The sequence below is a fragment of the Euphorbia lathyris genome, chromosome 2 (genome assembly GCF_963576675.1).
Source record: "Euphorbia lathyris chromosome 2, ddEupLath1.1, whole genome shotgun sequence".
NCBI classification, from domain to species: Eukaryota; Viridiplantae; Streptophyta; class Magnoliopsida; order Malpighiales; family Euphorbiaceae; genus Euphorbia; species Euphorbia lathyris.
The window spans coordinates 42110440-42182528 of record NC_088911.1 but is presented as its reverse complement, the minus strand read 5'-3'; the positions used below and the strand labels follow the sequence as shown (position 1 = coordinate 42182528).

General features: G+C 36.2%; 3 protein-coding genes across 3 annotated transcripts in view; 1 reads left to right on the top strand and 2 right to left on the bottom strand.

Moving 5' to 3' along the window:
• The window catches only part of LOC136217930 (serine/threonine-protein phosphatase 2A 65 kDa regulatory subunit A beta isoform-like), a 9504-nt gene extending 2075 nt beyond the window's left edge, over positions 1-7429 (top strand). The window contains exons 3-13 of the mRNA XM_066004637.1: positions 1-176; positions 1689-1801; positions 2592-2671; positions 2934-3075; positions 3196-3276; positions 3903-4007; positions 4793-4975; positions 5239-5331; positions 6598-6737; positions 6829-6895; positions 7105-7429. The exon at positions 1-176 is cut by the window's left edge and continues 71 nt beyond it. Of these exons, the coding sequence (XP_065860709.1) occupies positions 1-176; positions 1689-1801; positions 2592-2671; positions 2934-3075; positions 3196-3276; positions 3903-4007; positions 4793-4975; positions 5239-5331; positions 6598-6737; positions 6829-6895; positions 7105-7224 (1300 nt within the window). The 3' untranslated portion in view covers positions 7225-7429. The remainder of the gene's footprint in view (positions 177-1688; positions 1802-2591; positions 2672-2933; positions 3076-3195; positions 3277-3902; positions 4008-4792; positions 4976-5238; positions 5332-6597; positions 6738-6828; positions 6896-7104) is intronic.
• A 345-nt stretch (positions 7430-7774) lies between these two features.
• On the bottom strand, positions 7775-12071 carry LOC136217931 (aspartyl protease APCB1). Its single transcript, XM_066004638.1, has 9 exons — positions 11172-12071; positions 10370-10487; positions 9462-9697; positions 9130-9369; positions 8812-8965; positions 8646-8731; positions 8359-8473; positions 8207-8279; positions 7775-8006 (listed from the first exon to the last, which is right to left on the bottom strand). The coding sequence occupies exons 1-9, from the start codon at positions 11735-11737 to the stop codon at positions 7897-7899; spliced, it is 1698 nt and encodes a 565-aa protein (XP_065860710.1). The 5' UTR covers positions 11738-12071; the 3' UTR covers positions 7775-7896.
• Positions 12072-33109: 21038 nt separating this feature from the next.
• On the bottom strand, positions 33110-47255 carry LOC136217929 (actin-related protein 4). The gene is made up of 20 exons (XM_066004636.1): positions 47019-47255; positions 46841-46932; positions 45330-45494; positions 45148-45221; positions 44986-45066; positions 44038-44098; positions 43879-43928; positions 40336-40390; positions 38443-38520; positions 38280-38333; positions 37278-37331; positions 37141-37201; positions 36286-36337; positions 36110-36176; positions 35400-35462; positions 35227-35289; positions 34844-34906; positions 34334-34398; positions 33720-33788; positions 33110-33445 (listed from the first exon to the last, which is right to left on the bottom strand). Exons 1-20 carry the CDS (start codon positions 47029-47031, stop codon positions 33400-33402), a joined length of 1326 nt encoding a protein of 441 aa, XP_065860708.1. The 5' UTR covers positions 47032-47255; the 3' UTR covers positions 33110-33399.
• Positions 47256-72089: the final 24834 nt, after the last annotated feature.

The following is a 72089-nucleotide window of genomic DNA, read 5'->3' as shown; positions in this document are numbered from 1 at the left end:
TGCCCCTGAGACTATGAAAACTGAACTTCGAACTATATACAACCAATTATGTCAAGATGACATGCCCATGGTTCGTAGGTCTGCTGCAACAAACCTAGGAAAATTTGCTGCTACTGTTGAACCTGCTCATTTAAAGACCGACATCATGTCAATATTTGAGGATTTGACACAAGATGGTATTCTGTTATACACATACTCATTTAATTACCTCTGCCTCATAAATAACTAAATTCATGCAGTACATGCATATGCACACATCTTTTTTCACTTTCTTATTCCCCAAAGAAGAATAAACACAAACTTTTGTTAGAGTTCCAGCATTTAGTCAGCAGCTGGTTTATCACCATTCAAACTCCCCCCATTGGCTTCCCTTTTGGCACTTATTAGATAAAAATGGAGAATAAGATGCATAAATAAATGAGTCTTGGACCAAAAACTTTCTCAGATATCCATGCCAGACATGTTACTTATTTGTGCATTTAATCTTCTCCTATGCGTTCTAATTCAACTTATTGAATGTCCACTCATCTTGATGGTATTGTTGGGTAGTTTGGTGAGACCTGTTTATGTGCTTAGGCAGTTTGCAAACAGTCCTTGTGACTGAAGTATGCATTTAAGTTAAATGATTTAACCTGGCTCGTACATAGTTGCTTATTATTAACCATTATGAATGATACTTATTTCAAGCATTTTTAGGCTTTAGGACTATCTTTAACTTTTTCTAGAAAAGGAAAAATCTTCAAGTAACCTTCAAGTACTTATTGTTGAATTGCAGAGTTATTAGGTATCTGTCTCAGTTGGAAAATGGATATTCTGGGCTAGTGTGTCTGCAAGAGTCTCCAATTGTAGTTCAAGATGTAAATAATCTTTTAATCCCTTTTAAATATAGCACTAGAAATCTAGAATATTCTCAAACTCATTTTTATCAGTGGAATAGAGTACCCTACTAGTAAGTAGGGTGGATAGGTAGCATTTTTTCTCTGGATCAGGTTCAAACAGAGGTGTTGTGTACAAAACTGCAAATAATAGAAATGTTCAAAGTACAGCATTCTGCCAATTCAGAAAGGATAAGGAGTTCTATCTGATGTTTTGCCTAGTCAAAACCACACTTTAGGCATTATATTGATTTATTTTTTATTCAGAGATAGAATTAACCTTCTGCTCAAAAGTTCTACTTTTCTTCCTCCATTTCCATAAAAATCGCCCATTTTTACTGTGCAATAACTATGAGGTTTTTACCCCTTAAGTCTGCACACACTTTCATCTGGAAGACATCATATCTTCTTGTAGCATTTGTCAGGAACATTTTTTTCAATGATTTTAGATGTCTGCTATTCCAAAGCATCTCCAAATTGTAAGTATTAAATTGTGACCTGCAGTTGATATTGATTGTCTTGTCTCTACTAAACATAACTTATATCACGTTATTGATTACTTTGAGCTTGTATGTTTTGATATGATTGTGTTAGTTATTTCTTCTCAACGATTTGCCTTCTATGACACATGAAAAAGCTAGAAAATTTCAGTTGCTTATAAAGCATCAGTTCGTATCGATCTTTGGTCCTCTATGATGGTAGGATCAAAACTATTGACAGTTTGTCTTAACTTTAAGCATATTTGACAGTGCTACATTAGGCCTTTATAATATGCTGAATGTATGGATGAGTTTGAGCTTGTTTTCATTTCAGATCAAGATTCTGTTCGATTACTGGCTGTTGAGGGCTGTGCAGCGCTTGGAAAGTTGTTGGAACCCCAAGATTGTGTTACACATATTCTTCCTGTTATAGTTAATTTCTCACAGGTAGCATGGTCTAGCTTTTTAGGTGTTAGTTTTCTTATAGTTCTTCATTTTCTTGACATAGGCACATCATGCACATCTGATTTTTTTTTTTTTTTTATTACTCTTTTATGGTACGGAGTGTTGGGCAGTGAAACACTGCCACATCCATAAGATGTCGGTGGCGGAGATGCGTATGTTGAGATGGATGTGTGGTCATACGAGAAAGGATCGGGTGAGTAATGAAATAATTAGGACAAAAGTAGGGGTCACATCTATTGAGAATAAAATGAGAGAAAACCGACTAAGGTGGTTTGGCCATGTGAAACGTAGAGCGCTTGATGCGCCGGTTAGGAGAACCGAAGAGTGGCAAAGGGATATAGTGGTGAGGGGTAGGGGAAGACCTAAGCAAACTTGGAGGAGGGTGATCGAGAGTGATATGAGTTTATTGGGAATTGAGGAAAATATGGTAGTGGATAGGACGGAATGGAGGGAGCGAATTTGTGTCGCTGACACGACTTGATTTCACGGTTTTATATGATGGTTCATGTTAGCCGACCCCGAATCATTTCGGGACTAAGGCTTTGTTGTTGTTGTTGTATTATTCTCTTTTATGTATTGGGTTTTGAATTCAGAAAAAATATTATTGAAGCATCTGTTCTTCTTGAAGAATCATTCAGTTTTCTTCTTCAATGTGGCAAAAAAACTGTTGGGTCCTTTCATTTTATTTTTATTATTTTTGTCACACCTAGATTGATAAACTGCAAAATCACATGGGTCTAGCAATTCTTGATGTGGCATGTTATCTGATCAGGATAAGTCTTGGCGTGTTCGTTACATGGTTGCAAACCAATTATATGAGCTTTGTGAAGCTGTTGGTCCTGAGCCTACCAGGTAATTATTCTCTGTTCAGATTAGCCTCTTTTGGTGCATGTATCCTACTACCATTGAGCAGATTATGTGTTTTGTCATATTTTCTACAAAATACTTGCTCGGGTGGAGATCTTGGACTTCAGTGTTGATAAGAGATGCTCCATGTTCTTTCCGTTCTTAATAAACTATGTTTTTTTTTTTTTTTGCTTGTGGATTTCTATGATTATAACTCAATTTGTTTCTTGGATTCCAATTTGCTGTTTTGGTGTTGATATATTTTTAGGTCGGATCTTGTTCCTGCATATGTCCGGCTGCTTTGTGATAATGAAGCTGAAGTACGTATAGCTGCTGCTGGCAAAGTTACTAAATTTTGTAGAATTTTGAATCCAGAACTTGCAATCCAGCGAATTCTTCCTTGTGTAAAGGTACTCATTACCATACACACGATAACCTATTTCAAATGTCTTGTTGTGTAGTTCTGATCCATTAGTGCAGCAGAGGTGTCATACTTCAATTTATAACCTTTTTAAGATTGCCTACTGTAGGAATTGTCCTCTGATTCATCGCAACATGTCCGATCTGCATTGGCTTCAGTCATAATGGGTATGGCACCAGTTTTAGGGAAGGTAAGGGTCGTCTTTATATAATTGAATAAGTAATTCTATATAAGACATGAGTGTCAGTGAAATATTCTCGGAGGTAGAACTTCACTGTGTCTCAAACAGATAAAAGTTATACAAAGTGTATGAGTTTTGCAGATATATTTCTTGGTTGAACTAACATCTCATGATCTTATTTAAGCTTTAATATTTTTGTAAGGTGAACAGTTTTTTCCTTGTTCAGTGCTGATGGTTTTTTGCATATTGTGAAATTTTGTTGACATAAAATATATACATCTACCTATGTCTGATAATCATATCAAATTGAAATTGTAAAAGTCCTGAGCTATTATATTGGGTGTGAGATTGTTCTGTGAGATAAGTTTAACATGTCATGTCATGTATTAAAAAGCCTTATGCTTTGTTTTGACTTTTGATATGTTAACATCTCACATCACTTACAATTAAGTAGACATGCTTGCATATATTACTATACTCAGTGCCTTTGGCCATCATGTCTTTGAGATGATGCAAGCTCATGTTTTGTTATCGTCATTATTTTTGTTGCTGCTGTTTTTGCAAACTTCTGTTATTTGTTATGGGAATGCTTGTTTATCTTCTTGCATATGACTTGGTTACTATTCCTAATGTAGGAAGCAACCATAGAGCAACTTCTGCCCATTTTTCTCTCTCTTTTGAAAGATGAATTTCCTGACGTCCGCCTGAATATTATTAGCAAGCTTGATCAAGTCAACCAGGTTTGTCCAAATTCCTACATTAATTTTTAAATCATCAGGTGTAAATTGGTTATCTGTAGTTGTCTTCTATAGGGTAAGTTTGATGTTACATTTCTTTTTGAAGATGAGTTCCCGATATTTCGTATGTAGCTTTGTCTGGGTATAGGAGACTGTTACTGGATTGAACTTAGGCCCTGTTTGTTTGTCGGAAAATATTGTCCATGAAAATATTGTCCTGATTTTGCGTGTTTTTGAGTAGGAAAATAAGTCAACAGAAAATTTTAGGTTAGTCAACAGAAAAATATATGAAGAATGTGAGGAAAAAGTTTTACCTTTTCAAGAAGAGTAAAATATTTTCCTAAACCTTTTGGAACTCTACTCCATTTCTTCTTCCACTTTTAAAAACACAGCTACCCACCACTTCTTCCCGTTTTCCTGTCTTGTAGCCAAACATCAGAAAATACTTTATTTTCCAACAAAAAAAATTCCCTTAACCAATATTTTCTGGCAAACGAACGGGGCCTTAATTCGGAAGTTTCTTCATCTTTGCATGTCTCTCTGACTGAAGCGCCAATGAGACTGATGTCATATAGTAGTTAAGGAATGTGATTGAACATATTTACAAGTTTCATGAGAACATAAGACATTATCAAGTTCTTTCAGTAAGTCTAAAGGCTTAGTTGAGGGTCAACCATGCAATGACAGTTTTCAAGCTGGTCCTCCTACCCCCCCCCCCCCCCCATCTAATGATATATGTGATTGCCATTTCAATGATAGTGCTGATGTTTTCATGAATTCAAATGCAGGTGATAGGAATTGATTTGCTCTCCCAGTCCCTGCTACCAGCAATTGTAGAGCTTGCAGAGGACAGGCACTGGAGGGTCCGGCTTGCAATAATAGAATACATACCCTTATTAGCTAGTCAGTTGGGTGTAGGATTTTTTGATGATAAGCTTGGCGCTCTTTGCATGCAATGGTTAAAAGATAAGGTTTGTGCAGCTGTGATTGCCCATAATGTCGATTTAGGCTTTTGGCATATCACAAATATGATCATGCTTAACATACACAGTATGATACAACTTGAGATTTTTGCACTTGTCTTGGTTCTCTTGTACAAGAGTTTGCATGTTCTCAAGTTACTTTTGTTCTTCTTCCAGCTTTACTGAGCATAGTTTTGCAAAAAGTCAGTATTTACTATTTAGCATCCTCCTCTTGTCTTGTTTACTTAAATACTTGTACGGCTAAATTGCAGGTTTACTCGATACGTGATGCAGCTGCTAATAATGTGAAGCGCCTTGCAGAAGAATTTGGCCCAGATTGGGCAATGCAACACATAGTTCCTCAGGTTTGTCTCTCTATCTCGACTGTTTTTATTTCATGCAAAATGATAACAACATTGCTGTAGCTATTCAACAATAATATATTAGATGAAGAGTTACAAGGGCTGGTATTGATGATGATGCCTGTTATATGTCATTTGTCCTGAAGATGCAGGATTATCTTATAGACAAACATTAATTTGCCATTATCATAATCCTTCCATTCACAGCCTCCTCAGTTTATTCCCTTCCAGCAACAACTTGAGAGTTTAGATATTAAAACAAAATGATAAGGAGTGCCCCAGGCTTATAGCATAAGACAAACAACAGCACTACTGATAGAGGACTAGAAACCAAACAGTACCACCAGAAATACACCAAAAATAGACGGTAGTTTTTATTTATGGAACTCTTCCACAGCAAGGAAAGATGAACTAAGGTCACACCCCTTTGCTCCCTCAGGGACGTGTCCCTTCCTGGGCCTAATCCGAGATCCAAAAGGCTGATCTCTATAAATCTGAATATATATTAGCTGGAGTCTCTCTCTCTCTCCTTAATAACTGACTCCCACTAAGCTCCAAAACCATGTCCCCTAATTTGCAAATTATCCTTTATAAATTAATTCCATTATCCATTCCCTGTCAGCTGCCATTTAGTCATGTTTCTTTATCTTATGGGTTACTGTCTGATAAATTACACTTTTCATCGGTAAAGTTCTATTACTATTTACTACTGTTGCATTCAAATTTCAGTTTTGTTCATGATTGTGATGAGTACTTTCTTATCTCTGAGAGACTACTATCAAGTGCCAAAATTAAAACATTTATCCATAATTTGCTTCATGCTTTTGTTCGATACTCCATCTTCGCACGAGGAGTTTCTTGAGCTTCAACATTGGAAAAGTTGGATTTGGTTCAGGTCATGTTTGCTCTGATTGCGAAAACAAAAATTGCAAAGATACCCAGAGACTACTATCAAGTGCCAAAATTAAAACATTTATCCATAATTTGCTTCATGCTTTTTTTCAATACTCCATCTTCGCACAGGGAGTTTCTTGAGCTTCAACATTGGAAAAGTTGGACTTGGTTCAGGTCATGTTTACCCTGATTGAGAATACAAAAATTGCAAATAATGTTTCTCAACATGGGGTAGGAATTATAAATTGCGACGCTAAATGGAATTATCCCATTGTCCAACCATACCTAGAATTATCTGTTACCTTTTATTTTCCTTTGTTTATTTCTCTTGCAGGCAATGTTATGCTTTCTAATTACTTGATAATCTATTTACAGGTTTTGGACATGATTAACAACCCACACTACCTGTATCGCATGACCATTCTTCATGCAGTTTCCCTACTTGCTCCTGTTATGGGCTCTGAAATTACTTGTTCCACGCTTCTTCCCGTCGTTGTAAATGCATCAAAAGATAGGTAAATTAGATGGAACCCGTTGCTTGACCATGAGAATTGACATCTTTATCTCTATTTTCCTGCGTTGCGTGCTGAGATTTGCTTGTTACAGGGTACCTAACATCAAATTCAATGTCGCTAAGGTGTTGCAATCACTCGTTCCAATAGTCGATCAGTCGGTGAGTCTTTTATGTTATTTTATGAATAAATCAACTAAATTTTGTGCCTGAAAATCACTTGGCCATTTCCTTTTACAAAAGAAGGAAAAGGCATGAAATGAAGTGTAGAATCTTTTAATAGGATTGTGATTTTGCATGGTCAGTTTTCTTGCTGTTGTTTATGTATTGTAATTGGGAGGATAATTGAGAGTGCCACTTGAACCTTACAGGTGGTGGAGAAGACGATACGTCCGTGTTTGGTTGAACTGAGTGAGGACCCAGATGTTGATGTCAGATTCTTCGCAACGCAAGCACTACAGTCGAGTGATCAGGTTATGATGTCTAGTTAGATTGAATGTTGTAATTACAAATTCTTTGATTATGCTAAATCTTCTTTTTGCTGATGTATCTAATACCTTACATAAGGTTCTATTTCTTTCCCTATAGACAGACAAACGTAACACTATTTTAGAAATTGTCTTGAAACATATCATTGTTAGCTTGTATCTGATGTGCTTGCTGATGCCATTTCTGGATATTTAATCTTCTTGTTCAGAGTTTGGCGTTTCATTTGGATTATAGAAAAGCAATACCTCAATAAGAACTTTTGTTAATATGAGGGTATGCAAATTAATATCTTGAGGGTCTTTATTATCAAAATAGTTGTATTTGGCCAAAGAGCCAATACAATGCAATTAAGTTATTACAGTTGATTTATAGAGAAAACGTTTGATCCTATTATCATTTTTACATCATTCATTTCGAATTGGAGTTTATCATTTGGTAAAAACCCTACTTTGCAACCAGTTCTTGAAACTTCTGACCGGACTTTGACTCTTTTCCTCTTTTTCAGTGGTTTGTGATTGATTGTACTTGTTATTCATGTATAATCACATGAAATTATGATACAATAACCCCGTTTTGACGTACCTAGCAGAGCATCATATATTATTATAGACAGAAATGCTAACATCTCAAAGGAAAATTGAACTGTATATACAAAATTTAGTTAATAATATGATCTATCCCTCAAAAAATGGCAGGGTGTTGTGCTTGTTACAATCTGATGCCATCCATCCAATTTTCTTGTTCACATTATCATATACCACCAATTGCCCCCGCAATGATATATCTGTAAAAACATCATATCATTCACAAGTTTTATTTATGAAAATATAACATAATTATCTAAAATACAAAGGAACTCCATACAGCTCAAGTGGACATAAACAGGAGCTAAGTATGTGTCCCAAATGAAGTATAAGGAGCCAAAGTGTGGCATATGCAAGAGCTAAATATTAGCTTATGTGAAAGTGCATAATTGAAGCATACCTCCAAGTATAATTGTTGATCCATCATGCACATTGCTTCCATCAAGAATACCCAAGCACACATTTCCTTTTCCCTGCAAAACACTCATCTCACTCATTACACAAATTCCAACTCTAGTTAAATAAATCGTATTCTGTAAACTTTGCCCTTACGTTGATGATTAAGTAGCCTTCTGGAGGAATCTGGAACTTTGTGGAGATAATCCACCATTTGCTTCCAAATTGAAGGGTTATAGTCTTGAAGAACTGCTTCACATCCGTAACCGAACTGCACACAGAAAATACCAGAGTTGGAAGTTGTGACTCGAAGAATCATCGTTTTGACTTCTAACTAGTCAATATAAACATTTTACACTACTATTTTTTAGTAATTTTACAGCATATAAGGAACAGTATATGAATGCTGCCTGTGAAAGAGAGATGTAAATTTTTGGCAATACCTGATCGGGGAATTGAATTTCCAACAGAAGGGCAATGTTGGATCTGATGTGTCTTGAACAAGTCCCTCCCCAGAAACCTCTTTAAGCTATATTAATGCATCAAAATTAGTAACAACTCTGATAAAAGTGCTTGTTAAGACCATGTGGCTATAGTAAAATTACTTACAGCTGCAACCAATTCAGAGTACGCCTCTTTTGTGAAGTACGTATAAGAGCTACCACTGTCGAACAGAATCCGTCTTACTCTTCTGTCCTGCCCACCTAAACTGAGTGGACTACTTCCATACTTCAACTTCATAACTTCTGTGTAATAAGAGTCTCTGGGAGAGAAGGAAATGATAAACAATATCAAAGTGATGCAGTCAAATTGCGGAAAAGTCATATGGAAGAAAAAAATATGAACAAATCTCTATAAGAAAAAACATATATATATATATATATATATAAGATCCTAGAGTACAAAAATCATGATATATATACTCACATCGAAGGAGTGTCAAGCAGGGGAACCCACGCCATGCCCCAGGGCGGCACAAAATCGTCGCCTAAGAACATATATCCGTCCCCATCAACATCATTGGCTAGGCAATGACCTACCACATTTTTAATGATCCCCCGGCTTGCCAATTGAGAAGGTAAACTGACTTTGGCTTTGCTTAGTCCGAGTATTCCATCAGTCTTTGCTAAGGTGTTTAAGAGTAATCCCTGCTGATCGTATGCGCACCTTTCACACAAAGAATATAAAACATATTGATATTTTTGTGTTTGAATTTAATTAAATAAAAATGAAAATTCGTCGGTTCTGGAGATACATACCCAAAAATAAAATTTAATTTAGTAGAAGAGCCATCTGTCATCATTAGGTTAAGTTCATCTCTTGCAAGAACCCCCATGGAAGAGCTATGATCTGCATACCCAATCTCATAATCACATTGTTGACATGTTCCACCTTCACAGTATCCTGCATTTTGATTTCTTTGGAGTTCCAAACATAATGAATCCTTTGGTGGTAGAATATTGTTTTTTCTTGGCTTATACAAAGCATTTGCTCCCTACACCAATCATATACACATACTAGAGTTTATTTGTATTTCAATAAGTAAACTCATAGATACATATTTTTCTAGTAAAAAGAAAATGGAATCTATGTAAACCGTATTTGGTTGACATGTATGATAGAAAATTCCCAGTATATCCGACCATTTAAAATAATAGAATAAGTACTAGTACCTACAAACACACAATAATTTTCAACATTTCCTGGTTCCGGAAATGTTTTAAGCCTATATAGGATGAAGGGGAAAAAAATGAAAAACAGCAGAAAAACTGAATCCAGGTTTTAACAGTGATGATTAAAACCACACAGAGTGGAAACTCTCCCTTTTCTCAACATATTCTTCAACCTCTTTTTTGTTTTTCCACCTCTCAGTTCCGTGATTAAACGAACATTAAAGACGAAGAAAACTACTGATCACATTTGAAGGAAGCATCAATGAAAAAATAAGTGGCTGGCTGGGGGAAAGCAAGAATAGATGTGGTCAATTAATGTATTATCCAAAGTATGCAAAGAAAAAGTAGTGCAATATCAATAAAATTCATATGAAAATTTGGGTTGAAACCAAAATCAATTTACAGATGTAATGTCATAAAGAAAATAATTCTGCAGATGATTCATATATCTCAAGCCTACCAGCTGAATGAGCAACAGAAAATAGGCGTCATACCTTGGCACAACTTGTGCAAGGAGCATCACATTGAATCCATGTTAAATCACTTGCAGTATCAATATCAAGATAGAAAGGTCTTGGAGGATCCCCAACAAGCATGTATGTGAAATACAATCTGCATCAGAAAGAAAAGAAGAACACAGAATCAAACCAGAGGTGAATATAAAGCAGCAAATCACCAATTAACATGTTAGGCAAGCAAATGTCCGAGTTGGTTCATGGATAAGAAAAGGAGCAGTAGTACATTTCAAACTCATTTTATAGGCTTAACAATTAATTAAGGATAAGGAAGAAGGTTCGGTCTCTGTAGATTAAACACACGGTAGCAGACATGTTTATGCCTATGAGAGTGTGTGTGACCGTGTCTTCAACCCCGCAGGCCCTATCAACAGGCATTGCTCACTAGTAAGGAACCATGTAACCTTAGCTAGAGGGCAATGAAGGGAAACCATTTCCAGTCTTTCAAATAAAATCCTGTTTCTACATTTAACACTATTTTAGCATTTGGTGTTGCATTGTTTTCTCTGATTATGCAGCATTTCTTATATCATGTCGAAACCCGAGTTGTTCCACGGATGTCCACTGGAAGCACAAGTCATATTAAGGTAATCAACCATATAACATGGAAGAATATTAGTTAACTAAAGCTGGATTCCTATCAATGATCATTTCCTGCATAGTGTTTCTACAATGCATATTCAAAATCCTAGAAAGGAGTCCTTTTAAAACATGTGCATCTTTACTTTAATTAGAGAATTCATCATTAAGTTAAGAATTCAACATATAATTTGAGACATACCCATCTGGATAAACATTGCCCCGGACAGGAAAAATGGCAGATGAATCCGTAGCAGCAGCATTTACAGAAGTCAACTTATTATTGCTACGAGGAAAAATAGCATCATTGACGTGTGCTACTAAACTCTCCTTATTTACAAACTTGAGCAGCTTATTAAACTGAAGATCATTATGCGAAATCGGACGAATACGCAATTTGTGATAGAGGGGAAAGACAAAACTTTGAAGCTTTTCATCATTATCAGAATCCTTCAACTCCTGACGAAGCGTACTAGAAAACGCACTTTTATAAAGAACAAGAGCAAAAAGAGAGATACAGATTAAACCCAAGAGCTTTCTCGGAGTGTGAACAAAGAACCCTAATGACGAGTATTGGATTTGGGGATTTTGCGGCGGAGGGGTTTGAACTGGAATTTGAAATTCCTGATCGGTTTGGGCGGGTTCCTCAAAATAGTGATCATCAGAGAGAGTGAAAGCAGTAATTGTTTTTCCCAAAGAAGGATTATCCTCTGGAGGAAGTGAAATAATGACAACTCCTTTAATCCTGGGCGATTGATCAGACTCCATAGCTCTACTATTTCCTTAACCAGATTTAATCAAAAAGCAGCTTATAGTTATAAGATCAGAACACAGAGAGAGGTAAATTGAGCGAAGATGATGAGTTTATTATTGTTGAAGAATAATGGCGTCTCTATCAAAGAATAGACCTCTCTACTTGCTTCGAAAGTTCACTCCCTGAATACGAAGTCAATGTGAAACCAATTACGCAACAGACATGTCAGAGAAGAAATTCAGGTGCCATTCGAGGAAATGAGAAATAATTGTAATTTACTCATTTGAAGGATCAATATATAGACACTGGACTTTCAGTCTTGGAGGGTAAAAAACATCTGTGCTCCCTCAAGTTTTAACATTATCACATCCTTTTGAAATATAACAAAAAGAGAGAAAAGGAAAAAAACTTACTAAGTCACAATATCCGCTTTGATTTTCGAATATCTTATTTGATATCTACGTATTAAATGATGATTGGGAAATCATCACAACCTTTTAAAATATAACAAAAAAAAAAAAAAACTACTTACTAAATTTTTTGCTTCGGTCATAATCTCTTTAATGCTTATCTAGAAGGGTCGGCCCTAATATGGTACCAAACCCTTACATCTGCCGTGAAGAAGGAGTGGAAAGATATGGCCAAAGCTTTCGTGGCGCAATACAACTTTAACACAATGCTTAAAGTTATGATAAATGAGCTTGAGAACACCAAGTAGAAGCAGAGTGAGACTTCATCTTCTCATTAATATACGGCTGGGTTTTTTTATCACCATCCGGATTTGTTATCAAATATTTTATTTGATATCTACGCATTGAATAATGATTTGGAAATCATCACCGCCTTTTAAAATATAACAAAAAAAAGAAGAAAAAAACTTACTAAAGTTTTGCTTCGGTCACAATACCTGATTTGATATCCGAATATCTTGTTTGATATCTATGCATTAAATAATGATTCAGAAAATAAATTTTATGGATGTTTTGTTTGATATCTACGCAATGAATAATGATTCGGAAAATAAATTTTGTGATATACATTTAAGATTTTTACAATTTGTACATTTAGATGCTTCAAATCACGTTTAAGTTTATTTTATTTGAGTTTCTAATTATATTAAAAAAATTAATTTATCGTCACGTGGAAAATATATAGGCCATGTGGAAAAAAATTTCATGCATGACTGATATGTAGTATAGAGCTTCCTTATAAATGGTCTCTACGTTGTTATTCCGGCTTCATTTAAATACTAAATTTGCTATTATGACTTTATTGTGACCCAATAAAATTTTAGTAACTTTATTATTCGATTTTGGAATTTAATTACCATGTTTTGACAATACCGTTTTAATAACTTTATTATTCGTTTTTGAAATTTAAGTACCATGTTTTGACAATATCAAATTTGAGTAATCATAAAAAGTTTCTTTTTCCAACTTTAAGACTAGCAAGTTTTATGTACATAATTAGGATAAAACATCTAGTTTATGTAGTTTTGTTTTTAAAAGAAGTCTATGTACTTGATGGGAGCTAAATATTCTTATATATTTTTTTTTGAACCGTAACCAATGAATTAAATTAATGAACCTTTAAAGGGCAATAATGTAACAGAGTAGGAATAATATAACTCGGTAAAGAATTAAAAAATAACAGACAAGTATTAAAACAGGCTGACTTGGCAATCGCATGCGCCACTCCGTTAGCTTGTCTACGGATCCAACTGACTGAGTAAGAGTCGTTTTGAACAAGAAGTTCCATGCATCTCCCAATTATGTCTCTGAATTGCGATGTATCGACTAATGATGAATGAATGGCATCCACCACTTGCTTTGCATCGGTTTCGAACACCACCCCGCTGATATTCTGAAATCGAACCCACTCCATGGCCTGTATCAGCGATTCGGCTTCACATTCCTTCACATATGGTAGGCATTGCAGACTTTCTGATCTGCCCTCTACAAACAAGCCATTCGAATCCCTTAATACTGCCCCCAATCCCACCCGCCCAGCCTGTACATCAACCGCATCATCTGTACAACAAGATAGGAATCCCTCCCTTGGTCTGTGCCACTCCGGACACTGAACTTCTTCCTGCCGATTTGCACTGGTTCTTGCTGGTTTATTCCTTAGCCGTCTCGCATGGTGCCAATCTCCGCGTGTTTGCTCAGCACAGAACGAGATTTGTTCAGGTGCCGAAATCCTTTGGTTCCACAAACGATCATTGCGATGATGCCAGATACTCCAAACATGCATAAAAAAATTCTCCTTGTCTGAACCACAGCCTGCTGACACCATTTTAAAAAACCAATCTGTTATACTTTCCGCCCGCTCCGCCTGCTCCATAACCATCCTATGCAACCCGACATGATGCTATACACGAGCCGCACTGCTGCATTCGATGAATGTGTGTCATTCATCTTCCCATTCTACATTACAAGTTACATAGCAGCTTGAAATTTGGATTCCGCGACGGAGGAGGTTAACTCGAACTGGAAGGCACTTTCTTGCCAATTTCCAGTTGCAATACCAGATTTTAAACGGCATTTCCGCTTTCCACAGCTCCTGCCATGCTCCATCGACATGATACTAATCTCCACCCTCCAAATTCGTCGCCACCTTATATGCACTTTTCACTGTGTATTGTCCGGATGGGCTAGCATGCCAAATTATCTCGTCTTTCAATCCCCATCTTCTTGGTGGTAACTTGTGCATTTCCTGTATATCTCTAGGATGGAAAACTTCTTCAAGAAATTCAACATCCCACTCCCGCGAATTGGGAATGAACAAATCACACACTTTCAACTGCTCTAGCCCCTCGATCGCTGGAGTTTGTAGTAAACCATTCTCATTATCTCGAAGCCACCTGTCTTTCCACACACTGATAGACTGACCATCTCTAATCTTCCATCTGACTCCCTCTTTAACAATTAGTTGCGAGCTCCAAATGCTTCGCCATATAAAACTAGTGAGTGCCCTAATGAGGCTCCCAAAAAATCCCCTCGTGGGTAATATTTAGCTTTGTAGATTTTGCTTACAAGCGAAGTGGGTTCGGTGAACAGCCGCCACCCTTGTTTTCCCAACATTGCAAGATTGGAGGCAGTGAAATTCCTGAAATTAAGACCCCCAAAAAGTTTAGGAGCGCACAATCTATCCCAGGCCATCCAGTTTAAACTTCTTTCCCCTGACTTCTTATTACCCCACCAGAAGGAGTTTAACATTTTCTGTAGTTCGTCAGTAGTTGAGCTAGGTAATAAAAAGACACTCATATAATATATAGGAATTGCCTGCCTTGCTGCCCTGATGAGTGTGGCTTTGCCTGCTTTTGAAAGACTTTTCCCTCTCCATCGTTGAAGTCTCTGCCAAAGACGATCTCTAAAATGAGCAAAGATAGCCTTCTTTGATCGACCAATTAAAGAAGGCAATCTGAGGTATCTCCCTGTGGCAAGAGGATTAGTAGCTTCCAGTATGCTTGAAATTCCAAGCGTAAGTTCAGTAACTACATTCCTACTAAACATGATGCCTGATTTGACCAGGTTGACAGCTTGGCCAGAAGCCTTCTCATAGTCCCTCAAGATTTCCTTGACCGTTCTCGCTTCCGTAATACTGGCTTGACAGAAGAGGAAGGCGTCATCTGCAAAAAGAAGGTGAGTTACCGTTGGGGCACCCCACGCTACTTGACATCCATGTAGCCTGTCAGTCCTCTCTGCATCTGCCAATAAAACTGAAAAACCTTCCATACAAATCAAAAATAGATAGGGTGACAAAGGATCTCCCTGACGAAGACCCTTTTTAGGTATCACAGGCCTCACTAGTTGGTCATTAACTTTAATCATATACTGAACTGAAGAAACACAGAGCATCATCAAGTGAACCCATTTATCAGAAAAGCCTAATTTCAACATTAATTCCCTCAGATAATTCCAATCCACCCTATCATAGGCCTTGCTCATATCAACCTTAAGTGCTACCTGACCCTTTTTCTTTCTCACTTTACTGTTGAGGCTATGAATTAACTCAAATGCGATTAAAACATTATCCAGTATAGACCGACCTTTAATAAACGCAGATTGGGATTCTAAGATTATATACGAAAGGACCAATTTCAGACGATTTGCCAATACTTTGGGAATAGTCTTAAAGAGGACATTACACAAAGCAATAGGTCTGAGTTCTGTCATGTCAGAAGGATTCTCACATTTTGGGATTAATGTAATTATAGTACATTCAGTCCAGGGAGGAAAGTACCTTGTTCCAACCATGAAGCACCAGCCGTGAAAATAACATCTCCCATTAAGTCCCAGAAGTGCTGGTAGAAACCGGGGTTGAATCCATCAGGACCTGCAGCTTTATCAAGATGCATTGCAAATAGGGCATCGCAGAATTCCTTCTTTGTAAATGGCTGGAGTAAAGCTTCATTATCGGCATCTTTTACTCGAGCTTGTACTTTGCCGACCACTGATTCGCAGGCACTGTCACTAGCTGCAAAAATTTGGGAGAAATAATTCAGCGCAACCTGACCAAGCTCACTTTGATTCGAAATCCAGTTTCCTGATTCATCTCTGAGGCGGTTGATCTTATTAGCTTTCCTGCGACCATTGGCGAAAGAGTGGTAGAATCTGGTATTAATGTCGCCTTCCTGGAGCCATAGGAGCTTTGCTCGTTGGCGCCAATGGTCCTCTTGTTGTAAGAGAATTTTCACAACCTCTAATCTGATCCTTTCATACTCGACGGCCTCTGCTTCCCTAGACTGCTGCCTCAGCTGTTCCAACCGACCCTGCAATCGAGTTAACTGACGGTGAACATCTATCTGTTTACTGCGCCCCCAACTGTTGAAACACCTTTCCACATGATTTTGATTTGACAAAACTATTTAAGTTAATCCATGATTAAGGGACAATTAAATTTAAGTGCTTTGATTTAATTGTACTAATATGTTTGTTCAATGTTAAGTATAAATATAAATGTAAATAGAAATGAAAAATAAGATAGGACGAAGTCAGCATGAGAACACAGCACAAGCTGAGTGAAGTGTAACTCAGTGTGACTGAAGATAAGTCATCTTCAGAACAGAAGCTTAAAGATCAAGCTAATCAACAAAGCTGAGTGGAAAGGAACTCAATATCAAAAGTAGAGAAGTCTTCCTAAGAATCATATGTTGCAGAACGAAGCTGAACATGGAAGCTGAGTGAAAGAGAACTCAGTATCAGAATTGGCAACAATCAAGGACAACGACTATCGAAGTCAAGCTGAGTAATCCTCAGGACAGCGTGGATGATCCGTTTGCTAGAAGACAAGATCCGACAACTGTCTGCACCAATAATAGAAACCTTGAGATTACGCAAAATCCAATTTCGAGATGCATGGGTCAACTGTTCTTTTGATAAAAGACAAACTGGTACAAAAAGACGAAACCTGCGAGAAGAAGACAAGTCTGACGCCTGCGGAATTCAGACGACAGGATTGGCCTGCAAATCTGAAGCTGACCAGAACTTGTCGTCGAAAGAAGCCGTTTGAATCCAACGGATAGTTCCAGATTCAAATCATTAGACCTCAGACTTCAACTATAAAAGGACAAGCTCATTCTTGGATCCTTGGCCGATTATCAAAACAAAAGAGAAAGAATATACATACAAAAGCACTCAAAAACAAGAAAGAGATCTTACACCAAATTTCTATTCCTGTGTAAAAGCTAGATTGATTTTGTAATCATCTAAAGTTTTCTTCATCTGAAAAGAACAGATTTTGTATCAATTGTAATTGTTGAGAGAGTGGTGCTGAGTACTCGGTTTGGTACTCAGTGATAGAGAAATCTAAGTGCTAGGTTGTAGCGATTAGTGGAGTTGAGTAGATGAATAGAGGACGGTACTCTTGCATATTCAACTGCCATTGTAAACGGTTTGTGCTCTACCTTTAAAGAGCTCAGTAGTGGATTGAAAAAGCCCGGAAGGATTCTGGGGACTGGACGTAGGCGGAGAGGCCGAACCAGGATAAGTCTGCTGAGTTATTTCTAACCCTTTCTCTCAATATATATTTGCATGTGTTGCTTGCTATATCTACTCAGTATATAAATTGTTTAAGCTGACGCTGAGTAAATCAGAGTGCTGAGTTGGAAGCTGACCACCAAAGTGTCAATTCCCAACTCACAAGTAAATACAGTTCTAGTCAGCTCCTGACTAAAGTTGTGTTACAACTCATTCGGCCGCGCTGACCAGAACTGAGTTAAGAAACTCAAAGAATCATTTTAAGTCAGCGTAATTAATATTAAAAAGTTACATTAGTTCCTAACCCCCCCTTGGAACTAAACACACGGGACCAACACCAACTACCAAGCTTGTCGGCCACCTGTTGTAGTCTAATATCAACCCGTGCTTGTCCGCTTCCACCCCAAGCTGAAGCTACAACATCTCTCAAATCATCTTCCCTGATCCATTTCTGTTCGAACTTGAAAGTGCGAGAGGCATTACTAGGGCGTGCTTCATCAGTTTGGAGAATAATTGGCGAGTGATCAGACGTCGGAGCAAGTGAATTTCTACAGTTGCTATTCGAAAACCGTAAGAGCCAATCTTCGTTATACATACACCTATCCAATTTCTCCTGAACTTCATTTGGCTTGCCCCGATGGTGAATCCACGTGTAAGGGTAGCCCAATAACGGCATATCATGAAGTCCGCACATATGCACCATATCTCTGAAGCCCATGTAACACCATTCAGGATGTTCAGTGTGACCAAATTTATCGTTGTGGCATAATAGATCATTAAAATCACCAATAATAGACCACGAAAGCGGAGAGGCGGCAGCAAGGTTCCTTAGGATATTCCAAGAAACCTTTCGTCTAGCTCTCTCCAGGCAATCGTAAAAACTGGTAAGACGCCAATCACCCTTAGACTCATCGTGCACCTGAAGATCAATGTGGTTGGATGAAAATGAGAGGAGTGAACAGTCGTTGGCTTTCTTCCACATCGCATAGATTCCCCCACTTCTATCGATACTATCAACCGAATAACAGCCCGCAAAACCGATTTTTCTGCGGATGAACTCAATTTTGGACTGACATACCAGCGTTTCATACAGGAGGATCACGTCGGGCATATGAGCTCGAACCAGCTCATACAGGATAGGAATTGCCTTGGCATTGCCCAAGCCTTGACAATTCCAACTGAAGATTTTCATGGTGTAGGGCAGACGTGCTGGCCCGTCGGGATTGAAGTAAGGTCTATAAATTCTGTCTGGATATTCGGGTCAATCTGCTCTTTATCCGTTATTTGGCTGTTTTTTAGAGTTGTTGCCTGCTCAGGGTTCAAGTCGACCTCCATAGTGTGAATATTCTCCGTCTGAGCTTCATTAACAATTTGAAGTCGTCCATTCAAGTTATCTCCTCGCCTCCTCTTCCTCTCTTCCACAAATTCCAAGCCCATTTTTGTTTGCGGATTCTCCTTCACTGGCCCTGTCGACTGTCCTGTTTTAAAGATACTTGTCCCAAAGTTGAGGGGCCAAGTGACTCAGATTCCTGCCTGGTGTGGCTACTTTACTGCTAATTCCCCCTCTCCTACCTGTCAGGTTTGCGATGATGCCCTGAGAATCAGTCAAAGTACTAGGCTCTTCCTTGAGCCAACGCTCCCCTCCCAGGATATTTTGGCGGCAGGCAGGGGCCCTGAGAGACACATCCCATGGTTGAATAATATCCTCCTTCGTGGATTGAAAGTAGATATCGCAGTGTCTGTCGAGATGCCTTATTAATCCACATATAAAGCAGAATGTAGGCAGTTTTCCATACTTGAAGTAACAATTAAGCCATTCCCCGCCTGCTTTTCTGACTTTCTTTTCCTTCTACAGTGGTTTCCGTATGTCGATGCAAACTCTAACACGTAAAAAACAATGCTCATGGGTCCAAACATTCTTTGGATCAACAGCCTCGTAAGTGCCTATAAAGTTGCCCAGCGCCTTCGCTACTGTTTAAGAGAATAGTCCAGGTGATAGACCATAGATTTGTATCCAAAAACTGGCATGAGTTAAGGGGATTTCTGAAGGTATTTCCCCTTCTTTCATAGTATGCAATAGCAGTAGGTGATTATCAAAGGTCCATGGGCTGTTATCAATCACCCATTTAAGGTCATGAGGGTGAAAGAATCTGATAAGCATGAGTTTACCTCCGATTTTGGTGATTACCATCCCTTTGCTCGGTCTCCAGATACTCGCCATACGGTGTTTAAAGATTTGGAAGTTGAAGTTCTTGTCTGTAACCAGTGATCCTACAAGACAAAGTTTGTAATCCGCCATTATCGAGCTTTCTGTCGTATCCGCAAACTCAAATCCATCGTCGACAATTGAAAGGTTTTGCATCTGAGTATCCATGGTGTGAGGCAATCGGCGATCTGTAAACCCTAAACGTAGCAGCAGTAGAAAATCCGATCAAGCCTCTCAATAGGAGGAGCACTCTCAACAGGAGTCTTAAAAATTTTCTCAAAAATAGATAATATTCTTATATTTTTATGTATTTGAAACTTTGTATTAAAATCTTAGACTAAAGTTTGTGAATATAAATTAAAATCAAAATAAGAAATAAAGTAAAAATAAGTATAAAATAGAAATAAAAAAGAAAGAATAGAAAAATATAATTGATGGAATTTAGCTACATTTCGGATATTAGAAAAATGAGATTGATGAAGAAAAGATGGAATCCAGAAACTAGAGGTTACAAGCTTTCTGGATTCCATCTCTAGAGCTTCAATAGACTTATGACCAGACATGAACAATTCGTAGAATCCACGCAATGAATAATGATTCGGAAAATAAATTTTATGAATATCTTGTTTGATATCTAGGCAATGAATAATAATTTGGAAAATAAATTTTATGATATACATTTGAGATTTTTACAATTTGTAGATTTAGGTGCTTCAAATCACGTTTTAATTTTATTTTATTTGAGCTTGTAATTATATTAATTTTTATTTTATTTTTTAAATTTATTGTCACGTGGAAGATATATAAGCCATGTGGAAAAAAAAATTCATGCATGAGTGATATGTAGTATAGAGCTTCCTTATAAATCATCTTTACGTTGTTATTACGGCTTCACTTAGACACTAAATTTGCTATTATGACTTTATTGTGGTCACAATAAAGTTTTAGTAACTTCATTTATTCATTTTGGAATTTAAGTACCATGCTTTGACAATGCCAAATTTAAGTAATCATAAAAAAAAAATTTCCCAACTTTAAGACTAGTAAATTTTATGTACATAATTTAGGATAAAATATCTAGTTTATGTAGTTTTGTTATACATAATTTAGGATAAAACATCTAGTTTGTGTAGTTTTGTTTTTAAAAGAAGTCTATGTATTTGATGGGAGCTAAATATTCTTTATGTATTTAAAAATTTGTATTAAAATCTTAGACTAAGGTTTGTGAATATAAATTAAAATCAAAATAAGAAATAAGGTAAAAATAAGAAAAAAATAGAAAGAAAAAAAATAGTTGGTGGAATTTAGTTACATTTCGAAATATCAGAAAAAAGAGATTGATGAAGAAAAGATGGAATCTAAAAATTAGAGGTTGCAAGCTTTTTAGATTCTATCTCTAGAGCTTCAACAGATTTATGATGAGACATGAACAATTCATAGAAGGTAACTGAAACAATATTTAGTTTAATATCCACGCAATGAATAATGATTCGGAAAATAAATTTTATGAATGTCTTGTTTGATATCTACCCAATGAACAATGATTCGGAAAATAAATTTTATGAATTCTTGTTTGATATCTAAGCAATGAATAATGATTCGGAAAATAAATTTTATGATATACATTTGAGATTTTTTCAATCTGTAGGTTTAGGTTCAAATCGCGTTTAAATTTATTTTATTTGAGTTTCTAATTATATTAATATTTATTTTATTTTTTTAATTTATTGTCACGTGGAAGATATATAGGCCATCTGGAAAAAAAAAATCCATGCATGGCTGATATGTAGTATAGAGCTTCCTTATAAATCGCCTTTGCGTTATTATTACGGCTTCACTTAGACACTAAATTTGCTATTATGACTTTATTGTGGCCCCAATAAAGTTTTAGTAACTTTATTATTCGATTTCGGAATTTAAGTATAATGTTTTAATAATACCAAATTTAAATGATCATAAGTGGGTTTTATCCAACTTTAAAGACTAATAAGTTTTATGTACATAATTCAGATAAAACATCTAGTTTCTTTAGGGTTTTTTTTAAAGTAAGCTATGTACTTGTTGGGAGCTAAATACTCTTACATTTTTATGTATTTAAAACTTTGTATTAAAATTTTAAACTAAGGTTTGTGAATATAAATTCAAATAAAAATTAGAAATAAAGTAAAATGAGTATAAACTAGAAAAAAATACAATTGGTGGAAATCAGCTACATTTCCGGATATCAGACGATGAAGATTGACGAAGAAAAAATGGAATCCAGAAACTAGGTTGCAAGCTTTCTCGATTCCATCTCTGGAGCTTTAGCAGACTTATGACGAGACATGAACAATTCGTAGAAGGTGACTGAAACAATATCTAGTTTAATATCCACGCAATGCCAGAATAATGAAGTGAATGATTCATACAATTAATTTTATGATATATATTCGAGATTTTTTACAATCTGTAGATTTAGATGGGTCAAATCACATTTTATTTTATTTGAGTTTATAATCATAGTTAAATTATAATGAGAGTGAATACGAAGTCAATGTGAAACCAATTACACAACGGAGAACAATTCAAGTGTGATCGAGGAAATAAGAAATAATTATAATTTACTAGTAATTTGAAGGATCCATATATTAACACTAGACTTTCAATCTCGGATGGTCAAAAACACTTGTGCTCCCTCAAGTTTTCACATTATCACAGCCTCTTACAAATATAACAAAAAAAGAAAAGAAAAAAGTTACTAAAATTTTGCTTTGGTCACAATATCTGGTTTGATATCCGAATACCTTGTTTGATATCTATGCAATGAATAATGATTCGGAAAATAAATTTTATGATATACATTTGACATTTTTACATCTATAGATTTAGGTGCTTCAAATCACGTTTAATTTAATTTTATTTGAGTTTCTGATTATATTAAAAAAAATTAATTTATCGTCACGTGGAAAATATATAGGCCATGTGGAAAAAAATTTCATACATGACTGACATGTAGTATAGAGCTTCCTTATAAATCGTCTCTACGTTGTTATTCCACTTGGACACTAAATTTGCTATTATGACTTTATTGTGGCCCCCAATAAATTATTAGTGTTTATTATTCGATTTCCGAATTTAAGTACCATGTTTTAACAATACCAAATTTGAGTGATCATATGTTTTAGCAATACCAAATTTGAGTGATCATAAGTGGTTTTTTATCCAACTTTAAGACTACTAAGTTTTATGTACATAATTCAAGATTAAACATCTAGTTTATGTAGTTTTTTAAATAGTCTATGTACTTATTGGAAGCTAAATATTCTTACATTTTTTACGTATTTAAAACTTTTTATAAAAAATTTAAACTAAGGTTTGTAAATATAAATTAAAATCAGGCTGCGGATCAGCTTGCCCGTTTTGGGAAAACAGCTTCCGCTATTACATGGTGGCATTCGGCTCCTCAGTTTTGTCAATCGTCTGCGTTTGACGACTTATGTAATGTTGCCAGGGGCGGAACTAGGGGGGGTTGGCCGGGGCTCGAGCCCCGGCTGGCCGCCCGAGAATTGAGAAAAAAAAAATTTAGTAACGGTGTCTCGTAATATTTTGGAGAGAATTATATTGACTCTATGTAGTATTATTTCAATATATAAAGGTAGATGAGATGGTTAAGTATGCTTGCTTTTGTTTAAGAGGTCCTGTGTTCGATTCCCTTCAGTCTTATTTTTTTTTAAATTTTTTTATTTATTTTAATTTTATTTTTCAATAATTATAAAAACATGTTACCATTATTAATTTAAATGAACTCTTTATTTTTATTTTCATAACACTTTTGAATTCATTTTTAATGTCTTTACAAAAAAAATAAACATATTTAATATTCATTTTTATTATGTCATTACCATTAAAAAAAGTAAACATGTTTAATTTTCTATTAGTTCAATGCTAGTTTCTAAAAAAATGATAACATTTTTACAGTTTTAATGCGTTGGAGGCTAAAAAAATTTTGCCGAGCCCTAACGGGCGGGACTTTGAAAATTTACCGTCAATTGCACAATTAATTTTGATTTTTTTTTTTTTACATTTTGAAATTTTTTTTATTGATATGTTTGAGCCTCGGGTCATCCGAGGTCCTGATTCCGCCACTAAATGTTGCGCATGTTCGCTTCCCTTAATTTTTTGTCTTTGCTTTGAACTTTTTTTTTATTTTCTTTCCCATCTCTTCGTAATTTTCCTTTTTTACTAATAATATATCGGGTTGATTGGGTGTGTTAGGGGTGCCAACCTAGTTGGGATGTCTAGCCACTTAATCGCGTCCCAATCTTTCATGCAAAAAAATTATAAATTAAAATCAAAATGAGAAACAAAGTAAAAATAAGTATAAAATAGAAAATAAAATAAAGAAAATAAAAAATACAGTTGGTGGAAATCACCTACATTTCGAGATACCAAACGACGGAGATTGGCGATAAAAAGATGGAATCCAGAAACTAGATTGCAAACTTTTTGGATTCCATCTTTAAAGCTTCAGCAGACTTATGACAAGACATGAACAATTCGTAGAAGGTGACTGAAACAATATCTAGTTTAATATCAATGCAATGCTAGAATAATGAAGTGAATGGTTCGCACAATTAATTTTAAGATATATATTTGAGATTTTTAAAATCTGTAGATTTAGATTTTTAAATTCGCACAACTAAGTTTTACAGTTGAATAGGTAAGCACTTCATTTTTAATGTATTTTGTAAATTATATAATAAAATTCTAAAGTGCATGCAATATATCTTTCACATGCATCTTACTATTTTATAACTACGCAAGTTCAGGGTGCTAGGTGAACTTTTTATGCAAATTGAGGGAGCTATCAGTCAATCAAATTTTTTGGACAAATCAAAGAAGAAATTATGTATTAACCCAGTAATTAAACTCATTGAACACCGGCAGCAATAATAAGCCGTAATGTGAATACCAATTACACATTTCCTGATCAGTGGGATGGATTTTGTTGTGATATTTAAGGAACGTGTCAGATTTATACCTAGAATTATCTAGTTTTAATATAGTCGTGCTTTTCTTTTTAGTAATCATTATTATTTTTGTCCTAATCCTAATACAAGATTACCAAATGTGAAGGAAAAAGGGTTCCTGCAGAATACCGCTCAATTTATTTATTTTTTTACCTGAAAATAACTATTCTATACGAAAAATTCCATCAGTAAAGAGTTGTTTTTTTAGTGATATGTGTCATATATGGTAGCGAATACAAGATTACTCGGTTGGAAGGCCGATTTTACACGTGGGTTTTAAAAAAAAAATTGCTAAATCGAACTTGCTCAATTTTTTTTTTTTTTTTTGTATATATGCGTGTTATAATTTGAATGGTCAAGAACCAATTTTTGAGTATTAATGTACATTTCTTAAAGATTTTGCTTAGTAGTCCTAACATGTACAAAAAAAAAATGGATTTAGGGAGGGTTGAATAGATAAAAAAATTTTAAAAAAATTGATTTCAGATGCCTACACTTAATGGGCTATTTTGGGGGGCTAATTCAATACTCGATAAAAAAAAATTTGCGACAGGGGGACCGAAACAACCCTGGGTCAAGGTAGTTTCGACGGCTGGAGTGAACCATTCAAATGGAACAAATTAATCTAACAAAAATAGTAAAAGAGAAAGAGAGATCGACCTTGGGGCCATGCGAGCATTTTCTCCATATAGGAGTATCATTAGTGTTGTAGTTCAAGTTTTTGCACGTCTTGTTTTGATCAATATAATGTCTAGAGCGTTCTTGTCTTGAGTCCTTCCTTCGAGAATCTAAAGAACATGATGAGAAAGATGCATAACTTTTACTGCTATTTATGTGACAACCACCTTCATATATTATATTGATGAAATTTTATGAAGGAATAGTACTAATTGTGTAATCACTTTATCTTTATTAAGGGGAATCATCTAATTAATTACTCACTCCATTCCATAATAGATGTTTTTTTAGAGAATTTTTTTTGTTTCATAATTCATCTCATTTTAATTCAATCAATACACATTAATTGAGGTTTACTAAATATACCCCTATTTAAGTTCCATTTTTATATTGGGAATAGAGAAAAATTAATTATGGATTCAATTAATATAAAGATAACAAAGTCTTTTAGTTAGAATTAATTATTGTGCCCTAACCCACATGTATGGAAGGTCATCTATTTGACATGGAGAACCGGGTGCTTCTAATAATTTACCATTGTAGAAGACATGAAGTAATTAATTACCATAATTGATTATTTTATTTTATTTTATTTTGTTTGAGTTTATAATTATAGTTAATTTTTTTTAATTCATTGTTACGTGGAAGATATATATGTCACGTGAAAAGAAATTCCATGCATAGTCGGCATGTAGTATATACCTCCTTATAAATCATATCTACGGCTTTATTTGGACGCTAAGTTTGTGGTTATGATTTTATTATTATGACTTTATTATGGCCCAATAAACTTTTAGTGACTTTATTATTCCATTTCGGAATTTAAACATGTTTTAACAATATCAAATTTGAGTGATCATAAGTGGTTTTTATCCAACTTTAAAACTAGTAAGTTTTATGTTCATATAATTCAGGATTAAACATCTAACTTATGTAGTATTTTTTAAAGTAGTCTATGCACTTGTTGGGAGCTAAATATTCATATTTAAAACTTTGTATAAAAAATTTAAACTAAGGTTTGTAAATATAAATTAAAATCAAAATGGAAAATAAAGTAAAATAAGTATAAAATAAAAATAAAAATAAAGAAAATAAAAAAATACAATTGGTGGAAATTATTACGATGTATTACACCTGATCCCACTCCCACTCCTTTTTGCTGTCCTCCATCTGTCCCTTTTTAATCCTTATTTCACGGATGTAATGTTCCCTACTTCTTTTCCTATATATACTGATGTACTGTTTTGTATTTTCTTCAAGCAAAGAATTATAATAAAGTTGTTCTTCTTTTCTTTATCTTTTTCATATTCTATTTTTCTAATATGGTATCAGAGCATGAGATCTAGATCTCATTGTTCTCATGGGATGTCTAGAATGCAATCCTCCTCAATCTGGAAATTCTTCTTCTCCAAATACTCCTCCTTCACAAGTTTTACCCCCAAATTTCTTTCAATCTGTCATAGATCCTTCACAAAATATTTCCAGTCACTATTATCTTCATCCTAATGAAAATCCCAACTAGTTCTAGTTTCCCTTGTTCTAACTAGCTTAAACTATCATTCATGGAGTCGATCTATGAAAATGGCACTACAAGCTAAAAATAAATTCATTTTTGTTTCTGTAGTTTCGACGGAACCCGAAACTCTCCGTTCAGCCTGGAAACGTTGTAATACCATGGTTGTTTCATGGTTGACACGATCTGTGTCTCCTACTATCGCTAAGAGTATTATGTGGTTGGATACTACTGTAGAAATCTAGACAGATCTGAAAACGAGATTCCCACAGGGAGATGCTATGAAGATTTCTCAACTTCAAGAAGCAATTTCACAATTAACGCAACAGAATTCTGTTGTCACTGATTACTACACTAATTTGAAAACTTTGTGGGAAGAGTTATCTAATTTCAGATCTATTTCTACCTGTAAGTGTACCTCTTGCTCTAATTTCTGTGCTTCTCTTAAGAAAATCAAAATTTATCAAGACCAAGACTGTGTCATTAAATTTCTTAGACGTCTTAATCCAGAGTTTGATGTGGTGAAATCCCAGATATTAATGATTGATCCTCTTCCATCTATGGATAAAAAAAATTCTCTTGTTTTACAGCAAGAAAGACAACTGAATTTTTCTCTTGATTCACAGTTAAATATGGAATCAAATATTTGTTTAACTAGGACTGTTAAAACGGGAATGGATGAATCAAAAGGATCTGGTAATTTCAATAATGGAGCTAAGCGTGGGCCTGTTTGTACCTACTGCGATAAGGGTGGACATAGGGTTGATATTTGTTATAGAAAACATGGTTTTCCCCCTGGATTTAAATTTACCAAGAAGAAACAAAATACTAATGGTTCATTTGCTTTGAATGCTGCTTATGTTTCAACACCTCTTGTTAATTCTAGCACAGATATTCAGACTGATATTCCAGTCATTACTGAAGGCAAAACTCTGTCTAAAGAAGCGTATCAGATGTTTCTCGCTCTTTTGAGTTCTCATCATAATACAACATCTGTTTCTCAACACTCTACTAATCAAGTTACTACAGTTTCAGATCAGTCTCTTGTTAGCAATTTTGGTATTCCTTTAGGTATTTCTCATACTTGTCTTGTGGATTCTGTTGTTTCTACTTGTGTTGAGTGGTTGGTGGATTCAGGGGCAACAGACCATATTTCTGGTTAATTGCAACATTTTACAAAATTTTATCTATTTCTCCCATTTTGGTGAAATTGCCAAATGGATCACAATTTACTGTGAATCAAGCAGGCAATGTCTATCTGTCACCTGCCATTACTCTCAACAATGTCATTTTTGTTCCTGGTTTCACTTTTAACCTTATTTCTGTAGGACAATTGGTCAAACAATTACATTGTACATTAATTTTTCGTGTCAATGATTGTTTCATACAGGACACGAAGACTCAACAGGTGATTGGTACAGCTAAGTTCATTGATGGTCTTTACAAATTCAATACTACCCCTCCATCCTACCACAACACAGTTTCTATTAATTCAGTTCATTGTGGCATTTACGTTTAGGACATTTATCTAATTCTAGGTTGCACATTGTGCATAAGAAATGTTCAGATATTGTTCCTATTACAGATTATGTATGTAATGTTTGCCCTCTTGCCAAACATAAACGATTACCTTTTCCGGTTGTTTCTTCTAGTCATAGCAAAGCTTGTTTTGATCTAATTCACTTGGATATTTGGGGACCTATGTCCATTTCAACTATTAAAGGAGCTAAATATTTTGTGTCTATTGTTGATGATTTTAGTCGGTATACCTGGCTTTTTCTTATTAATACTAAATCTCAAGCATCTATTGTTATTCAACATTTTTATGCTTATGTTCAAACACAATTTTCAGTTTCTCTTAAGAGCATACGCACTGATAATGCTCCTGAACTTCTCTTAACTGATTTCTATGCTTCAAAAGGAATTTTGCATCAAAAATCATGCCCATACACACCTCAACAAAACAGCATTGTTGAATGAAAACACCAACACCTCCTTAATGTAGCTCGGTCCTTAATGTTTCAATCTAAATTACCTCTACATCATTGGGGTCATAGTGTTTTACATGCTGCCCTTTTAATCAATGCTTTGCCTACTCCTTTTTTGCAAGATTGTTCTCCTTATGAAGTTCTTTTTAAATCAGTTCCTCCTTATCATACTCTTCGTGTTTTCGGTTGTTTAGCTTATGCTTCTTGTTTAGGTCCTCACAAGACTAAATTTACTCCTAGAGCTAAGCCATGTGTTTACCTTGGTCAAGTTCCTAATGTTAAGGGATATAAATTGCTTGACTTATCCAAATATTCTGTTATAGTCTCTAGGGATGTTTTATTCCATGAACACGTCTTTCCTTTTCATACTAAAACAACTAAATCTGCAGACTCTTCTATTCTATTTTTTAATTTTGATCAAAATCTTTTTGATGTTCCCAATCCTTCTATCACTGATTCTATCCCTTCTTCTAATTCTCATCATCCTTCTTTTGATTCTTCTGAATCTCATCTTACCTCTGTAGATTCATCTATCATTTCTACTATTCCTTAACCAGCTATTCCTTCTCCCATACATGTTCGCCAATCATCAAGACCACATAACAAACCTTCTTACCTTAAAGATTATCATTGCAACTTACTCTACACTTGTGGCCAACCATCTGCTGTTTTAGGTACCTATGATCTTGCTAATTTTATTTCTTATGATAATCTTTCACTTCCTCATAAAACCTATGCCCTTACTCTTTCTGTTATTACTGAACCTCGTTCCTATCATGAGGCTATTAAGCATGCTTGCTGGCAGTCTGCAATGGATGATGAAATTGCTGCCTTAGAAACTAATAATACATGGTCTCTAGTCTCTTTACCTCCGGGACAACCCACCATTGGTTCTCGATGGGTATTCAAAGTAAAGCTTAAATTAGATGGCAGTTTGGAACGCTACAAGGCTCGATGGGTAGCCAAGGGATACACTCAAACTGAAGGTGTCGATTATTTTGACACTTTTAGTCCGGTTGCAAAAATGACAACAGTCAGACTTCTTTTGGTTCTTGCTACTATAAAAGGTTGGTCACTTTTACAACTTGATGTAAATAACGCCTTTTTACATGGTGATTTAGAGGAGGATGTTTACATGGAGCTTCCTCCTAGATTTAATGCTTCTGATCATTCTTTAGTTTGCAAGCTGCGGAAATCACTTTATGGGTTAAAACAAGCAAGCCGTCAGTGGTTTACTAAACTTTCTTCTGCTCTTGTTCAACTTGGTTATAGTCCTTCAGCTGCTGATTCTTCTCTTTTTATCAAGAATAAATCTTCTTCTTTCATTGCCTTGTTGGTTTACGTTGATGACATCATTTTGTGTGGGAATGATCTTGTTGAAATTGATTCAGTTATACATTATCTCAATACAGCTTTTAAGATTAAGGACCTTGGCACACTCGAGTATTTTTTGGGCCTTGAGGTTGCTCGAACTCCAAAAGGAATATCATTATGCCAGCGTAAATATGCTCTCGATATTTTGGAAGATGTTGGTTTTCTGCGTTGCAAACCTGCCTCTACTCCAATGAGTTCCACTACCAGATTAACCAGGGATGTTGGTATTCTCTTATCTGATCCCGGACCATATCGCAGATTAGTAGGACGTTTGTTGTACTTGACCAATACTCACCCTGACATCAATTTTGCTGTTTCAAACCTCAGTCAATTTCTTTCATCTCCAACATCAGTACATTTAGGAGCAGCTCATCATGTTCTTCGTTACATAAAATCCTCACCTGCACAAGGATTATTTTATTCTTCTTCTTGTACACCTCATCTAAAGGCTTTCTGTAATTCTCAAATGTGTAAACCATATTCTGTATTAAAAAAAATAGCAAAAATATCAAAAGAAAGTATATATAAGCAAAAGTGCAGATATACGAATATGTTGCAAGTCCAACGGAAGTCGACTTCAAACTAAATGAATTACGGAGAGATTCGGGTGTCGGGTTCTTTCATTACTTTTAGAATTGCCGATATGCATTTTTATTTTCAATATACATGTGTACTTATATTATTCTTAAACCATGAGGTTGTGGTGGAGTGGAGAATCCATACATGTTATAGGAAATCTCATTGTGTTTTTTCTAAATGGGATCGAGTAAATTACACCAATGGTACCTGAACTTTACCCTAATTCACACTTTGGTACCTAGATTACATTTTGTCTCAAAAATATACTCAAAGTAACGATGACCGGACAATTAAGTATATTTTACCGGTTACTGGCCGGTCAATGCGATTTTGACGAGTAAATTACACTGATGGTACCTGAACTTTACCTGAATTCACATTTTGGTACCTAGATTTCATTTTGTCCAAAAAATACACTTCAAGTAAAGATGACTCAATATTTTAGTATATTTGACCGATCAGTGATTGATCAACCCGAGTTTGACCATTTTAAATTAAAAATTGAGACCAATCATACACTCAATTAATATAAAATTATAATACTATCATTTAGCTCATAAATGACAATATTATAATTTTATGTTAATTGAGTGTATGGTGAGTCCCAATATTTAGTTCATGTTACCCGGTCACTAACCGATCAAATGAACTAAACATTTCAGTCACTTTTACTTGTGTTATGTTTTTAGGATAAAATAAAATCCAGGTACCGAAGTGTGAATTATGATAAAGTTCGGGTACCATTAATGTAACTAACTCATGAAACTCGCGTTGACCAGTCATAACAGGTAAAAATATACTAAATTGTCTTGGCATCGTTACTTCAGATATATTTTTGGAACAAAATGTAATCTAGGTACCAAAGTATAAACTATGTAAAGTTTAGATACCATTGGTGTAGTTTACCCAGATGGATCAATAAGTGGACTAAACAATGTTTTACGTAAAAAAAATGGGGATTAAGAAATTATCTACTCTACAAAATTAATGGATGAGGGACTAAGATATTTTGTCAAAAACTCGTGAATTTTACAGTGTTTTTTTAAAGTAGATGGACTATTATAATATGTAGGAAGCCGAGAACTAATAAATATATATAAAAAAATTAATATTTACTTTGCATCAGGTGATGGATCAAAAACACCATAAACCCAAGAAATATTTAATGATGCTGTCAATAACAATAATTTATACTATCGTGTAGAGATTTCCAGAGAAATAAAATCCATGTTTTTTAGTGTAAAGAGTGGGCGAGTTTGACTAGTATAATGGGGAGAATTGTTGGGGGCAAAGAGTGGGGGAGTGTGCCAAGTCACTTGGCATAAGAAACATTATAGGGAGAGGGATTATCTTCCCCAGGACTTGACGCTAGAATTGGCCTAGGATATCCCCGTCTCCCCCTACTACTAATGTTAGGATGTCGAATGTGTAATATGATGTCTTATGATTAATAAAGACCACGTACATTATTCATATATTGTGTTCTTTTCTGTATGTTGTTGCTTACTGTAATATGTGACTAGTGTGGATTGTTTGTATGATGTTACTTTGATGCTTGTCTCTTTTATCTAATTGGTATATGGCTTATCCCTAACTCGTACACGTGTCTATTGCAGATATTGTAAGATGTGACTCTTGGCTGGCTTAGCTTTCACGGAAAAAGCAAGCGCTACACGGTGTCAAGTAGTTGGCCCCATGACACTTAGCACATGGAAAAACTTGACAATCTTGAAAATCACATTTCACACATAACCTTAAGAGGCTTTTACAGAACAAGTGTTTAAATACGAGATGATAACAACATTATCTTTTACAAAAGTCACATATTGGAATCCCTCACCCAAATCCTTAGAGGTTTAGTTTAGAATCCAACTCTCACTGTTAGTGATAGTTAATAATATAATTTATTAAGCTTATGTAGTCAGTTATCCTTGATTTTGGAATTGATTGAATTGGGTTAGAGATCTTTTTTGGCAAATTCTGCCTGCCTTCACTAGTGAAAGATAGTACCACTAAACAAAAGCTAATAAATGCAAAGTCTCCATCTATAAGACATGATGATCCCAATGATTCCTTTCCAACAAAAAGTTGCAGCTGTTCATACAGTTAAATAGGATACTATCAACCTAAGCTACTACAGGCCCTGTCACACATTTGGGCTATGGAGACGTAAATTAGGCAAATAATGTTACATGGTTTTACTACTTTCTGATACCATCAAATCTAATTAGAACCTGTACCAAAACAGCGCTTCAAAACCTATGGGAGTTTCAAAAAACAATATCTTAGCTTCCCAACCCTAACTAATCCAACATATTAATCGATGCACCTCCTTCTTCTACAAGGTATCACGGGCATTTTCTTTGTACATATGGAGCCCCGTGTTCTTCATACCTGTCCAATTCACCAATTTTTTGCACCACGCGAAACATACTTGATAAGCATAATTCCAAATACAGAAAAAAGAAAACTTAAAAGAGACTCTAGACCTCTGTACATTAGGAAGGCATCTTCCAAGTGAAAGACACCCATCTAACAGCATTAGGAAATGCACACATTCATCCTGAATCAGCTCGTGTGGAATTTAAATATTTGGTGCAAAGAAACTTGAAAGCCAACCATCGATAGTTAAATAGCTGCATTCAATAAAAGCACAGACAATACTTACTCAGACTTTGAGAACCACATCTGCTGGAATGAACCAAGGGATGCCAATATACTCCCTCCTATCCATACACTGCATAAATATTGTAGCATCACAATTAGGAGAATGGCAATTTCGCATTAACGTAGTAAGAAAACAAGATTCCATTAAGATATTACAGTGGGGAAGTGTGGAAGTTGAAGCATGTAGTGTAAAGATAACCAGTTAATAATTACACCGTACAATAAAAGAGTTAATGGAACTCAGCAAACTACCTAACAAATACAATCACAATATCATTAAATGCCAGGGTGCAACCATATAACTGTATCAAGTTAATCCAGTCCACAAATTCCTAGTTTCCAAGTCCCCGGGATACAAGAGATTCCACCATATTTTTTGGTGAATGTCATTTGATAAACACAAACTGTCTAATTAACTAACTTTTTATTTGCTTTGAAGAGTTCAGATTCAGAATTTTCAAAACTTCAATCCACCCCATATAATTTAATGCAACCATTTCCAGGAGATCACCAGTGTTGCAAATAATAGATAAACTCATTAACTCTATTGTACATAATTTATCAAGTTCTGCTCGTGAAAATAAAGTTAAAAACACAATGCAAAATCAATTAAACCTGAATCTTCTCTCTGTGGCATTTCCACTGGCCAGCACTTTAACTCTCGCAGCTTGAGGAGACTCCTGAATATCACAAATGGTTATTTCATTGAAATGGTTCACCTCAACAAGAAATATGTTTTAATGGCAGCACCTTATTAATCAAAATCAAATTCATTGTACATGAAATTTTGAAAGAAAATATACACGCAACATTTTTCTATCATTTTGAGGATCACACAACATTGAGTTCTCACGGGCAGAGAGACAATAATATGATTTTCCAAATATGCCTGATGGGGTTTTAGTAATGTAGTTGAGTACCTCAGGTTCTTAAAATCAGCTCAGCTCCACTAACAATTTCATCATTAATATTAAGTCCCATAAGAATATCATGACCATTTTAAACCATATTATCATATAGATAACGAAAACCAATGCCTCAGGTAATGGAAACAGGCACCGTAATTGAGGCCACAAAGAAATAAGATTAAACAACAAATGAGTATGTGTTGCAGAAGAAGGCCACCTCCAGCAAATCTTTTTCGAGACGTTCCTTCAACTGTTGCATTGATGCTGTGCCACCAGCAAGCTATAAAAAATAAACAGGAAGGACCAAATCACTACTAAACATTTCAAGGAACTATGAAAAAAACAACATGCAGTAATGTTGAATCAAGTATTAACGAACCTAAATACCATATTTCTCTATCTAATATCTTTCTTATCATCTAAAATTCATGTGAGATAATCTTGTATTAAACTTGCAGTACGAAAACAATGAGATTGAGGCAGACCATCTATCCATACTAGATTTATCAATGCGCTAAAGAAGAGTCAACTTAAAGTCGGACCATCAAATAAAAATACATGCAGTTGAAAAGAGAAGATTAACCATCACATCGACTTTACCAGAATGCTACTGAACAGTTCTCTCCGAATATCCACATCACACTTATTAATGCTCTCTATGACCTGCAAGCATTAAGAAAATAGTTAACAAGAAACCTTGGTTAAGCAATTGAGGTCAGAAGCTAAAAAAAATAAAAACAAAAATAAAGCAAGAACCAGAAGCTTGAACTCACCATTTGTGGCAAACCACGAACATTAGGAGCAATCTCTGCAAAATTATCCATACCAGGAATTGTCTGACAACCAAGTAATAATCAAGAGGAGCAATTAGTCTACAAGTTAATCAAGTCATAATTAGTGCCCCTCGCTGCCTACAAGTCCAATACAAATTAAAAGAACATGAAAAATCACATTTCATGAACCATAAGCATTCAAATTAATAACATCAACTGATATATTTAGCTAATTCCACGAGCCAGACTTATGAAACTTGTTGGAGGCTAAAAAATTAAATGAAGCAGTCCAAGAATAATATTGACAACAACAAAAGGCTAGGCTTTAGAAATATTCTCAAGAATACAACTAAAGTATTACACGTCAAAAATAAGCCCAATGGGAAGCAGAGAAAAGACAAGGCAGGTCCCACCTCAAACAACAAATATAACAGAAAATTGTTAAATTCCTTTTACATAAAAAAGAGGTGATCATAGTTTGTGGCATAAACATAATACTTCATATTCAACCAGGAAAAAAGTGGATAAAATGTAAAATAAATGGTACAATTTGAGTCTCCTAATAAATTAAATGAAGCAAGCTCTCTCTTAAAAAATTCCTAGCCTTTCTTTTGGGTGAATCATTTAAATATTTGAAAATTCAAGTAGCATGAAGGTCGGAATGGACAGCATATGAAGGATGTCTTCTCAAGAGTTCACGAGCCACATACCTGAGCCAAAGATGGATTAAACAGAATATCTGGGATCTTGAATCTATCAGCTCCAATCTCAATTGTCCTGTTTCACATAAAAATCCAAGATCAAATGAATAACTGGCATAATCAATCTAAAAAGGGCTGCGCCCCTTAGTTTCTGTATTGCAGATAGAATTTTGCAAGAGACTTACTGGCCATCAGGAAGCTCATATGGTGTCATTGGAATATTTGAGTATGCACTTTCTGCATTTGTAACAGGAATGGGTGAGTGAAGGAAAGGTTGGCATAAAGATCTCATAAAGTCTTGAAAGTTTGACTGGGAACGGAAGTTTTTATAACGTTTTACATTACTGATAACAATGATACAACCAGCGTAACTGACAAGTAGAATACAGTAACCATGATTCAAAAAATTCATCGCACCAAAAGAGGATTAAAAATGGGAAGTCACAACATCCACACAAGGCTTGTTGAAAAGCAAGGGCAGTTTAGAAATCAAAAAAATATCTTCAGAGAATTAACACAAATTTGTAGTACATTTCCCTCAGCTGATCAAACTAAGCTGTTCTAGGAAATTTGGTGCAGATCAAAAACCAAATTACCATCAGCTTTGTTTGATTGCAGATCACTGGCTCTTCAATCACTGTAAAATATAGTGTAAATCACTAGGAGATAAACAAGGGATCAATGTCTAAAAAGTCAGATATAAATAATGTATCAGATTAACACACTGTAGACACCCTATGATGAGGGTATTCTAAGGTCAAATGAAAAAGAGCAAGGGATATAAATTTTCTAAGAGCATTGGAATAATCTTCTAATAACGATTCAAAATGAATGAAATTCCTAGTCAAACTCAAAACATACTTTCATACACACACAAGGGAGAGGGATATTATCCCCCCGCCCCGTGAACCCAAGATAAGTACAGACTAAATATAATAGATGCATGATCCGAAGTTAAATGAAGTCTGAATATTCAAATAGTTCACGAAGTAGTAATCCAAAGGAAAACATGGGAAACACAGAACATGAAAAGAACATACCATCATAGGGTGTATCTGGAGCTCGGCAAACACATTCCTTGATATCACTCGCAATTACCCTCTGTTTCCAAAGAAATCATTAGTCGTTAAGTAAAGGCATTTTCATTAGTAGGAATATTAAGGGATCAATCATCAACCTGAGAGTAGAGTCTATAGCTTTCAGTTGTGTTTGGAAAATCAAGATCCACTACCTGTGTGGTTCAGAAAACAGAAGACAAATCAAGACCAAAATAATGCACATTATTTCTCAGGCAATATAATGCAAGAAAAGTGGTGACTTGTATCAATATCCACAGCACCAAAATGAAGCGAAGTGATGGTCATTTTAAAAAACACACAAAGGAAAAATTAAAAAATTTCAGAATATTCTCATCTTAGCCAATATAATAAAGATATATCACACTTTTAGCAGTACTGGTCAATTCTATGAGTTCATGCCCTTTAGCTATGATTGGCACTGATGACTATGAAATGAAACCAGGCGAATTGTGCATGAAGCAAAGATACCCAGACTGTACTCTTTCTTTTCCCAAGTAGATATTTCCGCAAACAAAAAGAATATTCTTAGCGTCTGAATTTGATGGAACAATGCACCTCTATATAAGATGAACTTGAGACTAATTTATAAACCAATACATGAAAAATAACACTAAACCTTCCAGATAGTCCTTTTTACTGTTTGCACATTCAATGAACGCTCACCTGCCTTTTCTTGCAAATTGTAATCATCAGCTTGGATGTTCACATTGTACTTGTAATCAAATCAACCAGTCATATACACCTCATAAGCCCAACTACCTATGCAAGCAAAGAATTTCGCCGACCAAATTCTTCATATTTGACTACTATTATCCGCTCTCTCACCCTCTTTCTTTTCCATAGAGTGTGCACCTTAAACTCAACTTTTCTACTGCTAGCTTACCATGAAACACAAGCAAGCCCCACCCGCCCAAAAAAAAAAAAAAAAAACTTGACAATTGACCATCAGAAAATCAAAGCAAAGTGATAGAAAAATATAACTTAACTATGATACAATATCTTTACAGTAATATGTCTCCCTCAGCATAGCATGAGTGGTAGTGCCTGTTTCTAAAAATAAGCATGATAGTTCAACTGAATTGCCAGTGAGTTGAGAATACCTGAAACTCTCCTGGGCGGTTCTCCTTTCTTTTAAAAGAGTACCTGGGTTTTATCTGCAAGGCCAACAAACAGTTATGCTAAAGGCACACAATAAAGATGAATTACACCATTATTACCAATTAACCTGCTCTTTGAATTAAGTTCAATAAAATAGTCACTTACTGTGGTACCTTTGCTCTCCAAGCTTTTCAACAAGCATTCCGTAAGAAAGTCTCCTCCTATGGGAGAAGAAGCCACTGCCTATTATCAAAAGAAAAAGGGGAAATAGAAAAGATTCGTCAGTCTGTCACAGGCTGATAATATAAATCCATATTGGACTTTTTCCACCATATCGATGATACAAACTCAACCAATATATTATTATCCTGCAAATACTTGAGTATTGTTACAATATAAGCATAAGGGGAAAAGGCCCAAGGACTAATTGTGATATCATATTAGCCTTGTTAGTTAATTCTGTTATTGTTGTTTTGCTGCGATATTTTACTTTATGCTTTCCTTGTTGTGCGTTGTTTATTTCCCTAAAGGCTGTATCAGCCAAAGTAGCTAGAATCATTCTATTTTGGACACTCGTGAGGCAGTTATCCAGCTGTACAGAATGGCAGCTGTCCTTTGTAACCAATTGTGACCTCATTCCTATATTAGTGGTCACATATGTACGTGGTGGTTATTCCTGAATTTTAATGAAGATTTTCCTTCTCATTTCCTCCTAATTCTCTCCTCTCTCTATCTTTTCTCTTCTACTCTCATTTCCTCACGCCAGAACTTTAAGTTCTGACGAGTACCTAGTGAAGGACGAAGAGAGTTCCAAATGTTCAAGAAACAAAATGTGATTTTAGAATACTGTTATCTAGCATAAATATGTTTCGTGGGACCAAACAGCATCATGTCTTGCTCCTCTTAAATCATTTCTGTGATGACAGTTAAAAATTACACAATGGCCATTACAATTTACTGTCGCTAAGGATATTTCACTTCTTACTTGGTTTTTCTAGAAAACAACTAACCTATCTGCACATTTCAGAGCTATCAATTGAAATTATTAATGGTTATATGTTACTCTCAGTTATAAGTACATAATAGCATCCATGGCAATTACATTTTATTGCCGCTAACCTATTTCAGCCCCATTTTCTTCATAACTTTTTTGGAGTTCAAAATTTTGGCGCAACCGTAAACGTTGTTGTCGTGTGACCAAGAGGTCACCGGTTCAAGTCTAAGGAGCGGCCTCTTGCCAAATAATTGGCAGGGGAAGGCATGCCCCCAGTACACCCTTGTGGTGGGACCCCTCCCCGGACCCTCACTCAGTGGGGACGCGTAGTGCGACCGGGCCGCCCTTTTTTTATCTAGTAAATATAGTTTATTAATATTTATATGTAGATAGATATCACTTGTGAGATTGATATTTCCATATGTAAATGAAATATAATATCAGCAAATTTAAATAAAGAGTGAACTCTTTACTATATTCATTGAAAAGGCGACTGAGGTAAAATTTCAGCCAAATTCTTCAAAGTTGAGCAGTAGATATAAATTACTAGTCTTAAAAATTGTCAGACCCATTACATAATTCCCACAATAGACTTTTTGAACAATGTTGTGATCACGGCAAGGAGAAAGTAAAGCATTCAATAAAATCATCTTTCATCCGTATTTTTCATGCTACTGATAACTAGTTCACTAGAAACATCAGTGCTATAATCTCCATATACGTTCAGGATAATTCATGATTGTTGTTTATACATATAGCATACAGATACATAGATTTTAAATGATTTCAAATTCTTCAGCCAACTTATGCGGCAAAAGAATGCATAGATCTCAAATTCCTCCATATTTGGTTATTTAAAAAAAATGAGCAAGTGCAACTTCATAGAAGTGTGACCAACATGTGCTTGAAAATGGCAAACAGCTAAATTTTTAGTGATTTAATGATTTATAAATATCATATTACATAGAAGTGTGACCAACATGTGCTTAAAAATGGTCTCAAAACCCACCAATATATAATGATTTATAAATATTATATTACACTTGGTTGTAAAAAAGACAGACCTTTTGGAGAACATAACCATCATGCACTGGAGCTACTGTAGTTGATCCTCCACCACTATAAAGGGTAGCAGTTTATCAAAGTTGGTAAGCATTTAACAAAAATATCCGATGTGTCAAATAGAAAGTAAGTGAACCATAAGGTAGGATCATCTTAATAGGAAATAAAAGGTTTCTACCATTCACACTTCTAAACCTTCATAATTGGTATCCATCATAAAGCTACAAAAATATCAACTACAACAGCCATCGCCATGAGCTAAATATTAATAGCTGCAACAATCCATGGTATCAACGTACTGATTACCATAGTTTTTAAAGGCGCGCCTTGAGCAAGGCTCAAGGTCTTGAGCCTTGAACCTTAAAATTGAGGCGCTGTAAAAAAGGCTCTGGCCTTGTCCACCTCGCTCGCACCTTGGAGCCTGGTGTGCCTGGCAGTTTTACTTAGGGTTTTTTTACAGTTTTTTTTAAATAACTGCTTTATTAATCTCAAACACTAATCTAACTTAAATAAGATTAATCTTAACCCTTAATGTAAATAAGAATATGAAGCGTCCCAGTCATAATTAAATAGAGAAAGAATAGAGAAAGATTAGGAGAAGAAGTCACGTTAAGTATATGTTAGGAGAAGAAGCCACGTTAAGTATATGGAGAGGACCATATTAATTTGGAGGATGATCTTGATGATGATGATTATTAGTTTTTGTTGTGTGTTCTTTTTGATTGACAATGAATGGTTATTAATTTGGCAGCATTAGTTATAGTTAGGTACCAAGGGAAGTACTTTGGTGGGCCTTAATAAGGAAAGGCATTTCGCGGAAATATATTGACATCATAAAGTACATGTATGAGGGAGCATACACGAGTGTACGTACCAGTGTTGGGAAGACTGAAGAGTTCCCTATTACGATTGGAGTGCATCAAGGTTCTGCACTTAGCCCATTTCTTTTTGCCATCGTTATGGATGAACTAACGAGTTCACTTCAACAATGGTATACCATGGTGCTTGTTGTTTGCAGATGATATTGTGTTGGTTGATGAGACGAAAGAAGGCGTGGAGAGGAAGTTGGAACTATGGAGACAAACTTTGGAATCTAGAGGCTTTAAGTTGAGCCGAAGTAAGACAGAATATTTGGAATGCAAGTTTAGCGGCGATAGGAGTAGGGAGGCAGGGACAATCACCCTAGATGGGAGGGGGAGTTGTTCAGGCCTCGGATTGCTTCCGGTATTTAGGGTCTATTATCCAAACGGATGGAGAAATAGATGGAGATGTTGCTCATAGGATTAAATCGGGTTGGTCGAAGTGGAAGAGTGCTACGGGTTTCCTTTGTGATCCCGGCATGCCTAATAGATTGAAGGGAAAATTCTACCGCATGGCAACGGTAAAACGTTGTTGTCGTGTGGCCGAAGGTCACGGGTTCGAGTCTTAGGAGCGGCCTCTTGCCAAAAAAAATTGGCAAGGGAAGGCTTGCCCCCAGTACACCCTTGTGGTCGGACCCCTCCCCGGACCCTCGCTTAGCGGGGACGCGTAATGCACCGGGCCTCCCTTTTTTTATGGCAATCAGACCAGCGTTGTTATATGGCACGGAATGTTGGGTAGTAAAACACTGTCACATTCATAAGATGTCGGTGGCGGAGATGCGTATGTTGAGATGGATGTATGGTCATACGAGAAAGGATCGGGTGAGTAATGAAATAATTAGGACAAAAGTAGGGGTTACATCTATTGGGAATAAAATGAGGGAAAACCGACTAAGGTGGTTTGGCCATATAAGACAAAGAGCGCTTGATGCGCCGGTTAGGAGGACTGAAGAGTGGCAAAGGGGTGAGAGGTAGGGGGAGACCTAAACAAACTTGGAAGAGGGTGATCGAGAGTGATACGAGTTTATTAGGGATTGAGGAAAATATGGTAGTGGATAGGACAGAGTGAAGGGAGAGAATTTGTGTCGCTGACACGACTTGATTTCATGGTTTTATATGATGGTTCATGTTAGCCGACCCCAAATCATTTCGGGACTAAGGCTTTGTTGTTGTTGTTGTTATTGTAGTTATAGTTAGGTACTTTAGGTTAAGAAGTTAAGTATACGTGTCTTTATGAAGTATGAACTTAATTTGGTGTTTTTTGCATTTATGATTAGTATTATGTTTTTATGTGGTTTTGTTTTGTTTGTGTGGTCATAAATGTTTTTTTTTTTAATGCTTAACTAGTAAAAGAGTATATATCTTTATTTTATTTTATGCGCCTCGTGTTTCTAAGGCGCGTGCCTCGCCTTGCGCCTTGAACCTAGGCTCCAGGATCCCTTGGCGCCTTAGTGCGCCTTGGGCCAACTATGCTGATTACTATTGGTGTTGTGGGGTATTAGAGAGCTAAGTCTCAAGAAAACTACAAGTTTAAGACATAATGTTAGACATAGATCAGTTCAGAGCATTGACTAATTTGTGTATTGCTTGTTGAATCTCGGATTAGTGCTAGTTGCTAGTGCAAACACGTGTGGTTTAGGATTTAGTAGTCTTAAGGTAATATTCAGGCGGAGCAGGTTCTAGTTTTTAGTTTCTTAAGTTATCAATCATGGTTTTAAGCCTTGATGAAGTTCATACTAGGTTATCATATGAAACAATCCTCATCCTTATTTTACAAAATGAACTCATGATTAGGTTTAGCATGATATCAGATTATAATGCCTCGTCTTTAAACAGAGTTAACAAAAGGAACAAAAAAATGTTCAGCAGGATGTAAACCAATTCCATCCTATAAGAGAATGATGTTTGAGGTGCTTCTGACATGTCCAACGCTAACCAACCAATGTTAGCATGCATAAATATGCAAGAAAAGAATTCGATATAATTAAGAAGGGTAGAGGAGACTAAGATTAATTTGGGTGAAGGTTATTGAAAAAGACAATAAAAAAATGGTGGGATTCTTTAGTCTACTCCATTTTCTTCTTCATCCTTACATATCCATCTCCTTCTTCTGCAACTGTTCTCTTTCGCTTCTTCTCACCATCTCCATCTACTCCATTCTTACAAACCCATCTCCATCTCTACTTCTACAATTTCTAATATTTACAATTTTAGGTTTTAAGATTTTGGGATTCGAACTCAATGAAGGTTGTTCATGAGAGAAAGAAAAAGAAGAAATGAGTTGTTGATGAAGAAAAACAAAGAAGAAATGGGTTGTTGGTGAAGGAAAGAAAAAGAAGAAACGAGAGAGTGTTAAGTTGGAGAAGGAAAGGGCAATAACTAATAATGGAAAAAGAGGTTAGTAGGTATCACATTGTGTCAAGTGACCGGTTATAACAGCGTTCAACGATAATTTGAGCTATAATGTGAGTCGCTGTTGAAGTTCAGGGAGTTTTATGTCATGATTTGAAGTTTAGGGATCATAATGTTAGTAATCCCAAAATCCAGGTGCCATGGGTATGATTTACCGTGTGATTATAGCTCAAACAAAATAACCAGTAACAAGGAGGCAAAAAAAAGGCATACATAATAATGATCACAAACTAAGAGGACTATAAAATAAATAAATATATACATATATCCTACCAATCAACAACTAGTGAGGTAGGACGCCCTGATGCAAATGATGTGAGAACCTGAAATTTGGGAGGAAGTGGGTGCAAAAATGAAGAATCTCAAAGAATTGTTGTCAAGATAATATATGCGAAGTAAAAGGAAGAATAAGATGGTAGAGCAAGGGCATACAGCATTCTTGGCTAGAAATAATGCTGGAACATTGTATTTTTCAAACATAATCTCCGCTGTCCTGTCAAAGATACATCAAAATCCTATGTCAAGAGAAACGAAAGAAGTATGAAGTAACAAATACCATATGAGAACTTTTTAAATAGGTCAAAAGATGCTGAATACTTCAAGTTATTAATAGAAGTTCTAACAAAATATTTTTTCTGCGCAAGTCAAGCGAGCGTAGAAATCATCAACTTTATTATAATTGATTTTAATCAAAACTAGTGAACTTCCTCTTGTTGCTGCAATTGTAATCATTTGTAATTTGAGTAAATCTTAAAACTAACAGATTCAAGGGAAAAAGATATGTATAGGGACAAATTTAGCCTTGCAAGTCAAGTATACATCATCATATTTTTGTATCCACCAAACAGTCCTTTACTTTATCGTGCATGTCTGATAGGACTTAAGCATTTTGTGGTTATTCACTACTTTTCACAACGAAAGAAAGAGGAGTGAATACTAAGCACTAATTAAACTATTAAACCATGACTGTCTTTTTCAACATGAATCAACTACATTCTTAGTTGTCACTCTTATTTCTTAACAATCTCATTTCATTTTCTTAATCAAGAGTTAACTTCATGTCAAATAGGAAAAAGGGATGGAAAAGGCCAAGTTGGAGGTACAAAATCCAGAATAAAAAGTGGGGTCAAGAATGGTTCACATGTCAATATTGCAATATTTCACAATAAAATATGCTAAACATATTTAACACTTAAGTTCTTCCGCAGTAGAGCAGTAATCTAATGCATTAAGTGCTTCCCCATAAGAACAATAATCTGATGCACAGTACAGCAACATATGTTATCATGCTATCCTTCTAAACAGGTAAACCAACAATCACAGTTGAGAATAGAAACAATTAATCATATCCATTACCAAACACGGAATGTTGATACATACCTTTCTCTCTGCTGTTGACCATTGGATGAAGGTTCTGCAAGCAGCATTGGGTGTTCCTTAGGATCAATCAATAGGCACTCCCTAAATAAAGGAACAATTAAATGAAATTGTTACAGAACCATCAGAAAAACAAAATTTGCAATATTGATAAGTAGCAATTACCTGAAAGCATGGTCCCATATGCTATCCACAATATCCCAATCAACAACAACTCCATCCTTTATTGGTGATAGAATCTAGTGAATCAGCATAACAACACATTTAATCACTACATGTTGTATGATAAGATAAGATATCCTGGTCAATTTTTCCAAATTAAAAGAGAACTTATTCAGGATGCTTGCCTCCATATTATCTCGACGAAATCCTACAGCTTGAGATCCCACATATAACTTGCGTTTGCCTTTGCCCTTCTCAAATTCTTTGATATTGTTCTTGGAATCTATGGAGGAGGTCTTCTCATTATTTGCAGTGTCATCAATATCCATTTGATCAATTGCCCCAACAACCTAAGAAGTCATAGACATAGATCAAATTAGAAGTTTGATCAACTACATAATAACAACCCTTGTATGCATGTGCAATTGAAGAAAAATTTACAGCATATTATACTATAATCCTCCCATATGCTAGACCGTACTAGTCCAAAACTGGAACATTTTTCAGTGCACAGACAATCAAGGAGATTATCACATCACATCTAATTACGGTTGATGCAAATGATAAACTGGGGAATAGAAGGGCCAATCTTCGAAAGCAAAACAAAGGGAACCATTTTAAGACCGTGTCGTGGATTCTCCATACATGAAAACAGAACATTAGAAAAACAGTAAATATTTATATTATCCAGTAAACAGGTAGAAATAATTTGTACAGTATACTTAAGTTGTACTGGCGTTATTATATCATCCAAGGTCATATAGGACCATTGCGTCAATCTAGTAGGACTCGACAATTATCACTTTCTCAACCAACTTCCAGTCCTATCTTAAGCATAGTCTTCCAATTAACTCGCATTTCACTCCATTTGCAGTCAACATCTATACCTTGAGCGGTGTGTGGATGGCACTAAAGCCATATGGTTCTCTGTAGAAAAATGTACATATACTAATAAATACTTTTAATTATGACCATGGAATGGCCTCCTATATAAAAGCAGGTCCCATAAAAAAATAAAAAAAAATAAAAAAAAAAAGAGGTAACATTCCTTAATCTCTTCAAAATAGCAATAGTAGCATTTCCCACAGGACAATGTACATGTAAACATTTTTTAATAATGATTAGAAATTAACATCCTATTGGGAAAATAATAAACAACTCCGTCAACAGAGGAGCTCAGAGTCCTTAATCTCCTCGAAACACCAAAATGAGCATTCTCTGAAGTCCTTAGGTTCTCCCATATGACTCAAATCAGAATGCATTTGGCCAGCGAAAGGCCTAGAAAGCACTCATATTCGTTCTCTTATAGAGCTTTCCAATGTCAACTTCTCCAAGTTCCAGTAACAACATATGATATAAATAAGTCAATCAAAAGTATGCATTTGCTTTACATATATTAGCAGACAATTCTATTCCCTAGGTAGACATCTACCTTATGATATGCCAATGGCAATTCACCAACTCAACAAGCAAAGAATGTATTTTTAAGACCTATAAGGTTCTTTTCACTAGAATTATATGGGAAAGGACAGTATTTTATGTTAAATCATAGCAACTAACATATATAAAAGCAATTAGCTGTAATTCCCCAGAAAAAAAAAGGCCACTGCGCAATCGCGCATCAATGCATCAAGTGCACTACGATGATAGCGACAGGGGAGAATTGAGAATATAGGTGAAAGAGAGAGGGACTAACAGAAGGAAAGACGGCCTTGGGTGCATCTTCGCCAGCATAACCAGCTTTGCAAGTGTGGGAGCCAAGGTCAATCACTATAGCTGAGACTTCATCTGCATTGACAAGGAGAAAATAAAACCAACTACTTTAAGTGAGGTCGGGATAGAAGTAGAGAGAGTTAGAGAGCTTATGGACTCACCACCACCATACATGATGGGAAGTTGTCGAGAGAGATACGAGAGAGAAAGAAGGGTTTCTAAATTAGCTGAAGTCTCAAAACTGTGTTGTAATTTTCAAAAAGAAATCTATAATGTAAGTTAGGGTTTTAGAATTTGAGGACGATGAGCTCAGGGGAAGGAGAGACTAGAGGGAAGAGGAGAAGAATGAAAGAGGAATTCTGAGTTGGGTCGGGTCGGGTCCCATGTTTCAATTTCCATACTACTCACTCCGGTTGGATTCATAAGCAAGATACCTTCTCTCATTGTATTTTGGAATAAGGCCCAAATTCCACCCCGAACATTTAATATTTATTAATCTAAAAAGAATTGTTTGTAATTTATTAAAATTTAATTTTGATGATTAGAAAAATTGATGTTTCATATTAATTGAATTAAGCTAGAATAGATTTAGTGGGTTGCTATACGTCGTCCCTATTTTACTTATCGTCGCCTCCTGTTTAACATTTTTGCCCTTTTCATTTTTCATTCAAAAAAGTGAAATTCTCTCAACCCCGAAGAACAAAACGAAGAAAAATCATGCTTCCAAAACAAGGAAAAATACTTGAACATCTAAGTTTCGTATTTACCAATAATCTGAAATTTAACAAATTGACTTGAAATGAAATTTTTTTTCGTTGAATTTGCTCTAAACGGGTAGCCCATACGGTCCGGTCCATGGACCGGTAGTATGAACTACCCTATTTTACCTAGGCAAAACGGGTAGGCTAGGCAAAATAGGGTAGCCTACCCGTTTTGCCTAGGTAAAATAGGGTAGCCTACCCGTTTTGCCTAGGTAAAATAAGATAGTTCATACTACCGGTCCATGGACCGGACCGTATGGGCTACCCGTTTAGAGCAAATTCAACGGAAAAAAATTTCGTTTCAAGTTCAATTCGTTAAATTTCAGATTATTGGTAAATTCGAATCTTAGATATTCAAGTATTTTTCCTTATTTTGGAGGGGTAAATTTCATCAATGGTGTACAATCTTTGACCCATTTCACACTTTGGTGTACAACCTTCAATTTGTCTCAATAATATATATGAACTCATAGGTGGCCAGACACTATGGTGTACAGCAGGTAAAAATGACCGGTCAACGCGACACCTCAGCTTTGACCGGTCAAAAAGTTAAAAAAAATTAATAAATTACTTCTATGCCCATATTTAAGGAAAACTTATCTTTATTAATTCTCTCTTTCTTAGACTCTCTCTCCTCTCTTTCTCTCTCTCTCTCTAGAATTACCCATATTTGTGCTTACCCAGATTTTGATAAATTAACCAGATTTGTGCTTTACCCATATAAACAGGAGATGGATTACTAGTTTTAAGGATCCCAAAAATTCTTGAACGGTTTCATCTACCCAAGTTGAAAAGATTTCTCGCACTTGATTATCAATTTGGAAATCAAATCTAAAACCATCACTACAAGAAATTTGATCTCCGATGACACACAAATATTGTCATGAAAATGTGATTTTTCGTCACAATACATAATAGGTGATGAAAATTTATCGTCATAGTGATCGTCACGGTAGGAGCGTGGTATTATGTATATATGACGAATTTCTCTTTTGTCAGGGTTGATTTGCTTTTATATGACAAATAAGAACATCTATCACTATACTATTTTCTTTTGGTGACGCTTATTTTGTCATTGTTATTACAATTTTTTTTGTCACCTAAGACCTCATATCGTCATTAATAGTACATATATAAATGACATCATTCATTTTTCGTCATCTAAATATACAGTAAAAATGACGAATTTCAATACGAAACTAAAATTATAGAACTTTATTGACATTGAAACTACCATACTTTTTTGTCACTTAAAATATAATATCGTCATAAAAAGTAAATATGTTACTGACAAAAGCTCATATTCGTCGTCAAAAAGTATAGTTAAAGTGACGAATATCTATACAAAGCTGAAATTAGAAAATTTTAATGACATCATACTTGTCATAATTTTATCAAATTAACATTCAATTTGTCACTTGGGAATATTTATTAGTGACAATCATATTATCATTGAAGGTACACTTTTATTGACAATGGAAAACATCATAAGTACATTATCTTATAATTACAATAGACTACACATTGTGAAATTACAACTTTTATTAAAATTCTAAAAGAAAATACAAACAACTTTAGCAAATAAGTATATTCTGTAATTGAAAATAACATGTTTGCTACAGATTCATCATCCAACCCAGGCAAGAAGGGACGCATTTGAACTTGTTTTGCTCAGTTGGTATAGTAGAATTAATATTTGGGTTGAAAGTTCCATCACCAAACTCTGTAACAATAAAGTTCAAAATAAGTACCCAGAAGAATTAAAATTAAGACATCACATTACACTAGTATTATTTACCATTATGAGTAGGTAACAGCTCTGAAAATCAGTCTTCTTTTCCTGAAGCCTGGCTAATGCTTCTTTTCTCTTATGTTCTTCCCTAACTGACCATTCGCATTTCAACTATGATACCATTCTTGAGGAGGTCCATGGTATCGAACATTTTTAAGACATGTCTCAAGATCATACTTAAATAAAACAAAAATTTAATTAAGTTGAAGTAAAGTTGCTGTGCAAAATCTCTCTGAAAATTGTGTGGAAATTGGTCGTTAATTCTAGGATTAATGTGGATGCTTTAATGCATGCAATACAATAATCAGTCAGAAATCCAAGACAAACTCACAGGACTATCAATATAGATAGCAAGCTAGATAAAAAAAAAGAGTAAGATAAATATTTAGTTGTATGCCTTAAAGTCTTCAATATGAAGTATTTTGGCATTATGTTATTCAATCATAAAGCAATTTTTAGTTGTTCCTTAAATAAAAGCTGCAAACACCAAAAAAAAAGGGGGGGAAAATAAATAGAAACAAGTCCATGCGAATTTTCTTCTAAATCAACAAACAATTACTCATCTATACCAAACAAACATACCAACCTAAAAGGCATTGATATATTTCTCACATTATGAAATTAATGAATGATGCTTTTCAGTAGGAGCACACCTACCAAAATTTAATCAAACTATCTACAACAAGATCACTTAATATTTAGAATTTCTTATATAAAAATTTAAGCAGAATCCACTAAAAGAATAATGATAAACAAAAAGAGAACCCAATACAAGTATATAATTACCTGCTCACTGAACATCTTAAGCATTATATGCATCTCTGTAAGCTTTCCTTAGTCTAGCAGGAACATGGATAATGACAGACTTCTGACTCCCAGTAACATCAATTTGACTATAAGATAGATGGAAGAGAGCAAATATGTAAGAAGAAAAATCAATACAAACCAAAATGAAAGTATCACTTAGACTATTCGTACATTAATGAATTTGTGTAGAGATCCTTCATGTAATTTCCAGGTTCTGGTTGGTATTTTCTAACTCAAAGACTGCATTTACAATCATATTTTGACACACCCGATCCTAAACGACCACAATCGGCATCGGGCGTGAACTAGAAAGATCACAATCAACACCTAATAGTCTCCAAATATCATAAATATCACTTTTCTAGGTATTCCTCTTAAATGTATTATAAAATAAATTCATATTTCTACTACATTCAAGTCCTAAAATTATTATCCAATACAAGCAAATCTCCAAATAAGAGGCAATGTCCTAACTAAAGACAAAACCGATGACTTGATACTTCAACCTTCTCTATCAACCAGTAACTTCTCTTATACCGTGCTCTTTCTCGCCTAAAAACATTAAAACATTAAAAAAAAGTGAGACAGAAATCTCAGTAAGCAATTATCAACTACATAAAGTAATTATACTCAAAATAACTATATATATATTTTAAATTTCCAAAACATATCATATAAAATTTATATTCATAAAAATGAACATTTTATGGATTAAACCATAATAAAATACTCAAAGTAGTACCTTTAACAAAATATTCAATTTAAAATATCAAGCTTGCTATCATTTCTTTAAGTATCACACATAGTCAAAACGTAAATCATTGTATTAAAACACTTAATACCAAAACTTGTGTCCAAAATAGCTATATATATATATATATTTTTGGTTAAAATCTCAACCAAACAAAATAAATAGGTTTGCAATTAACCATTTTACTCAAATCAACCGTAAATCAATAAATACTTCATAAATCGTATTTTGATGAATACTTCTTCATATACTGTATTTCGATAATTACTTTATAAACTGTATCTCAATAAATATTTCACAAACCGTATCCATCCGAGAGATAATCCCCGTATGTATCAATCCCCACAGTATAATATAATCGAGATATCTCATAATTTGCCTAGCCCGCATGGTCTTACTCAACACTTCTTTGCCATACCCGATAGGTCTTTCAACTGTGTACACAGGCCATATTTCTCACTAAATACGGACTTTAATAAAAACCACCTATCCGGATTATTCTTGATGGATACTAAAAATATTATATCATAAAATTATAACATGCTCAAATCTCTTTTCACAATCAAATTTCATAACCATAAACCATTTGGCCTCTACAAAAGAATCACAATTATTTAAATATTCTCTAAAAATTGCTCAAAATACAAAATTTACTCCTTTAATATAACTAAAAAATCAGAAATATATATATATATATATATATGTAAAAATATATATATAACTCATAAATCAACATCTTAAAGTTTTCTCAATACCTTTACTCAATGCATTTCCAAAATATTAAATCATACTTTATTATTGTACTAAAAGCACCAACCAATAATTTAAATATATATACTTATCAATACTAACTTCAATTTCTTGAAAATACACATAAATCATCATATATAGACTTATTTCAATAAATCATAATTTCATCAAAATTAATATTTTAACAACCTTTAATTAAAACTGAAATTTACTTTGAGAAATAAATTTATAGAAAATCACTCATTGACTCTTCAAAATATCAAATATTACACAAATATTAATCAAATATACTAAGTTCATCAAAACCAAACTCAAATCATGTATATATAAACATATATTATATGTTGAAATTGACATGCAAATACATATATAATCACTTGAACTTAACTTTAATCTCATGTTAAAAACTAAATCATAAAAACTCCAATTAATCAAATGCATGTCAAAAATCACCACAAAAATTTAATTTTCTGAAAAATATAGAGTTATATATACATATATATATACATAAAAACTTTAAAGGGTAGTTGATAATTACTTACTTTAGTAAGAATTTGAAGAAAACTCTAACTAAACATCAAATTCGCCTTAGAATCTGTTTAGCCCGAACTCCTTCTAGAAATATCTAAATCAAAATCCCTCCTGTCAGAACTTAGAAATATGTCTCTAGAAGTTACAGTTTAAATTTCACGACGATCCAACGGTGCAATTTCCGGAAATCAAACAATCACTACAGTTGGGTAAATGTGGATAATTGAACAACAAAGGTTAAGATGGAGGAGATGAAAATAATTATTTAGCGGAAATGGTTCAGATTTTTGAACCACGAAAATGCAACCTCAATTTGTGTAATTTATGTTCCTAAGAAGGGAAAATTTCCCTTTTGATCCCTCTAAACTTTAACTTCTTTAAAAACTTATCCTGAACATTTGATTTTACACTTAAATCATGAAATTAGCCTCCAATCTATATCCATAATATTCAGTTAACTCTCCAATCAATAAACAACTATAATATAATCTTATATTAGGGTATAATAACTAAAATTAAGGACACGGATGTGACATATTTGTTCAATTCCCTGAACAATAATGCTATCCATACTGCACTGCAGTTTCATCACCCACAAATTACACCGTTTTCTTCTCAAATATCAAACCTCCCTCCCTCAAATCCTAGAGCAACTTTTCCACAAACTACACTGTATCCCTTTCCACCTTTTACAACAGGACCTCGCTCCATCCGAGTTCATCAACCCTTCTCCTTTCCCTCCTCTAATCCCTCAAATCAGTTAAAATTTACTGATTCCATCTCCTCAGCATTAATCACCCTCACTCACAAACAACCCGAATATTCACATCAAACTGACTCCTTGCAATTATCATGCATGGCGAACCAATATTGTAGCAGTCTTGCAGGCCATGAGGTCTCTCTTTCCTATTTATATTCCTTTTTTTATGTAGCATGATTAATATATCAAATTAAATATTTAGAGTTATATCTTCAATTAACCACTATGTCTCTACAACATGTTTTAAAAAGGGAAAAGTTACAATTAGGACTTACCAAAGATGGGAAATTAACAATAAGAGCGAAGAAGCTTAAATTTAATAGCATCTGAGTCACGGATGAGTCGGTGCAAGTAATCCCTTGCCAAGAATCATCACATGGATTACCACCATTTTGTTCCCAACTGCTCAGTTTTGAAGGTGAATTTAAGCTCGTAAACATCACATTAAGAGCTGAGAATGGAATGGAAAACATAGCAAATGTCAGAAATTTAACTGTTTGTTTCTAGTAGAAAAAAGGAAAACATAGAGAAAAGTGTATTAGACATATTTAGTCATAAGAAAAATGCAGCTATAGCGGGAATGGTTCATGATTGGAGAAAACGCAAAATCCAAAGAGAGTGGAACCCATAAATGTATAAATGCCAACAAGAATTTATTAAATTTACAAAACATACAAGGCAATAATATGGAACTGTAAAAATAGGGAGTTTGAGTGCACATACAAGGTAAAATTCTTAGAAAAGCTGATATCTTATTTAGATGTTTCTCCCATATCGTTCCCTCTCCAACCTCGGCAAGCTACACCTCTTTAAGAGGCTTAGTATGTCCTATTTGTCTCATAATCGCCATGATAGGCTTCGTAAGAGCCAGAGAAGGAAAAGGCCATCTGAAATTTCTCAGCGGAGTACCTCTCGGAGAAGGAGACGATGCAATTCGAGCCGATTGTGGATTCTCGAATGGGCTAGCTGCGAAGGAGCTACAGTCAATAGAAGAGGGCATCTCATTTTGAACAGAACATTGCAGAGAAGGTGATATGGAGCGGTTATTGGAGAGAGGACGAGAGAGAGAGAGACACGGAGAGGGAACTATTCCTTTTATCTGTTTTAGTATTTAGGTTTTAGGTTTTTTTTGGTGGTGGAGGCGTGCCAACTCATGGAGAGTTTTAGTAAATTTTGGTTTTCAATAAAATTAGTATCACAAAATTAACTAATTAATCAATTATGATCATTTTTTAATTGTTAAATAATTAAATTTTATGTTAAGTATAAATATATTCTCATATATATATATTAAATTTTTTTAATGAACATATATTAAATTTTTAATTACAACTATAAATGACATATATTATCATATATTTCTAATTATTTTATTACGTATTTACGTCAATAACATATTATCTCTTTATGACAAAATATAAATAGTAATTTATTAAAAATATTTTGTCTTTAATTATTATGATTTCAAATTTGAAATTAGTAAATATTTTATTTAAATATTATGTTGATGATTATTCATATATTGTCACAATTATATCAAAATACATGACGATGATTAAATAATATCACAAAAGATAATAATAAATGACGAAATCTAATTTGTTATCGTTTATTCGAATTAGCTTATTATGAATAAAAAGTGTCACAATAAAGTATTTCTTACCATGACAATATATTTGTCACCGAATATTGTAATTTCGTCAGTAAAACGTTTTCCCTCCAAATTCACTTTAGTAAATTTTCCCTCTCAAATTATAGGTTACGATTATTTATTTATCGTTATAAAATATATCTAATAGTGACAAATTTGTAAATCAATGAAAATGATCTTAAAAATTGTCATGAGAAAATTTAAAACAATGACAAAAGCTAAATTTCGTCACGATAAAGTGATTATTAGTGATGAAATTATATTCGTAGAAAAAAATATTGTCATAAAAGGTCATATTTCTTGTAGTGCATTACTCTGCTTCAACTTCTTAAAAACATGACTCGAAAATTTGAAACCCATTTCTTCCTATTCCTCTCCCGAGCATTTCTCAATTCGAAATCCATAACTTCCTTTTGTCTAAGATATTTCTTTCTTGCTCTCAGTGCTTTCTCAAAGATAGGAGGATGCAAAACTGATGGAGGAACAATCTGGAATTACCGAAAGGATTGAAGATAAAGAGAGAAAGGATTTGCAGGAAAAGGGAAGATAGAGAGAGAAAGGGAAAAATGAACTTCATCTTCTTCATCTTCCGATCTTCTACTCATCATCTCCGATTACGATTACGATTCGAATCCCTTTGTTCCGCGACACCACATCTTTCTCCTTTCTCAATATTCTGCTAAAAATATTGGCGGTGTGTTCATTAGATTTAACATAAATATATTTAATAAGAATTAATTTATGTTTGATGTATACCATATTTAAACTTGGATTATAAAAGTTGCTATTTATATATGCACAAGAGCATGATAATGGAGGTGAAGAGCATAAAGCATTTATTTATTAAGTGGAGAAAGAAAGCATTTATTTATTTGCAAAGAAAGAGAGTAAGTTAAAGAGAAGGAATTTGTAGAAAAATGAAAAAAAAAAGAGAAAGGGATAAATGGAGAGGTATTAAAGAGAAGTTTGTTTTAAATAAGGGTATAGAAGTAATTTATGAAAAAAATTTGACATTTTGACCGGTCAAAGCCGAGGTGGCGCGTTGACCGGTCATTTTTACCTGCTGTACACCATAGTGTCCGGTCACCTATAAGTTCGTATATATTACTGAGACAAATTGAAGGTTGTACATCAAAGTGTGAAATGGAGCAAATGTTGTACACCATTGATGAAACTTATCCTATTTTGGAGGCATGATTTTTCTTCGTTTTGTTTTTCGGGGTTGGGAGAATTTCACTTTTTTGAATGAAAAATGAAAAGGGCAAAAATGTCAAACAGGAGGCGACGGTAAGTAAAATATGGGTGACGTATAGCAAAACTATAGATTTATTATACATAATATTAATAAAAACTAATAAATATTCATTATTTTTTAATAATTATTATTTATTATATTTTTACTAAAAGCAATGTATCATGGTGATAGAAATTGGGTGTTGTTATATGCAGTCTTAAATTTCCACCCCTAGCCCCGTGAAAGAACAAAATGCCCTTTCAAGGGTTTTGGGTGGGAAGAGGCTTTTTTTGTCCTCCCGACACGCGGGCATGCGGCTATCACGCCCCACCTTGCAGTCGGACGTGATGGCCACACGCGTCACCGTGTGGTCGGGCGTGATAGCCACACGCTCGACCACACGGTGAGGCGTGTGGCTATCACGCTCTGTCGTGCGGTCGGGTGTGATAGCCAAACATCCGACCATGCGATGGGACGTGATAGCCACACGCCCGCGTGTTGGAAGGGCAAAAAAAATTAGCCCGTTGTGCGAGTAAACCCGTAAAACCTGTAAATACGATACAATTTTAATTAAAACTTATAACAATAATATAAGTTCATGAATAAATATTATTAATTAAAACAAATAAATTCATATACATCAATCAATATAATCTAGTCCATATCGCTCTCCTGTCAGCATATATATTGTCCAAGTGACGAACACTCGGTTCACGAAATATATGCCATTGAGAGGCACTGGAAATCCAGGTCTTAAATAAAGACGTATGTAGTGTTCAAAACCCCCCAAATTACAAATGACAATCTCTCGCTCTGGTGGTCTTCCATCGTCCGAACGCATCGGCAGTATAGTACAATATCCTAACTGTGTCGCAGTAAAAAGGAATATCATTGAATTCAACATAGATGCAGCAGCATATAAGTCATCCGGACTCACCATCCAGTGAGATTGACCACACCCCGCTCATGTCCATCTAATACGTGTGAGGGCTGTTGAAACACCTTTCCACATGATTTTGATTTGACAAAATTATTTAAGTTAATCCATGATTAAGGGATAATTAAATTTAAGTGCTTTGATTTAATTGTACTAATATGTTTGTTCAATGTTGAGTATAAATATAAATGGAAATAGAAATAAAAAGTAAGACAGGACGAAGACAGCATAAGAAAACAACACAAGACTGAGTGGATTGTAACTCAGCGTGACAGAAGATAAGTCATCTTCAGAACAGAAGCTTAAAGATCAAGCTAATCAACGAAGCTGAGTGGAACGGATCTCAGTATTAAAAGTAGAGAAGTCTTCTTTAGAACTAAGTCTTGCAAAACGAAGCTGACCATGGAAGCTGAGTAAAAGAGAACTCAGTATTTGTATTAACAACAATCGAAGATCAAGCTGAGTGATCTTCAGGACAGAGTGAATGATTCGTTTGCTAAAAGACAAGATCCGACAACTGTCTGCACCAATAATAGAAACCTTAGAATTACGCAAAAGCCAATTTCAAGATGCATGGGTCAACTGTTCTTTTGCTAAAAGACAAACTGGCACAAAAAGATGAAACCTGCGAGAAGAAGACAAACCTGACGCCTGCGAAATTCAAATGACATGATTGGCCTGCAAATCTGAAGCTGACCAGAACCTTGTCTCAAAAAGGAGCTGTTTGGATTCAACGGACAAATCCAGAATTCAAACGAACAAGTCTTCGGACCTCAACTATAAAAGGACATGATCATTCTTGGATCATACGCCATTTCACAACAATAGAGAAAAATATAAAAACAAAGCACATCAAAACAAAAAGAGATCCTACACCAATTTTCTATACTTGTGTAAAAGCTAGATTGATTTTTGTAATCATCTAAGGTGTTCTTCATCTGAAAGGAACAAACTTGTATCAATTGTAAATTGAGAGTGTTGTGCTGAGTGTTTGGTTTTAAATATTCAGTGGTAGAGAAATCTAAGTGTTCGGTTATAGCACTTAGTAGGAGTTGAGTAGGCGAATAGAGGAAGGTACTCTTGCATATTCAACTGCCTTGTAAACGGTTTGTGCTCTACCTTTAAAGAGCTCAGTATTGGATTTAAAAAGCCCGGAGGGACTCTGGGGACTGGACGTAGGCGGAGAGGCTGAACCAGGATAAGTCGTGCTGAGTAATCTCTAACTCCCTCTCAATATATATTTATATCTGTATGTGTTGCTTGTTATATTTACTCGGCATATAAACTGTTTAAACTAATACTGAGTAAATAAGAGTGCCGAGTTGGAAGCTGACCACAAAAGTGTCAATTCCCAACTCATGTGTAAAACAGTTCTAGTCAACATCTGACTAAAGTTGTCTTACGCTACAATTAGCCGTGCTAACCAAAGCTGAGTTAATAAACTCAATAAATTATATTAAGTCAGCATAATTAAATTTAAAAAAAGTTATATTAGTTCCTAACCCCCCTTTTGGAACTAATCACACAGGACCAACAAGTGGTATCAGAGCCATATAGCTCACTACTCAAAGATTTAACAATCTTGAGATGATCCCGATAAATGGCTGAGAACAACACTCGTTTCCTTCCCGAGAACCAAACAACACAGATACTCCTAGAGGGATTATCAATTAGTCGCCTCCCCTATTCTTTGGATCAAATTATACATTCTGGAAGAATAGGATGAAGAACTTTATTCAAGCCACGAACATGAGTGCATGGCTTGCAATTGTTCAAGGTCCATACGTACCTTATAAAACTGTTAACAATGAGAAAGTTGTTAAGAGTGAAACTGAGTGGTCAGAAGATGACCTTAAGAAATTACAAAACAATGCTTCGGCTATCAACATGCTTCACTGTGCTCTAGATGCTGCAGAGTACAATAAAATTCCATGTTGCGAGTCAGCTCAGGAGATATGGAAAAAGCTAGAGGTGACCTATGAAGGCACAAGCAAATTCAAGGAGTCCAAAGTGAACCAACACATGAGACTGTACGAGCTGTTTGAGATGAACGAAAATGAAGACATCCCAGAGATGAACTCAAGGTTCACTAACATAATAAATGAGCTCAAGAGGCTTGGAAAGAACTTCACCGAAGAGGAACAGGTGAAGAAAATATTGAGAAGCCTTCCCAAAAGTTGGCAGGCCAATAAGATAGCGGTGGAAGAAGCTCAAGACTTGACTACATACAAGTATGATAAGCTGATCGGATCTCTGCTGACTCATGAGATCTCTATGAAGAACTTCGAAGCAAAAGAGAAGTCAGAGGATAAGAAGCAGAAATCTCTTGTCATGAAAGCTGACTCGACCGAAGCTGACTCATCAGACGATGAGGAGATGGCCATGTTTACTAGAAAGATGAGGAAGCTGTTCAGGAAGAATGACAGGAACGGTAAAAGGCCATACAAAATAAGCGACAGGTACAAAGCTGAGTCCAGTGAAAACAAATACAAAAAGGACGACTCTAAACCCGTCATGTGCTTCGAGTGCCATCAAACTAGGCACATTAAGTCAAGCTGTCCTAATTTAAAGAAAGAGAAGAAGGGAAGCAAAAAGGCAATGGTGGCCACATGGAGTGACAGCGACGAATCAACATCGTCAGAAGCTGAAGCCATTGAGTCGGCAAACATATGCTTCATGACCGATGACGCTGCTGACCACACTCGATCTGAGCATGCTGATCCCTCTGAAGAATCTGAACAGGAGGAATACTCAAATGAGGTAACATCTTTACATTTGCTTAGAAAATAAATGATTAACGCCCTGAGTGATTTATATACACTGACTAAAAAGTGTAACAAGAAAATAAAGGCACTCAGCAGGCGGTGTGACGAGATTGAAGAGGTCAAACTTAGTGACCTCCGATATCTTCTCCAAGATAACTCAACTTTGCATAGCAAAATGGAAATTATGCACAAGTTTGTCTCGGAGGTCCAATCAGATTCAAAGAAACTGAGACAGGATGTCACAAACCTTAAGAACCGAATAAAAGGTTCAAACAAGTCCCTTGCTGAGTACTCAGGTACAGGTCAGCGTAGACAGGTCACTCAGTGTGATTGTTGTGGGAAAAGGGGACACACAACAGAGGTGTGTTGGTATAACAAGCGGATTGTCCAATGTGACTTCTGCGGAAAGAAAGGACATACCACTAAGGTATGTTGGCATGCTCAGCACAATGGTGTTGACCAAAAACAAAGTCACCCTAAAAGGGTAACTCATTGTGACTTCTGTGGTAAACAAGGCCACACTATCAAAGTATGTCGTCACAAATTAAAACCTGACTTTGCACCTGTCTATACTAACAAACGAGGACCCAAAAAGAATTGGGTACCTAATGATGAATGATTCAAAATGCAGGTGAGCCTGAGGTGCGTGGGGAAGTCAAAGCTTTGGTATATTGACAGTGCATGCTCGAGGCATATGAATGGTGATGAAACTCAGTTCATCACACTTGAGCTTAAACGAGGTGGAAACGTAAGCTTTGGAGACAATAAAAAGGGAAAGATAGTAGGATCAGGCACTATCGGAGGTAATCCTACTATTGAGTCAGTCTCCTTAGTTAAGGGTCTCAAATACAATCTATTGAGCGTAGCTCGGCTGTGTAATAGCAGTAGACAGGTTGTATTTGATGCTACTCAGTGTCGGATACTCGAGGGAAAAATAAACAACTTGATTTTAACTGCCCCTCGTGTTGACAATGTATATATGTTGAGTTTAGAAAAACAGTTTTCCAAAAATATATGCTTAGTGTCTAAAGAGGATAACTCCTGGCTATGGCATAGGAGACTTGGTCATGTAAGCATGGACCTTCTAGCCAAATTAGCTAGAAAGCAACTAGTTGAGGGATTGCCCAAATTAAGATTTGAAAAAGATCAATTATGCAATGCTTGTGAGTAAGGTAAACAAACGAAAAAGTCTTTTCAAAGTAAAAATATTGTCTCAACCAAAAGACTATTGGAATCACTACATTTGGACCTTTTTGGACCTGTCCAGCCACTCAGCTTGGGCGGTAAGAAATTCTCCTTAGTCATTGTAGACGATTTCTCTCGGTATACTTGGATCATCTTGCTGAGTAGCAAGGATGAAACTTTTGAGATGTTCACAACATTGATTAAGAAGCTTGAAAATGACAAAGACCTAAAAGTAGCTCATATTAGAAGTGACAATGGCGGAGAATTCAAAAACCAACAGTTTGATGAATTCTGCGAAGTCAGTGGCATTGACCATAACTTTTCTGCTCCTAGGACATCTCAACAAAATGGGGTTGTTGAAAGGAAGAACAGAACCATAGTTGAAATTGCTAGGACAATGCTGAGCGAAAATAGGCTTCCAATGTATTTCTGGGGTGAAGTTGTCCACACAGCATGCTACATACTGAATAGGGCTTTAGTTAGACCTATACTCAAGAAAACTCCTTATGAACTTTGGAAAGAACGAAAGCCCAACATTGGCTACTTTCGTGCTTTTGGGTGTAAATGTTTTATACTCAATACAAAAGATAACCTTGCAAAATTTGATGCTAAAGCTGACGAAGCGATCTTTTTAGGGTACTCAACTAACAGTAAAGCATATAGGGTATATAATAAACGAACTCAAGTTGTAGAAGAGTCTGTCCATATAGAGTTCAATGAAACTGACCCTGCAGGAAAGACAACTCAGCCCACCGAAGATGAACCAAGCTTAGCTTCCGCTGACCAAACAAGAGTCGCTGAGTCATCAGTACAAGGGCTGACCAAAGGTAAAAACGAAACCGAAATTACCTTTGCTGACCAATCTACTCCTGCAGATATTGTAGAAACACCTATTCCAGAAAACTCAACATTACCCAAAGAAATAAAAATACCAAGAGGACATTCAGAGAAGTCCATTATTGACAACAAGCTGATGACAAGAGATCAGCTTAGAAAGTATCTCGGCAATGTTGCATTCGTCTCAGTACAAGAGCCAAAGAACTTCTCAAAAGCTGAGCACGACGAACATTGGATCAATGCTATGCAATAGGAGTTTGATCAATTCTAAATAAATGAGGTATGGGATTTAGTACCAAAACCTAGGAATCAAAAGACCGTAGGAACTAAGTGGGTCTTTAGAAATAAACTAGATAAGCAAGGCAATGTGGTCAGAAATAAAGCCCGACTTGTAGCCCAAGGCTATAGTCAGCAAGAGGGCGTTGACTATGGTGAGACCTTCGCTCCTGTTGCTAGGTTACAGGCTATATGTGCTATGTTTATTTCTTTTGCTGTGTAACTGCTGACTTCTATCAATATATCATACTTACTTCTCTTATTCAAATATTGACTTATGATATATGCTTTTATGTACTGAGTCCTTATGTATCTTCAATTAAATCAGCTATGTTTAAAACTTGTAATATTAACTAAATTATATGCTGATAACATGTTTGACATGAACCCATATACTTATGAAATATTCTGATAAAAACTCATTGAACAATTTACTCAGCACGCGCTCTATATGTTTAAACCTTCCGCTTACCACTGAGTAAATAGAATATGTGATATAGCTGACCTATACCTAAAAACTGACCTTAGACTTACTTATTTAAATCCTTAAATTTTTTAAGTAAAACTAAGTCAGTAGCTCAACCCTTACGGGGGAGTTTGCTAAAGTATATTAGGTCAACTATCATGGGGGAGCTCATATTGAGTTCCTTGCTGAATAGTTTTGCCAACATCAAAATGGGGGAGTTTGTTGAAACACCTTTCCACATAATTTTGATTTGACAAAATTGTTTAAGTATAAATTAGAATACATATTCTAAACACACTAAGTTTAAATGCTTTGATTTATTCTACTAATGTGTTTGTTCAATGTTGAGTATAAATGTTATAAGTCATGAGGATTGGAAGGCCCAAGCCCAATACGGAAGCCAAGGCCCAAGTCAAACAACTCAGTACACTCGGCCCGCGTATGTCAAGCCGTTGTCGTTTTGGACAAAAACGCAACTCAGCAAACGGAAGGATCTAGAAGACCTTCGGGAACAACTTCACAATGAAGCTGCTGAGTAGTCTCGACAAAGCGTACAAGACAGCAGTTGGCAAAGGAAAACTTCCAGACAAAGTGTTTCCTCTTTTAGGAAAGTTCAGACGACACAGTATGCTGTCCAGTTGACTTTACCATAAAAGGAGAGACCATCTGCTGAGCTGACCGAGGACAGAAGATACACGATTGTGATTGGCCGAGAGCTCTGTGCAAGTCAGGATGACAACGACACATAGCCGTTTCCCTCCAATGGTTATTTCGAAATTCGAAATGACCGAATGACCAGACGTCTCTATAAATAGTGCCATCACAAGCTTCACAACACACAGAACTTGATCAAGCCATTACGCTGTCCAAATCTCTACAAGTTCTGCAAGCAAGAAGCAAAGCAAAATTCTTACACTACATTTTCATATATGTGTAAAAGTCTAAAGTGATTGTAAATCGTCTAAAGTGTCTTAGCACATCTTTGTATTAGGACAAAAACACTTATCATTTCTAGAGATAGAAAGGAGAGGCTGAGTACTCGGTTTTAAGTACTCAGCGGAGAGATTAGGATTGAGTAGAAGTATAGAGGAAGGTACTCTTGTCATACTCAATTGCTGATATTGTAAAAGGTTTGAGGCTCTACCTTTAAAGAGCTCAGTAGAGGATTCGAAATCTCGGAAGTGTTCCGGGGACATGACGTAGGCTTAGAAGAAGCCGAACCTGGATAAATCTGCTGAGTGAAGTATTTCTAAACCTTAACTCCTTATTTATATTGCTTGCTTAAACAATCAAAACTGACCAAGTCAAAAGGTCAAGTTGAGTTGTGCGCATTAAAACGTAAGAGCTCAGGAATAGACTCTAAGTGCTATCTCCTGACTTAAGCTAAGAAACTGACCTAGTTACCTGTTGACTAAGCCAGTATCTTGCTGTTTACTCAGCGCCGCTGTTCAAACCTTTTTTTTAGTAAAAGAAGTCTGCCTAAATTGCGAAAAAGTTTAAATAGTTCCTAACCCCCCCCCCTTGGAACTATACTTGCAACTAAATAAGGGACCAACAAGTGGTATCAGAGCTTAAAATCTCACTATAAAAGGTCTAACAACCTTGAGCTGATCCCTACCATGGGCGAAAACAGCACTCGGTTTCTCCCTGGAAACCAAACAACTCAAATACTGCCTGAGGGGCTGTCCATTACTAGGCCTCCCCTATTCTCCGGGTCAAACTATACCTTCTGGAAGAATAGGATGAAAAACTTCATCCAGGCTACAAACATGAGTGCCTGGCTATCTATAGTCCAAGGGTCGTTTGTACCTGTTGAGGTTGTGGTTGGCCAAACAGTTATAAAAGCTGAGGCCAAATGGACAGAGGATGATCTTAAGAAGCTTCAAAACCATGCTTCGGCTATCAATATGCTTCACTGTGCGCTCGATGCTGCAGAATATAACAAAATCTCAGGTTGTGAGTCGGCACAAGAGATCTGGAAGAAGCTGGAAGTCACCTACGAGGGAACAAACAAAGTAAAAGAATCCAAGGTGAATCAGCAGATGAGACTGTACGAGCTGTTCGAGATGAACAATGATGAGGGCATTTCAGACATGAACGCAAGGTTCACCAACATCATTAATGAGCTCAAGAGACTTGGGAAAATCTTCACTGAGGAAGAACAAGTCAAAAAGATACTCAGGAGTCTTCCAAAAGACTGGCAAGCAAAGAAGACAGCAGTTGAGGAAGCTCATGATTTAACCACCTACAAATATCACGAACTCATCGGTTCATTGCTGACCCATGAGATATCCATGAAAAACTTTGAGGTGAAGGAAAAATCTGATGACAAGAAGCAGAAGTCACTTGTCATGAAGGCTGACTCCACTGACGGGAGTTCAACTGATGATGAGGAGATGGCCTTGTTCACAAGAAAGATGAAGAGGCAGTTCAGGAAGAACGACAAATATTCTAAAAAGCCTTACAAAAAGTTTGATAAGTATAAGGCTGGCTCAAGCGACAGCAAATACAGAAAGGACAGCTCAAAGCCCATTACATGCTTTGAGTGCCATCAAGCTGGCCATATTAAGTCAAACTGCCCCACGCTGAGGAAAGACAAGAAAAGTGGGAAGAAGGCAATGGTGGCTACTTGGAGTGACAGTGATGAATCTTCATCAACAGAAACTGAGGCCACCGAGTTAGCGAAGATATGCTTTATGGCTGACGAACTTGCTGAGCCATGCATTTCTGAGCATGCTGACCAATCTGATGAGTCAAATAATGAAGAGCAATCTAATGAGGTAATCTCACTCTCTCAGCTTAGAAATGAAATGGGTAACGCCCTGAGTGATATCTATACACTTGTTAAAAAGTGTAACAAGAAGATTAAAGCACTCAGCCGGTGATGTGATGAAGTAGAAGAGGTCAAACTGAGTGACCTCAGATATCTTCTTCAGGACAACTCAGTTTTGCATGAAAATATGAAAACCATTCATGAGTCTGTCTCTGAAGTCCAGTCAGTTTCAAAGAAACTGAGGAAGGATGTCACAACCATTCAGAACCAATTAAAGGTTCCAAACAAAAACAATTTTCCGCTCAGAACTCAGTATCAAGGTACACAGTACCAAAGTACTCAGCAGAGACGAAATCCCCAGCGAAGAGTCCAATGTGACTTTTGTGGGAAGTTAGGACACACCACTAAGGTGTGCTGGCACGCTTAGCACTGGGGTGCTGACAAGTCAGTAAAGAATCCTAAGCAGAAGGTCAGTTGTGACTTCTATGGAAAAAGTGGCCATACTATCAATATATGTCACCACAAAATAAAATATGATGCTTTACCTGTTGAATCTAACAAGTCAGGACCCAAAAAGAATTGGGTACCTAAAGGAAACTGATCAAAATGCAGGTAAGCCTGGGATGTGTCGAGAAGTCAAAAATGTGGTATATTGACAGCGCATGCTCAAGGCATATGACGGGTGATGAAACTCAGTTCATCATGTTTGAACTTAAACAAGGAGGGAGCGTAAGTTTTGGAGACAACAAGAAGGGTAAGATAGTAGGCTCAGGAACCATCGGTGGTAATCCTACTATTGAATCTGTCTCCCTAGTCAGCGGACTCAAATATAACTTACTCAGCGTAGCTCAGCTATGTGACAATGGGAGAAAAGTTATATTTGATGCTACTGGATGTAAAATATACGAGGGTAAAACTAATGAGTTAATTTTAACTGCCCCTCGGATAGATAATGTCTTTATGCTAGACTTAGAGAAAAAGTTTTCAAAAACTGTGTGCTTAGTAACAAAGGAAGAAAATTCCTGGCTATGGCACATGAGACTTGGTCATGTAAGCATGGACCTCCTGGCCAAACTAGCAAGAAAGCAATTGGTTGAGGGACTGCCTAAACTTAAATTTCAAAAAGATCAATTATGCCACGCTTACCAAGCTGGAAAACAAACCAAACAATCTTTTCACAGCAAAAACATTGTCTCAACTAAACGTCCGTTAGAATTACTACACTTGGATCTCTTTGGTCCAGTCCAGCCGCTGAGTCTGGGTGGAAGAAGATTTTCCTTGGTCATTGTAGATGATTTCTCTCGATATACGTGGGTTATCTTGCTGACCAGCAAGGATGAGACCTTTGAGACATTTTCAAATTTGGTTAGAAAAATTGAAAATGAAAAAGACCTAAAATTAGCTCATATCCGTAGTGATAACGGTGGAGAATTCAAAAACCAAAAGTTTGTTGAATTCTGTGAAGCCAGCGGCATTGACCACAATTTTTCTGCTCCTAGAACACCTCAGCAAAATGTGGTTGTAGAAAGGAAGAACAGAACTCTTGTTGAAATAGCAAGGACAATGCTGGATGAGCATAGGCTTCCAAAGTATTTTTGGGGAGAGGCTGTGAACACAGCATGCTACATTCTTAATAGGGCTCTAGTTAGACCTATACTCAAGAAAACCCCCTATGAACTTTGGAAAGGACGAAAGCCCAATATTGGATACTTTCGTGCCTTTGGCTGTAGATGCTTTATTTTAAATACCAAAAATAGCTTAGCAAAGTTTGATTCAAAAGCTGATGAAGCTATCTTTTTAGGCTACTCAACAAACAGCAAAGCATACAGAGTTTTTAATAAGCGAACTCAAGTTTTAGAAGAGTCAATACATGTAGAGTTCGATGAAACTGACCCTGCAGGTAGATACCAGCCGCTGACCGAAGATGAACCAAACTCAGTAACCATCGCTGACTCAGAACCAGCTACTGAGTCATTCACGAAAAGGCTGACCAAGAGTAAGAGTGAATCTAAGATTACTTTTACTGACCCATCTACTTCTGCAGAGATTGTTGAAATAGGAACATCACAAGACATGAATCTACCCAAAGAAATAAGGATTCCAAGAGGGCACTCCGAAAGTGCAATCCTTGATTCTGCTGGGAATACCCTGATGACGAGGAATCAACTCAGGAAGTACCTCAGCAATGTTGCTTTCGTCTCAGTACAAGAACCGAAGAATTTCGCTGAAGCTGAGTATGATGAATTCTGGATGAACGCAATGCAAGAGGAGCTCGATCAATTTCGAAGAAATGATGTATGGGAGTTAGTGCCTCATCCAAAGAGTCAAAAGACCATCCGAACAAGATGGGTCTTCAGGAACAAGATGGACGAACAAGGAAACGTAGTCAGGAACAAAGCAAGGCTTGTAGCTCAGGGCTACAGTCAGCAAGAAGGTATAGACTACGGTGAGACCTTTGCCCCAGTGGCAAGGCTAGAGGCAATTAGAATACTGTGTGCATATGCATCTTACATGAACTTTAAATTATTCCAAATGGATGTCAAAAGTGCTTTTCTTAATGGAGTTATAAACGAGGAGGTTTATGTAAATCAACCTCCAAGTTTTGAGGACCCTAAGTTCCCAAACCATGTTTACAAACTCAAAAAGGCTCTGTACGGCCTCAAGCAAGCACCACGTGCTTGGTATGAGAGGCTGACCAGTTTCCTGCTGACTAGAAATTATGTCAGGGGTAAAGCTGATACAACCTTATTCATTAAGAAAAAGGGTAAAGATACCCTGGTGGCCCAAATTTATGTTGATGATATAATATTTGGTGCAACTAACGAATCAATGTGCAAGGAGTTTAGCAAACAAATGCAGACTGAGTTTGAAATGTCTATGATGGGAGAACTCAACTTCTTCCTCGGTCTTCAAATTAAACAAGGAAAGAATGGCATCTTCATCAGTCAAGCCAAATATGCCAAGGAGATCTTAAAGAAATATGACTTGGAAAATTGCAAGCCAATATCCACTCCTATGGGCACTGACACTGTCCTCTGCGCTGATGAGAATGGTAAGTCAGTAGACAGCAAGTTATATCGAGGTATGATAGGCTCTCTACTTTACTTAACAGCCAGTAGACCGGACATTCAGTTTTCAGTATGCTACTGTGGTAGATATCAATCTAACCCTAAGGAATCTCATTACATTGCTGTAAAAAGAATCCTTAGATATTTGCAAAGCTCAGTGAACGCAGGTTTATGGTATCCAAATACTCATGATTTTACACTTATCGGATACACTGACGCTGACTATGGACGAGATAAGCTGGAATATAAAAGCACCTCTAGAGGATGCCACTTCTTAGGAAGATGTCTTGTATCCTGGTTCAGCAAAAAGCAGGCGTCAGTAGCATTGTCTACCACTGAAGCTGAGTACATTGCTGCTGGTCACTGTGTTGCTCAAGTCCTATGGATCAAGCAACAACTTGAAGATTATGGTGTTCAAACGAAGACAATTGAAGTCAAATGTGACAACAAAAGTGCAATTGATCTTTCCAAGAACCCAATTCAACACAGCAGAATGAAGCATGTCAGCATCAGACATCACTTCATTAGAGACCATGTACTCAAAGGTGAGATCAAGCTGACCTTTGTCCCAACGGAAGCACAGCTGGCGGATATCTTCACGAAGCCACTGGCTCGTGAGCAGTTCAGCATACTGAGAGAAGCAATTGGTATGTTTAATCCTCTTCAGTAAATTCCTGTGCTAAATGAATATTGAATGCTGAGTGAATTACATGCTGAATGATTTATTGTTTGCTGAGTATCTCATTGAAACTGACTGAATATACAATACTGAGTATACTTGCACACTAAGTGATTAATCCGTTAGCATACATACAAAGCACGTGTATAGCCTAGGATGACGTATTCGCCGTAATGTGTCATAAATGCCAGGATCCTTGTCGATACATGATCCCAAGGCAAAACTGACACATGGATTTGGTTAAGATCCACACCGTTCAACTCGTCTATAAATTATGGGCATTTCCCCATCTTTTACTCTTTACGCTTAACAAATTCTCAAGGCTAAGAAATTACTCAAATTTCTCTCTCTCAAATACCTCTATTCTCTCCATCTTAGAAGAATGACTAAGCTATCCTTCAACGTCTCCGGTGCCGGCCAAAATAAGTCCAGCTCCGATGAACCTTCACGAAACCCTTCCACCTCTAGCAAGGGTAAAACTGACCAAAACTCTGGAAAAGAGAAAGCTGTGAAGATACGAACCTACTCCAAAGTCTTCGAAAGTGTCCTCGAATGGAAAGTTGAGCCCTCTAGATGGGTTTCTGAGCACTTCGTCCAACATGAACAACCGTTTGCCGAATGGATTGCAAAGAACGAATGGACTGGGTTGTTCTCTGTCAGAGATGAGACGTATCCTGACCTGGTAAGGGAGTTTTACCACAATCTCATGGTTGCCAGTGACTCCCCTGACTATCTAAGCACTAAAGTACAAGGAAAGACGATCTTCATCAACCCTCTGTACATTGGAAACCTCCTCCAGCTCAAAACTGAGGGAGTCAGGCTGAGGAAGTCTGGAGATCAGGACAAGACCGACTATGTCCATACCTTCTGCAAACCTGAGGGTCACTCAGGTGAGATCTCAGCATCTTCAATGGGACAGCACCAAAAGATGGCTCACTACCTGCTGAGCTACTTCATTTACCCTAAGATAAACTGCACGACCTCAGCAACGAACTTTGAACAGTGCTTCATATGGCACATGCTCACATTCACCCCCATCAACATGCCAGTATTCTTGGTTGCTGGGTTTCTACGCAGCACGGGTACGCTGAGGCTTGGGTCAATCATCACGCGCATTCTTATTGACCACAAGATTGACCTCGAAGGTGAGGAATCTTTCAGAGGAACTGAAATCACAGCTGCCTCGCTGAGGGCACTGAAATATGGGCAGCCTTTGAAGAAAGGAAAAACTGCTGCTGCTGCCGCTGGCCAAGCTGATCAGACTGAGGAGACTATTGCTGAGCCTAAGAAAGGGCGAAGAACTAAGGCCCCAGCTTCTCGCAAGAGAAAATCTGCTGAGACACCTAATGTTGTGTCTCCAGCAAAGAGGCGGAGGTCAGCTGGAAAGTCAGCTGAAAAGAGAACCAGGCAAGATGAGCCTGAAACTGAGGAAGCTGCTGAGCTACCTCAGAAGAAGCAAAAGCCTTCAACACTGGCACCTCTGGACGTCATACCAACCGACTTTAATGTACCGGGTGATTCTAACTTCACTCAATTCCAAGGTACTGATGCTGAGGAAACTGAGGTCCAGTTAGATGACCACTTCATCTCCCAAGTTGAGGAAGAACTTGATGGAGATAATATTGAGGAAGAAGAAGAAGACGATGAAACCAGCGGTCAGGATGACGCTGAGGAGTCTGAAGAGTATGACAGCGAAATTGAAGCTGAGGACGCTAACACTGGGTTAGCTGGTGGAGCTATGCAGACTGACACTGAGTTAGCTGCTGGAGTTGAGCAAGTGGATCAAGCTGACCAGACCCATACTGAGGAAAAAGAACCTACTCACTCAGAAGAACCTGCTCATCATACCTCTCCACCACGTAGAAGGCAAAAGCTGGTTAAGGCCAGTGAGAAAATGGTCAGTGAACCTCCTATGCAACTACCGACTCTTCCTGACCTTGTTCTTTCAAAAACAACTAAGGACCCCTCTACTGTTCAACTCAAATTTTTCAAACGGCCATCAACTTCCTCTACTACAACGCCGTTGGAAAAACAAGCCTCTATTTCTTCTCAACAGGAACATGCCGGGCATAACACTTCAACCATTTCAACAAGTCAGGTTGAACCAAGCACTGCCCATGCTGTTTCCTCAAGCATGATGCTGACTCCTCATCCCTCTGCCGTCAGCACAGACAGTGTTCGGGTTATGACTTCCATCAACAACCTCTCTGCTGATCAATCAAACTTACCTCCAACTCAAGTGCAGATTGAGCCAAGTCATCCAGTCACTGACCAGGGTACTCCTTTCACCCCACTTTCTTCTGGTCATACTGATGTACATCGGGATGCCACTGAGTCCGGCAAAAAGCTCCTTGACTCAGTGCAAGCACTCATCCACGATCTTCAACATTCCGCTTTGCCTGCTGCTGGATCTTCAATTCCTGACGCAACTCAGCTCTCTCAAGTCACTCTACTTCTCAACGAAGTCAAGGGACTCAAGGATCTGCTGAATGTCGTCCTGTCATTACAAGCCCAGCAAGCTAAGCAGGATTCAATTGCCAAGTTGGCAGAGATACAGCTGTCAACAATTCAACATCTGAACTCACTCCATCAGCAAGTTCAGAAGTTGTCTGCTGTGAACACTGACTATGCCACTTCCTCAGAACTCAAGATGCTCTTTGCTCAGCTTCATACTGAGCAACTTAAGACAAATGAGCAAATGGTATCCTATAGTCAGTGCTCAGTCGAGCAAATTGGTGAGGCCATACGGTTACTTAACCTCAACAAGCAAGAGATGGATACTGACGCGATGAAGCAAAATGAGTTGCTATCTCTTGCACATCAATCCTTCAATCACATCCGTCATAACAATATCCAGCGTCATCATTATGACTCAACACTCTTGAAAACCTTCCACCAAGTCTTTGCTGGTCTCACTGAAGCTCTCATTTGGCAAGCCAAAGCACAAGCGTTCAGCGTAAATATGCTCAGTGCTGCTGATCTTCATATACCAGTCGAAGTATCAGCTGATGGAGTTGCCATTTTTGATGGAGTAAATGAAAGTGCTGACAAATTAAAAGAGCTATCACAAGAGTTGACTCGAGTTGTCTTAACCGATGCGTTTAAGCTCCCTGAAGTTGACAAAACGGGGGAGAAAGCGCAAGCTGCTAGGGCTCAGCATGAGCAACGTCAGTACGAGAGAAGTCAGTCACAGGGCAAGAAAAATAAAT

Bases quoted from the DNA above. Each gene is read 5' to 3' on its own strand.
- LOC136217929 (XM_066004636.1), bottom strand. The intron at 43,929-44,037 runs GTATGCCCTTGC...CCCAAATTTCAG, and splicing joins TATTTCTAGCCAAGAATGCT to GTTCTCACATCATTTGCATC. The intron at 38,521-40,335 runs GTCTGTCTTTTT...TTTTGATAATAG, and splicing joins ATGGTTATGTTCTCCAAAAG to GCAGTGGCTTCTTCTCCCAT.
- LOC136217931 (XM_066004638.1), bottom strand. From the start codon at position 11,737: ATGGAGTCTGATCAATCGCCCAGGATTAAAGGAGTTGTCATTATTTCA. The intron at 8,732-8,811 runs GTAAGTAATTTT...GCATTAATATAG, and splicing joins ACTCTGAATTGGTTGCAGCT to CTTAAAGAGGTTTCTGGGGA. The intron at 8,474-8,645 runs GTATTGCCAAAA...TTCTGTGTGCAG, and splicing joins AAATTCAATTCCCCGATCAG to TTCGGTTACGGATGTGAAGC.